Raw genomic sequence first — 52,400 nt, 5'->3', positions numbered from 1 at the left:
GTCCTGAACGCCTAAAGCAACGCTTCTTCATGAGCAATGAATCATACATTTTATGTACAATGGCACGTTCCACCTGGCAATCGTGCAAATGTAGTCAAGCCTTGCGTACGACATTGTGTCCTCGCGTCCGTATCGTCTTCTTTCCCTCTCCTTGCCATGCACCCTCAACCTCGAATTCTCTTTCACCAGTAGAAAGGTCCGCGGTCCCAAAGGGCACCAAGGGCCTTGCTGGAGCGCTGATCAAACAGCGGCGACCTAAAAAACCAACTCCGCCAGGAACCGCCCCTTTTAGTGAAACCACTGGCGTAGGGCGCGCCTGAATGTATATATATGCGTGCGAGTAAGCGTGCGCGAGGCTTTCCAAACAAGGTCTACCCCACAGTTGTGAACCTGCCAGAGTCACGCACTGACGCAGCTACTTCCCATTCCGTATTATTGTGAGGTATTCTAATCCAGCAAAGCTAAAGCAAGCTGACCTGCCGTTTCCTTTTGTGGTATATCAAACGAAAGTCGCCGCACCGAAACTTCAGTGCAGCCTCTGGAAGCCAGGGACCAACATGAGGGTCTACCACGGTCTCGTCCTTGTGTGTCTCCTGGTATTGCAGCATACATGCTCGGGCATGACAACTAAGAAAGCCATGATGAAGGATGGCAAAGGCATGAACGGTGAGAAACGTGAATCGAATCAAGGCAACCGGCCAGGCATGACTCCCGGAGGCACTTCAACAGAGGACCAGGATCAAATGGACGATTCCACGGAGAGCGCTAGCATGGAGACAGGGGAGATGGCTGAAGGCACAAAAAATTGCTCTGTGTCTGATATGAGCATGAATAACGCAAATGTCAGGAAAGGCGGCCCGGCATCCCCGAATACAAAAGGAATGATGGCCAAGGGGAAGATGCCAATGAATTGTTCTGGTGAGGCTATGAGTACTGGAATGCCTGGCACCAAAAATGGGATGATGGCGAAGAACGGCCAAAAAGACCAGATGTCGACCACGCCAACAACGCCCCGAGGACGTCGAAGCTGTAAGCCTTATTTCAATATTTACTTGGGGAATCATTTCTAAGGTCGCACTGATCCATAGAGCATATAACGTATAAACGTCACAAACAAAACTAACGAGACGCGTCAACATAGCGGGCAAAAAGTTGTCATACAAAATGTGCTTTTTACGTTTTTATTATTTCCTTGTCGCTATTGCTTGCTTATAGTTAAGGAATTCACTTAAAGAGTGCTCGGCTATATGTGCTTAACATGCCTCCTTTTTTTTTTTTTTGCAGAGAGATGCCATCTGTGAAATCAGCAGCACGACGTGTTCCTCCTGCATTACATCGTATCGTATTTCATCTCAAATGTCCCTTTGAATGTATGGGAACATTCTGCGCATGTTTTTCGCAGGAATGGCCCAGAAGTTTACCGCTGCAGTCATTATTTCCGTCTCTAACATTACGAAGTGTTTGCCCTTTCTTTTTTTGGAGATGATGATGATGATGAAAACTTTATTTGTAACAAGGGAGTTTTGGACACGTCGGTCCTTGGGCCCCCGCACGGCCCCACTGCACTCAAACGTTCATGTCCCGGAGGTTTTTTGGAGAAACACATTTGCTATGTGGACGATGTAGTAAACGTACACCCCCGTCAAAAGTATACTGCCCAAGGGGTTTGCTTTTGAGGCCTGCAGCATGCCTCGTTATGCATCCTCGGCGACTGTAATCTTTTGAAAGAGGAATGGCTTTGCGTACTCAATTCTCCCAAGGTTTGGACTGCTTGATGTGCTAGAAAGCACCGCTAGACAGCTTAGAAGCAAACCCCTTGGGCTGTATACTTTTGACGGGGGCTGTACGTGCTTCACTTGAAAAACTACGTAGAGGACGGAACACCAAGAAATGGCTCCACAACAGCAATTTCTCCTTTCAAAGAGTGGCCTGAAGAGTAACAGAAGAAAAATGGGCAGCTCGGCCGGCGCGAACGTCGTACTTGACGCCTTCGTTCCCCGTTCAAGTGGTGCATCTGGCACTTGTTGTGGACCGGGTCCTATATTTCACACCGCCGCCGCGCTGCCAAGAAAACTATGCCGCGTCGTACTGTGCCGCGATGCGAAGCCTTGGAATCTGTGTGAGGAGTGCATTGCAATGCTAAGAGTAATATAAAATACTGTGCATAAAGCATCAGAGATATTTCCCCGATTCTACTGCACTACGGCAACGCTTACAAGGCCCACCTGCAACTATTATTCAATCTGAAGCGTGCAAATACAAGAACAATTCGGGTTGTTCTGCAGCTCTCTATTGTTCTTTCAAGCGAAATTTGAGAGATGTATCAAAATGCGACTCCGCAGAGAAACCTCCTGCATTTTTATCTTAACTTCATCCCTATCCAAGAACGATATTTGCGGCTCAAAGCCTGTTCTGCCTGTAGCGAGACTCAGTAGAGAATGTAACCGGTTGATTTCTGTGGATTTTCAGGCAGGGAGCAAACTCCAGTAAACGATACATATTTGGAAGGTGGAAATGTTTTATTCTTCAACACAACATTTCGAAAAAAACGAAGGCAATAAGTTGAACAAACAGCTTGAACAGTCTTGAGTTCGTCTTCAAACAGCGACGTCGGTCGCAAGCGTTGTAAGGCGGCGTACTTTACTCAAAACTGATAGAACTTATGATTTTCTGCTCATAAGTAGGAGCTCTTCTTTTATGAAACGGAACAGAAGCAGCGTTTTCGGAAACGCGATTGAACATCATAGAAAGTGGTGCGTGAAAAAAAAAATTAGCACTGAACCTGTATTTGTATGTTTTGCCATCTCCTGTAAAAATCCCAAGAAGGGATTGACAGTATTCCGAAATAAATAACTAATAATAAATAAATGACAGCTTCTTCTTGATAGGCACAGGTATGAAAATTTTATTACGGCTTTTCTAATGGACAATAGAACATGGACCGTATTGCTGCAGTGTAATTGATAACTTACTAAACATATGATGTAAAGAAAAAGTCAGAAGAGTGAAGAACGACGCGGTTAAGCCTCAGAGCGGGCAGCTCAGTAGACGAGCACACGCAGCTGGTCGTGTCCGATGTTTCTGAGCGCGGGCCGGCACACTTCGCTGACGAGCCTGGGCGGACCGCATACGAGCACGATGCTGTAGGAAGATGGCGGCGGTAGGAACTCTTCCAGGATGCTCTGCGTCAGCGGCCCCTCGACGTACTTGACGGGAGACTTGTTCGCCTTGTAGTCGGGCATCTCTGTCAGCACGTGGCACAGCCTGCAGTAATGTGATTGCCATACTGTGTCAAGGTGAAATGTCGGACACAGAACCTGCTGCTTGACGACGAAACGGTGCCTGGTTTCCAGCATTATTTTCATCGTTTTTTAGTTGTGCGGGACCTAAGCAAGTCGTTGTTGCTTCCAAAGAAGACGGCATGCGTTTACAGGTTAAGTCTTCATACTGGTGAACAGCGCAAAAAAGGCGGGACAACAACAAGACAAGCGCTGACTATCAACTGGGTTTATTGAAGGACGGAAGGGTATATATACAAAAACATAACACAAAGTAAGAGATAGTGTGAAAAGGGCCGTGAAAATCAAAACTTATGTCACATGTGAAGTGATGTAAGCCAATTCCTTGTTGCTTAACATACATGGTTGTCTTCTTGCTGGCGAGCTGTGTTCTAGTCAAAAGCTTTTGAACTCTGGGTTTGTAGCGATCATGAAGACATACATGGTTTCCTGCTAGTTTTGAATTCAATGGCGGCAATTGTAGTTAAGCACTTTCGCTGCAATTCGAAAACTGTACAAAATTTTATTGACTGTTCAAAACGCACGACGACACTATATTTACACGGCAAACCAATCTAGAATGCTTTAGGCGGTATCAGCGCAATCGACTGCATGTCTGATGATGTCCGTCAGCTGTGACCCTGCACAGTCGTCGATGCTTTCTTCTGAGAAATTAAACAACAATGGGAAATCCGTATAAAAAAGTTTACAAAAAAACTTAAGTTCCGCAAGTTCACAGCGAACACGAAGACGTCTTTAATCGAAAATGTGGCTTCCCAGACGAGTTTTCCTGTGCATTCTTCGAAATGAACTTTGACTGCAATAGCGTACTGCCGCACTTGTTGAAGTCATTTTGTTCCCAACATGCTTCCTGGATCCGAAAAGAAGTTCGTGGTTCTAGACGCTATCACTGGAACAAAGTAAACTCTAGGCATGATCCGCCGTTAACCGACACTAAAATAGCATGTTGAGCACTAAGTTCCAAAGCCCAACCGTAAGTCTGATGTACAAAATGCTGGATGGCTTTTGGGGGCATGGTTTGCTCATTTAGACGGTGGCGCGACAGCCGATGCTTAAAATGGCCAAACACCACTGTCGCGAAAGAAAGCACCCCTCACGTCATTTTTAATCAGCAGCGTATTGAGAGCGAGCAAGAAAAATTTTACAATAGTGCTCTCTGAGACCAATTGTGTGCTTCTGCATGAGCGTCAGTTTGGCTAATCCCGCGCGTGGCGTTGGACAGTTACTGGCCCCGCCGCATGGTGGCTCGCCTGTAGTCATTATAAGAGCATGACAGCGGGTAATTTTCTTGCAGGCATCGCGAAGCAAAATTCCGCGACAGTGTGCTTTTTTTTAGTGTACTGCACGAACGGCGTGTTTATAGATAACTTTTGCACAACATATTAAGCGCTGACCACGGCGCTTTGCTACTACCACACTGCGCGCCTCGTCAAGAGGCAGCGAAGTCGAACCGGAAATGAAAAGAATCAAGACGCGTACAAGGAAAGCACTAGAAGTTAATACCGATTTTGGTTCTCATTGCTCAAAGCTTCGTAGCTGAAATGCATCGTGTATTGCCCAGACTTCTGTGTGTCCTAACAGCTTTTCACTCGAAAAGCCTGAATACACATGGTGCTCACCATACTTGAAAACTGGGCGCAGGTAACGTCTAATGACAGCGGCTGTACAAACAGTCTCCGATGGGACCCGTGTCGCTGCGGCTCATTCTTCTTCTAGCAGGAAAAATGTCAACTTGAGTTGTCGCATTTTTATCGCTAGCAATGCCAGGAACACGTGCGGCAATCGGCCTCTAATATCAGACTGTGCTCCGCTTGAGCTTTTCTTGCAAATCGCCCGCGGAGGAATAGACAGAAGCCACGCTTGGCATGCTTACACTTCCTCGTCCTAGCTCAGCCGCTCGAAGTGAGAAGTGAGCCAGGTTTTTACTCTAAAAGCAACAAGAGCGCCATGGTTGTGCTTCGCCATCGGGGAACTCTGGAGACTTCTAAATTTTTCTTGACGTCATGAAAAAGACGACCCTCTTGTTAATTGAAAATTATTTTACTTCGGCTATATCGGTAGCACAGCTTTAAAGGCATTGGATGTGTATCTGTTTAGGGCACTGGATACCATGCATGGCTTGTTTCGACCGTCAGGCGCTTTCGGTCTCTATACTTACAATTGCACAAGGGCAGGTAGTGACCGCAGATCCGGATCATGAGAGGGAAATAACTAGAAGAATAAGAATGGGGTGGAGCGCATATGGCAGGTTCTCTCAGATCATGAATGGTAGCTTACCAATATCCCTGAAGAGAAAAGTATACAACAGCTGTATCCTACCGGTACTCACCTATGGGGCAGAAACGTGGAGGCTAACAAAGAGGGTTCAGCTTAAGTTAAGAACAACGCAGCGAGCTATGGAAAGGAAAATGATAGGTGTAACGTTAAGAGATCGGAAGAGGGCGGAATGGGTGAGGGAACAAACGCGGGTTAATGACATCTTAGTTGAAATCAAGAAGAAGAAATGGGCTTGGGCAGGGCATGTAATGCGAAGGCAAGATAACCGCTGGTCCTTAAGGGTAACGGAGTGGATTCCAAGAGAAAGCAAACGTAGCAGGGGGCGGCAGAAAGTTAGGTGGGCGGATGAGATTAAGAAGTTTGCGGGGATACAGTGGCGGCAACTGACAAAGGACAGGGTTAATTGGAGAGACATGGGAGAGGCCTTTGCCCTGCAGTGGGTGTAGTCAGGCTGATGATGATGATGACTTACAATTGCACAAAAAATTATTGCAGGGAAGGACACGAGCTGAAATCAAGCGGCGCAATGCTTCGTGTTCTACGCTAGTCCCGCGAGAGACTGCTTAGTAACAATGGTGTTTACAAATCAACATCATCATCATCATGAGCCTAACTACGTCCACTGCAGGGCAAATACACTCCCATGTTTCTTCAATAAACCCTGTCCTCTGCCAGCAGCGGTCACAGTATCCCCACAAACTTCTTAAACTCATCCGCCCACCTAACTTTCTGTCGCCCCCTGCTACGCTTGCCTTCCTTTGGAATCCACTCCGTTGCCCCTTAAGGACCAGTGGTTATCTTGCCTTCGCATTACCTGCCCTGCCCAAGCCCATTTGTTCCTCTTGATTTAGACTAGGATGCCATTAACCCGCGTTTCTTCCCTGACCCACTTTGCCTGCTTCCGATCTCTTAAAGTTAAACCTACTATTTTTCTTTCCATAGCAAGCTGCGTTTCCCTTAACTTAAGCTGAACCCTTTTCGTTAGCCTCCACGCGTCTGCCCGATAGGTGAGCACCGCTAAGATACGGCTATTGTATACTTTTCTATTTAGGGATATTGATAAACTGCCATTCATGATCTGAGAGAACCTGTCATATGCGCTGCACCCCATTCTTATTATTCTAGTTATTTCGTTGTTATTATCCGAATCATCGGCCACTACCTGCCCTAAGTAGGCGTATTCCCTTACCACTTCCAGCACCTCACTACCAATTATAGGTAGCTCAAGATTAAATTGTGAAAACACTATAGATAATCGGCATATTTCGCCTGGCAAGTACAGACCTCCTTTCCTGCTGCCAAGTCGGCTTTCACTGTTTCCATTGTCTTCTTTGTTTTTATATCAAACATGAAACACATACTTCGGCTCACTGGGCAAGGAGCGGGTGATCTAAAAAACAATGCCAGAAACTACTCTTGGAACAGTTTGTGCAATGTGCGAATGGCGTACGGTGCTTCGATGAGGGAAGTTCCTCAACTGTTATGCGCTGCTGTGTTTCCTTAACCACCTGTCAATCATATGGTAGAGAATAAAGGAGCATTACCTTAGAAGCTTTAGAAGAATCAAGAAGCACTAGAATGGCTGCTAGTAGCAGCACGGACTGAGAGTCCAGTTGGTAACCACTAGATCGTGACGACTGTGTGCAGGCTTTTTGCATGTGTATACGTATGCCTTGCGTCCAAGCCTTGTCGTTCTGTGCGCACTAGTGACGGCCTCGACAGAAGCAGCAAACACAAACTGAGCCGCTATTTACAAATAAAAATGCAACGAATTTATCGTAAAGGGTACTCACAAAGATATCATGACGGCAAATTTTAATATGGATCTCACCCTGTGTATTATGGTCTCTCCGACTGTGTGCTTGAATGCCAACTATGTTGATGTTACAGAAAGATCCAACGTAGGGCATTATGCCGAATATTAAGAGATATGCACGCCAAATGTCATGTATTGAAGGCTTTGTCGTCGTCTGCGCTGGCTCCATTTACTTTCCATGAAGAACTACTACGTTAAAAACTTCCAAGGCTCATTAAGCGCATCGCTTCGCCTTACTACCAGTCACAAACTCAGCGCCCTCCTAATGGCTTGCATACAGCCGTTCGCACCATCGTTGCCAAGCTGTCGTCCTGTCCGTGTGTTACCGCAGTACAGTGGCTATGCAGAAGCTGCGTGTGTCCGCCATGGCCTGCGGCTACGTACTTGAAGGTCCTGCGGTGGTCCTTGGCGTAGGCCTCCAGCTCGTCTCGCATGATGATGTCCTGCTCAGAGTGGTTGACGTCCACCATCAGGACGCGTGTGACGTCATTCCGGTCAGCGAACTTGTGGCGGAGCAGCTGAAGCATGGGCGTCACTCCGCTCCCCGCGGAGATCACGCCCAGATGCGAGGCAAGGCAGAGCACGCGGCCGTTTTCCATTACGAACCGGCCGCGACCCAAGTACTCGAACTTTCCCTTCGGGCCCTGGACCTGTGTAGGAATTGCAAGGAATGAAGTGCAAGCACACGTCCTATTGCGCGTACTAAACGTTGTATCGAGTTTCCTTTTAGAGCGCAGCTCTTAGGTTCCCACTCGTCATTTCCGCGTCGTAGTAGTTGTCGGCGTCGGTATAGTCGGCGTAACAAGCCAATTGGGAGGTGGCGTTACAACCTGCCAAGATCCTGGAGAGTAGCCAGCAGCGTAACACGCCACCTGCTAGCCGTTGCAGGTAGTAGCTGCCACGGCTCCCACGGCTGGAAAGCTGCGCTCAAATTTCGCATTACAGACATTCGTAATCGTCTGCAAACGTTTTAGGTGTGTAACTTTGTTAGAAAAATCAAGCAGCCGTGCACATGAGTGGTGCAACGGGGTTGCCGACATATAAGGCTTAACATCGCCCGCTGGTTAATACAACAAAGCGCTTATAAACGGCGAAGTGAACTGTGTCTTCCTACCTAGTGCCATTACGGACGTCTCATTTTTAGCACCCTGACATCTGCGCCGTAATCTCTAAGTACTGTAAGCAACCCGCCAGATCTCCCTGAAAAAAATGCATCTTTTAATGCTCTCAGCATCCTTAGTGGTTGTCTCTGCAGTTTCGTGGGATTGTCTCGGTGCTTCCGCAAAGCTGGTGATCAGGAGGAGAACTGTTTCAAACAGATTGTGAGCACGCCGACCACCTGACACAGGACCACTGAATGCCGCATGATTAACAGTCTTCCATTGTTTTCAAAGAGCAGCGTTTAGACTCCAAAGCTGACAAGATGGCCTTTCACAAGAAACGAATTCTCGGCGATCTGTGATGGATTCTCCGAGAACACTAAAAGCACTGCTGCGCTCGTAGCTATTCTCCATCTACAAAGGAGCTGTATTAACGTAAGATCTCGCCGCTCAATCTGCCTATAGTACAGAGTTCTCATCGCAAGTCGGCAAGTTGAAATTCATACGCATAAGTTTACTGCGCGTGGGTTTTCAATTCTCGCCACTTTAATTCGTGTTTCACAAATCACGAACCCAGTTCTACTTTACCAGGTGTACCCATGTGCAATACTACACGCACCCCACACTATTATTTTAAACTATCTTTTGAAACATTCAACGAAAGCATCTGTTCTTCAGAGATTCGCATTAACAATCAGACGTGGCCGATAAGATGGCTACTGCTGCAAAGGGCTAAATTGCGTTTACTCCTGAGTCTGGCAGCGGCAGTTGTTACTAACATGCCCAACATTTCCGCACAAACTTTTAGCAAATTTGAAAACTATAATATACCACCTTCAATAGCCGATCTTTCCGATATATAGCAAAACCTTTCTTTTGAAGTGTTTCCATAGATCACATCGAACAGTTAAGACTGCCGTAGAAAACCAATGGACCACACTTTCGATGATAGCAAAAACATTATTAGAAAAAAAAACAACAAGACTGCCCTCGGGTGATCTGCGGATACATTGATTGTTATAGTGAAATGTTACATTATATGAAAAAAATGCGTTCATAAACGGTTTCCCGATTAAAAATGCTTTTGGCCAGAATTATAGCGTGTAGTTAAAAGCTCTCAATTAGATTCTACAGCCTTGAGACAATATCAGATATAATTGGCGCTTCGCTCCAACAACGGCAGCGATTCTCTTTTTCTAATCGTCACAAGCGCAATTTTCGATACCGAAATGTACCCACAATCCCCGAATTTCCTGCCTTTGGAGGAGAAAATTTTTGTCACCCTTCAAGCATATGACCTGGTCTCTGATACGAGCTGAAAGCGCAGTACCAATAGTGCCAAAAATTAGGGGACATAAGGTGAAAGCTCCGATATCTCGCCCTTGTCTTGGACGGTCAAAGGTAAGCAAAACTGCAGAGTCAGTGGCAACATTTCATGACCAACTCGTGTGATATGCCTACAGGTGCCACAGTCTCCATGGCACCCTAACGTATACTTAATAAGGGTACGTTCAGTATTATTCTGTTTCACCAAAAGATGAGCACGGACTTTTTCACCACGACCAACTACGGCAACAAAGACGAGAACGCAGTTCAACTGCAGAAAGTCGCTTGCCAAAATTTAAAAAAATACTTTGATTGCAACAGAGACTAGTGGTGCCACTTGGAAATTAAGCTTCCCAAAGAAGATCCTAACAATCCTTGCCTGAAATAGGAAAATACAATGACACAGCCTAATATGGCAGCAATTAGAAAACATACAACGCAAGGCAGTTAGGTTCATCTATAACAAATATCGCCGCCACGAGTCACCATCCGAACTTCTCACCCAGGCTGGTCTCAGCACTATTAGTAGTCGCGCCAAGCATACACGCATCAAATATATGTATCTTCTCTTGTCTGGAGCCTTTAAGATCAACAGTGAGAGTTACATCTCCCGCTCAGCTCACCGCAGCACTAGAACACAACACTCCAAGCATTTAATCGAATTCCGGGCACATAGCAACACTTTTAAGTACTCATTTTTCCCCCAAGCAGTCCGTGAATGGAATGCCTTACCTGATGACGTGGTCAAGTGCCCGTCCCTGGAAAATTTTATTTCAAAGCTGTCAACTGTGCCCTGACTGCAGAATGTTGTCGATTCGTTACTTTTGCCCTCCTGCAATCTGTTTTTTTTTGTGACTTATGATCTCTGACTGTACTTTTTTTTTCTTTGTTCCACTGTGCCAACTAGAACTGTATAACAATAATTTAAGTGTACTTTTCTTACTGTTGTTTTCTCCCTTTGTATAATATGCCCCAATCCTGCAACAGCCTCGGCATGAGGCTAGCAGTATGTACTAAATAAAATAAAATAAATAGGACGGGGTGATAGTCACATCGTGTGCACAAGTCACCCACAATGTGAATAGTTGCCAATAAACGACAACAGCAGTATACCTATCGCGCTTCTTAGCGAAATTTTTACAGCACAAACTACAAGGTGAATAACGACGTTTCCAACTTCTGGAAAAAAAAAAAAACAAAGTATGTGAAGTATGTATGTATCCACCCTCTTCCTTTCCTTTCAGTAAACCGTAAAATATATGTCCACGTGTACTCGACGAAAGAAGTGCTGGCGAGAGGTCGGGATGAGACATCCTGGCGCGATCGCGTGTGCAAGCACTCATAGAAAGATTACAACAGTCTCTAGTATCTCTGGGAAACAAAGCGCCACATGATCGAAGCCTGTGATTCTCACAGTCGGGGTAAGAGCTCGGGAGTGCCGTCGACACGACACAATCGCGTTTATGTGCACCTTGACCGCGGCTTTGAAACGATTACCTGGGGAAGGGCTCGCATACATTCGCACTTATCTTCTGCCAACATCGTCGCCTATCATGGCCTTCTTTCTTCCCCCGTGCAAAGTAGCAGTAGTGTTCCTGTATTTGCTCCCGCAGGGAAGAGAGCTGCACGAAGGTCCACAATTTTGTTCCAAGCGCTGCGGGAAGCCGCTTTTTTTGTGGCAAGAGCCACACGAGAAGGCACTTGGGAGGCACCCCTCCTGCTCTCTTTGGTGGCTATAGACGACTTAAAGCGCGGTATCATAGGGGCTTTTGTCTTTGATCACGTGATCACGCCGTCATCACACGCCTCCTGCCGGCTCGGCTCCTGCCTCGTCGCGACGGCTGCTGCGCCCGATGGTTCGGTTCAACAGCCAGTGTTTCGGCCGATACGCTTGTAAAGGAGTGGGAAGGCGACTAGATTTGGCCAAAGCTTCGAAGGACATGTGAGAACCCTAATTTGATCACTTGGGGCGTGAAAACGTAATCAGGCTTCATGCCGCGGAGAGCCGTTCAGCTCTCCGCCTAGTCGAACCAACGAAAGGATCGCCTAAATGCTCGTCTTTGCTTCCGCTGAAAGCTTTGCTGAACGTTTCTTTATTGTTTTATCTGAAACAGCAAGGTTTAATGCTCCTGCGGCATGGCAGGTCATTGTCGTATGGGGTACATGCATGCAGACATCGCCCTAAAACGGTCGCATGCATATCACATGAATTTGTTTAAAACCTGCAAACGGTGCTTCGGCAACGTAAAATATTTTTTACTAATTCTATTAAACTCACAAAAGGGAGAAAAATAAATATGTACAAAAATATTTCATGCATGAAGCGACCTTCACTATAGCTGATATGCAATTGTTTCGAAGGATTCTCTAATATAAATGTAACGCGAGCATGGCAGAGAGTTCATGCAACGCTAAGTTCGCAATTACATCAGCTTCAAGCAAAATTGTGGTGTTATCTCGCTCGATATCCGAACATGAAATTGCTGAAGGTCTCGTTGGTGGTAAGTACTGAACTTCACTGTGAGCGCTGGCCTGCGAGGCCAGATCAGTGACTGTCTCGCATGGACCGCGAGGAAGGAACAACCAGCCAATACAGCAACTGTAATGCAAACGCGTTAATCTGAATATGGCCCAGGAAAACCGTACTTCCCGGATATAAGTTTAACAGCAGCACGAAGCCGACATGTAACACATGGACTGACGGTAAGCGTTGTCCGCTCGTACGGCTGTGCACTGCATAATCTACAGTAACGGTATGCAGGAGCGGAAGTCGTGCTTCTTTTCTTTCCTGATTGGGCCTCGGCCGCATCTGTTACTGATCGCCACAAATCTTAACTGATGACCAATGCTGCCTCGCTACACACGCAAACTTAACCGCCAGCAACTGACAACACGTCATCACGGTTTCGGCGACGCAACGGCTTGTTCGTGCGGCTGCGTTATGCACTTACCATCGCAGACTTTCGAAGATCGAAACTTTTCATTGTAGATTAGCTACTGAGCGCTGGCGGACGTGTTTGTTGCGTTCGCTCGTTCGGAAAGGGTGAATGGCGGACAAGTGCGAACAGGGGCAGTACGTCCTAGTCCAGTTCGGGGCCGTGAAACTCGCAAACTAAGCGAACCTGCAATTATTTTGCAATTCTTGCAGTCCACAACATAGCACGTATTTCCTTCTCACCCGTGATATTTCTATTGCCGCGTCGCTGCGTTCACGCCGGCGACTTACGAAGCCCGTATTAGCGCCTAGTTCCGAGCGCGCCTGTGACGCCATCTGGTCGCAAACAGAAAAGCTCTGTGCTGTAAACGGTCTGTAATATACCCCCTCAGTCGTAAAACAGCGCAAGCTGACTGCGCTCAAGATAGAAGCGGCTGGCCCCTTCCTCCTCCTGGTGGAAGCTATACAATACCCCGTCAGTGGGGTATCAAAGCAGACTGCACTCAAGATGCGAGCGGCTATGACCCTGTTCCTCCAGGTTGGTGGCTATACAATATCCCCTCATTCAGCGAACAAAGCAGACTGCGCTCTAGAAGGGTGCTCCTGGCCCCCTCCGGCTCATACGCTGGGTATGAGCCGACACGAATTTGAACATTTGACGTCACCCGGATCACGTGAACGCCGCTCCGCGATTATGGTTTCGAGCGGCGCGGGGAAAACAATCGCACATCTCTGCTCCCTGCTGTACGATATATGAGAACACTAAGTAGCAAGTAACAGAAGCGCTCCTCGGGCCAACGCCTATGCCATTCCTTGTAAATAAACTTACCATCCTTTCTCTTCTTCCCAGCGGGCCCAACAAATTACTCGACCGGTTGAGGCGGTTCGAGTCAACTTCATATGACGATTTCCAAACATATCAATCACTATAGAGTTCAAGCGAGTCCGACAGGCGAATTTCAGCCCGACAAGGTGGCTTCACCCGTCTTTGTCCAGTGTGACGGGAATGACACGAACGAAGGCGCCGAAGAACGTACCTGGACGGTGCTGCCGAGCCGCATGTGCTCCAACATCTGCGACATGGTGCCGCCAGCCGGGAAGGAGAAGGAGGAGCCCCGACGGTACACTTTGACGATGACGTCAAATGTTCCTCGCTGGTGGCGCAGGCTGACCGGCGTGTATGGGCGAATCACCAGTCGGCCTGGTCGACGAATGCTCAGGTACACGTGTTGGCCGATACCGCACCCGAGCACCTGCCCGTTGGCACAGGGGGAAGAGCCACATGAACTGCAGTTCCTTCATAAATTACTAACGCTAAGCACAACCAGAGCGTGCAGCATTTAGCCATTGGGGGCAAAGGTGTATGTAGCATCGTGGCAAACTTAATGATTTCTCACGTCAAGTGCTAGAAACGAAGTCCGGAATTTAAATTTTTCACTATAATTCATCTGCAAAGACAGCCGGTTTCATTCACACAAGGCTGCTATACGGCTGTAGAATGAGATCAAACTTAATGGAAAATGCAATCTGCATTGCACCGATACATGTTAGTACAGTGCGTTTGGGTGAAATGCCGTAGGCTAATGCACAGAGTTTGTCAGAAGTAACCAGGCTCCATGATTTGCTTCTCATTCGTATAAAAGAGCCGGCACGGCTTGCCTAAAGATCAAAAAGTTCTTTGAAGGTGAGAACAGGGGTTCTTCTTACCATACAGAGATTTAGAGGTTGAGGGCTGGCATAATAGCTTTAATATACGACTGAGAAGAAAAACGTCCAGCCTGGTTACTTTTCACAAAGACTGTACATTTCATTTACAGTGCAGTTAGTCACTTATTTTACTTCCTATCATCCACTCGAAAGAGCCTCCTCAACCTTGGCAAAACATTACATTTTTCCATTATATTTTGCCTTGTAAGTTGCGGTCACTGATATTAACAATGAGGTTTGAAGCGCTGTCAAGTCTAGAAAATATTTTCTTATTTATCATCACTTTCAGCAAGGCAGAAAGTCACGCAAAGATCACCGCGAAGCGGAAATGGAACCAAAAGTCGGCTGATGCCCTGAACTCTTTTGCATACTGTGACACGGAGGACTATTCTCCGGATATTCGTCCGGTGCTGTAGTCTGTTGGCAAAAAATGGCTGTGGCTTAGCTTCGTTAAGCCCGGTAATTGCGAAAGCAATATCCGTAGTTACGCCATGGTTCAGCTGGTTATGTAGCTGGTGGTGGTGCTTGTGGTTAGACTTGTGGTGATGCATCGGTTATACAATCCAATCCAATCCAATATGCTAATTTGGTAGCTACCGGCCTCGCTACGCGACGGGCTGAAAGTGCAACTAGTATTGCTTTCGCAATAAAATATCTCCGTGACGACCACAGCGCTAATACCTCATTTGCTGGTCTCAAATTTGAAAATCTAAAAAAAGGGTACCCTAGAAGGCTCATATTGGCATACTACCTTTTTGTTTTAATCCATGCAGTTCGTTGGTAGCGATCAATGCAACTGAATGGCCTTCGTTTTATCAGTCGAAGTTCCCCCCATTGTTCGGTTTCCCCAACAAGATGAGGCAGATCGTGTTAATGACCGCATCGTCAAATGTGGTATAAAGGAAGCTTTGCTATGTTATACAAACTTCAATCACAGGGAGCAGTCGCGCTGTGGACTTGATCTCCCTGTAGGCCTTGGATCAGCCATGTTGTTTTCACATAGAGCAGAGAACCGGTTTTACTTGGTAAATCGGGCCAGGACCGTTGTCAAAGCGTACGAGATGAAGGACTAAGGATGAAAGTCGCACCAAATCGCCTACCACACTTTACCGATCACACAAGCCTTCGAAGAAGTGTTGCGCGTCGCCTTCAGAAAATAAAGAATGCCACCGGCTGGACGCACTAAAACGACATTCTTTTGACGGAGTAGAGGCAGTGCTGTAATGAAAGCAGAAAAAAAAAAAACAGAACTAGATTGGAGCCAATAAAGTTTAAGCCGTGTTTCTCATGGACCATGTTAATATGCGTACCGTAACAGGCACCCCTTTCTCAACCTTGGTCTGATCAAAACCCTTACAAGGATCCTGTTAGTCTTGAGGCCATGGGTATCACATGAGGGTTCTCGCTCAGCTCTTCAATTATGGTCCGCATGACAGTCGCGGTAATGCATGACATTCTATGGCCGCCGCTATTGACGACGGTGGCGCTGATAAGCACTCTGAAGGTTAGGTTACACGCTACACAAATGCCATCGAAAGTTGAAGATGGACACCCGCTGCCATACTGTGGCTGCTAGAGTACTGCATGCGGCATAAAAAAGTAGTGGATTCGGTTCCCAACGGCTACATCTGGTTGTTTTTTTCTTTGATTTCATATGAATTAATTTCTAGTCATAAGGTGATTATACCACTAATTTCCCAATAAACAATCCACAATTAAAAAAAGCAGATCCTCATGCTTTCCTTGGTTGCAATGACTGTTGTCTTCCTCAATATATGTATGTCATACCGAGCTCCTCTTTCGTTTACCTTTGTCTTACCAAGTCAAAGGAAACCTCCAAGCTTTGTTTTAAGTAATTGCGTGAATTTCATAGATTCCCTGCTCTCAGTTTGCTAATTATATTCTCTTCGTTCGCCTGAGAGTTTTGCTGATAATGATAGCGACATCACCAATACGTCACGCAAAAACCATTTGCTAATGCCCATGCACCATGGTTTCGTTTAGACCTTAAATGTATTGAAATAATTCCTCGCTATCTCAAGAAAAACGATTCTTGCAATATACTCGTCGGGGTGCATCGGCTTAGTGGAACAGGCGCTCGGCTGCTGTGCCCATGTTCGCGGCATGGAATGCCAGCCGCGAAGGCCACTTTTTATTTTTAGATCGAGAAAGAACGTAAAAACAGCTGTGCACCCATGTTTAGTGCGATGTCAGTGCACGGCTAGGAAACCCAGGCGGTCGAAGTCAATGTCAAGCCATCCATTACGGCGCCCTCTATGGCTCATATCTAGCTTCCTGACAGTAAACCTCACAAACCAAACCAAATCAGACTTACGACAAACAGTGGTGGTTAGCTCCGAAAAGTAACTAAGCAATATTTACGAGTATACACACAGTATTACAGATAGAACTGAACTGCGAGAGAAAATATTGGCTGACTCTCTAGCTTACTAGACGGCGCAGCCTACCCTCAAGTCCCATGAAGAACTAGAGCGACGTTCAACCCTCCCAGTTTTTTTTTATTTTGGCGTCGCAAAAAAGGCAGCTGGGGTACAAGTGGCATCGCATATGCATGCCTCATGCTCTATGAAAAGCTGAACTTATCCCAGAGTGTACACTGCTGCTCAATTCTGACAGCGCCCTCTCGATTGTCAGTCCACCTACCCCATGCAGTACGAGACAGAGTGCCCGTGGTGTGGAGACAAACTAACCCTATACCATACCACATAGGCTTGCCAGAAAATAGAAGAGCTAGCCATAATACAAAACCCGAGTGCGGAACAGTGGGAGAGGATGCTATCCAGCGATATCCTGAAGGTCCAACAAGGACTAGCAAGGCGTGCACGCATGGAAGCTACCCTCAGCGGAGCCCTGGACTAGGGGAACCGATCCTGATGATAAGATGGAAGACTCCATCTGAAGCCGCAAAAACCACTGTAAAATAGAGCAAATAAACGTTTTTCACCATCACCGCCGCAGACTTAACTTACTTGCCCCATAAGGGAGCACCGTGGAAGAGAAGGTGTTTCATCAAGTGCGAAACTCAGCAGAGGTGGAAGACGTGCACATAAGGCTTTTGCTCCACTGCACTTGCCTGTTTTTTGCTGGGCAGGGCGAAGCGCAGCAGCAAGGTGTGGCGCGTGACGGCCGTTCGGTGCAGCAGGCGCACGTCGTATTCATGGTTCGGCTCCTCAAGCAGCGGCTCGGGGGCCGCCTTGGACGAGCACAGGCGCCGAGCCAGCATCCAAAGCAGACCCGCGCTGGCCGTCACCAACAACAGGAGTGCATGACGCGGGAAGCGTACCAGATGCGCCGCCAATAGGAACATGCCGAATGGGCCGCGTCGTCCGTACTTCTTCAAAAAGGTCTTAGTCTGTCTTCAGACCGCGGTATCGACAAGCCGAGGGGCAGAGCGGCTGCAGCTGTTGCACTTCTTCCTCCTCTTCAGTCCACGAGAGCTCATTTACGCTCACGACTGTGTACCCAGTCAATAGCGATGATGCTGACTGCCGCTAAATAACCGGCGATGAAAACGCTTTGGTTTAAATGGCGCAATGGATACTTGGTGATACGGTTTTATGCGTAACGTGTTTGTAATACACGATATGAGGTGAGGAGCACATTTCCGAAAGCACTCGACCCCACAGACTCCAAGCACCAGACCAGGGGAAGCTTTGTACGAGATAGAAAGAACACTTGAAATATTCGCAAGCACTCAGTCGCGTTAATGTCACCCAAACCTACAGAGAAGCTCCTCGCCCTAGAACTCCATAACAGGGCTAGTGAATTACTTGTAATAGAAAGCCAATTTGCAAGCCAAATTCAACCCTGACCCTCAGCACCGCTCGACGTAGCCTTCTCCAAAATCTCGGCTATTCCTTATCCACTGGTCATTACCCCTCGAAAGGACTCTTACCAGTCATCAATGACAACCTACAAATCTCACCTAATCCAAGAAATATGGACCCCGTCTACCACACTGCACGAAGGAAAGGGTGAGCCAAGGCATTGGATCGCCTGTACAGCAAAAGGTTGCAAATTCGCTACACGAACGCACATCACCAAGCCGACCTCAAAGCCAGCCCCGTCAGCACAACCGACTAAGCGCTAGATACGGTCTCCACAGCATACATCCCAACCATTATCACCTTGGAAGGGGAAGAAGCGAAGGAAGCAGGCCTAGTAGCACGAGCCAATATCTCTAGCCCCCCCAGCCAAAACCTCATACGTCATCACAGACTCGCAAGCTGCATGTTGAAGCTACCCCAAAAGCCCTGTATTCCCGTCCGCGGCCAGATTTCTCATATTATATGCCACCACCTTTCCCCATGTCGTGCAATTATGGACCTTTGGCCATGAGTCACTTCAAGGAGAACCAGCGGGCACACACTGTCGCCCGTGTAAACACCACTGGTACCAGACAACGTCATCTATCGCAGTTCCTTACCGAAGTCCGTACCGAACCAGCACGCAAGTGTGCTCAATCATCAACGCCTGTACAGGTGCACATATCCACCACCGTTCACATGACTCACGCGAGACAATAGCGTCATCTGCAACATCTACAAACAGACATATACTCAATTGAGATTCCTACAGAAACTACACCTCACCCTGTACCCTAATATACATTGTAACGAATACCCTTACCTTTATCACGACACTTGGGCGTGCCTAATCAATCCAGCAGTCCCCCAAATTCCCACCATCACTCCAGTCCAATGGAAAACTATCCTGTCCATGGGACCTCGATGTCCAACGCAAGCTGGTAGATCAGGCCAGGCTGGCGGCAGCCGCTGCAGAGACCTTGAACTTAGTTCACCTCTCGGACGGGCAAACTTTTTATTGATCTAAATAAATGCTTCATTTCATAATCATCGTCTGTAAGAAGAAGAGGACGACTCCGCAGTGGCGCACTTCGTCTTCATCGCTGGTGATTCGGGCGCGAGTCTCGTGCTGGAGCTGCTTCCTTTGGCTGGTTCTGCCGTCCTGCTACGACCTGACCGCTGCGTGCGTTGGTAGCCGTGACCCGCTAATAAATCCACTGTTCACATCATCAATCGGCATTAATAACAATTGGCATGCTCCGCCGCAACAGCACAAAACTGGAAACAAAAAAAAATAATAGTGAAAGATAAAATGGAATACGCCGCACGCTACGGATTACTCTTTTCAAGCAACGCAATCTGGCGCCTCTTTAGAAAAAAAGATACTTACGTCAGTAATCACGTGCTGCATGAACCATAAAATTACTGGCTGCACATCAAATGCTATTTTGAAAATGGAGCCGATCAGTGGCCTTAACATTATCGCTTAAAGGGGATTGAACTGGGACTTGCACAATTAGAGAGTTAGTGTTCGCTTCAGGAGGAATCTTTGCTCTTGTTACTTATTTCTTCCAGTCTCAAGCGTCGAACGCTTCTTGTAGGCACACAGTGAATAGGAGCGCCAGAGTTGTCATTACCTACCTGAAATCATTTTTTTTTATTCTTGCGGGACACCGAGACCGCTTTTAAGACTTTGAGCACAACTTGTACACTTACGTGTTTCCTGACGCCTTAGTGATGTATTCGCCGCATACTTGCGAACGTGGCCACTTATTTAAAGTTATTTACATAACCTCTGAGTGTCATTTAAAAAGTCTAGTCCCATTCAGCAGGTTTCTCGCTAAACGGTACGACAACGTAAATGTAATCTATTCTCGAATTACGCTTCCTGTAACGAGCCACTTCCTCCTGGTGTGGACGGATATCTTGCATTACTGAAACTATAATAGCCACTATCTTAGTAAATGTCACATGTAAAACAGTTCGTAAGCTCAAGGACCCATGCAATCCTAAGTCCATAGCAACACCGTTCTTGCTAGTTCGCGTTATGGTGGCGATTTTCATATCTCTAGTACACTCGAGCCAACAAAGAATACGCCGTACAGAGTTGTGACCCTTCCGAGCACAATAGCTTCATGTATTTGAGCATATTCATGCTCACTTCATGTTCACCTGCCCTCTTATAGGTCCTGTAATTGAATGTAAGAGCTTGTATTTCTTCCTTTGTTATAAACAAAGTGATAATTTTTTCACGTCAGTAAGTGTGACGGCGGTTTCTCAATTATTTTTGTGCGTGTATCCTTGTACAATTCTATTCGTAGTCTCGCCTTACTTTAATTATTTTTGGCAAATTGCAAATGACATTAGCGCCTTTTTCATTTACTAATTCCTGGCAAAGGTCTCCGTCTTGTCTCCTTTTGGTTCAGATGTACTGCAGCTTGTATTCATCCACCTTTGCCAACTTTGTTGAGGGAAATAAAAATGATTTGCATGATAAAAGTACCGCTCTGAGATTCATGCGCGGAAACACATATAAGGTTACCTATGCCTGGCAACATTTTTTATATTCCATAGAATATTCAGGAATTCAAACGTATATATAGTTGCGGACGTAACTAAAGGAAGCAAGCTAATCGTTTTTAAGTGCAACGACGACTTCCCTAGCAGAAATAAAACAGCAATGTTGGTTTCTAAAAAAACCAGCGCTAATAATGATGATGATGATTGGGAATTTTTATGGCGCAAAGGCATCTGGGGCCAGAGAGCGCCAAGGCACAACATGTTTTTCCACTTCTCAAGGTGGAGTCAAAGACCCATTTCCCAAGCATTTCACCCTGATTAAGCCGAGCATCAGGCAGGGCAAAGCATGTGCCCATTTTGTCACTAGGGGGTACCCGACGGCACTGGGAATCGAACCCCGCCCCTCCCGCATGGGAGGCTGATGCTCAAACCACAAGGGCACTACTGCGACAACAGCGCTAGTGACCACCACCAGTATGCATATACCATGCTTACAATTTTCAATTACACAAGGCGTACATAAGTTAAAGCGCAACCACCTTCTTCGTTTACTCTAGTCCGCACCTGTACGCTCTCAAACAATCAGTTTCCAAATCACACACAAAAAATTTTAAAACCTGGGCACCTACCTCTTTTTATTTGCAATGTCTCATCTTGTTTGTTTATTCGTTTTGTTTGTAGCAATCTTTCGCTAATTGCGGACCTGATAGCTGCCTGTATTGTATGAAAATGTCCCACTTTCCACTAGGCGGTTCCCCACAGTCTCCTAATGAAGAGATCTTCTATGATATTGTTTGGTTTGTATAAAATTTACAGACGCTAAAAATAGCGGTAGACTTGAATAATGGTATGTCTCCATAAAAAAACCACCTGGAGCTCTTTTGCCAGCACGTGGAAATTAAGCGGCGATAAATATCTTATATTACAAACCTACCATGTGATACATCTAGTCTCTACAAAACACTGACCTAAACGTTTTTCAAAGGACAATTATTAACCACTCATTTTCGATCTCTGCATGATCAGATATTCAGCTCAACAGGATTTCTAAACTGACGAAACACAAAATGCAGTGTGGGTTGCTTTAATAAACATGGTGTAAGATGCTATGTAGCCAGAATTGCTGCGCCAAGAGGGGCGAGTTCGCTTGTGAATCACAAACACTTTTTTTTTCTTAGGGTAAAAAGGCAACCTTCGATTTGTGGCGCTTTTATTCCCCATTATAGGCATATCAGGATGGTTTCTCACAAGTTCAATTCTTTTACTGCTCGGTAATTTCAAACGCTGCTGTCTCAACCACGTGTGTAAGGTTTTCTTTTCCTGCTGCTCAAATTGCTAAATGTGTATTTTGCCTCAGGAAGTTAGTCTTTCCTACTAGAAATTGCGATTTAATTCAGTTGTAACTCGCAAAGCAGTCGCTAGTAGGAAAAATAATATTGTCATGTTACTTTTTCCAAAGCAAAGCGAAGTAACTTTTTGCGCAATGTTTTGAACAAGCAACAAACCCTGTTTCACAGGTATACATGCCGTCGAATCTGTGATCAGACCAGATGTACCATAGGGGACAAGAGTCTTTAGATCACGTGAATGACAATCAAAGCGCACAGCTTTGGTACCGAACCGTAGTTCCAGACCGAACTTCTGGGCATGAGCCCAAAGTCTGAACTGGGTTCTGTAATGTGTGGTAGTGATATCAGGCAGTCGTTGACCCACATCATAAAAATAGGCAAAAAAATCACTAGGTGCGCGTCCTAAAGACTTTTTTCCCCGGTAGTATATCGATAAGGTATATTCACAAAAAGTTCAAAGCTCACTTGATAGGTACAAAAAGCCTGAGACCAAGACAACTGAAAAATGGCATCTTTAATAAAAAGTCCGAATGCAAATCTCAGGACAGTAGGCTCTTCATCTTAGTCGTGCAAGTCTAAGTCCGTCCACAAATTAGCAATTCCGCTGTCACGCGTTTCCAGCAGAAACCTTTCTTTCAGCCTCCTGGCCTGCTCGAGAGAGAAGTAGTTCCTCCAGTCCCCCACGGCTCCCTTGCGAACGAAGTCTATCTTGCCTGCCGTTCCCCTTCCACCGGACCCATTGCCACCGTCAGGGGCGCTACCACTGCGTACAGCTCCGTGCAAATGGCGTAGGCCTTTGTATTCTTCCCCGTCAAATGGGAATTCCTCTCCGTAGAAGTCGTAGGTCATTTTGTTTGTGTACTTTTTCATCTCCTCGAAACTGCTGTACTTAAGGACGTCCCTCAGAACTTTACCGTCATCAACCATCAGGCGTTCTTCGTACTCGGCTCCCAGGAACCTAGCGATCTTCAAGATGGCCGCCTCTGGATCTTTCCTCATTTCCTCGTATACGAGAAAGAGCACGTTCGGGTCCTTCCTGCGTTCGAACCATTCCCTGTAGAAAGCGAAGTAGTCTCCACTGTCGACGTACCCTGCCATGAAGTTCTCGAAGGTGTCGACGAAGCTGCCGTCGTAATTGTAGACGGACACCATGTGCCAGAAGTAATGTATGGACACTACAACGTCGAACGGGTTCCTAATCACAACAATGTACCGCGCCTTGGGCGAGTACCGGATTAGGCGCAGTGGCAGGTGACTTTTTATGGCGCCGGGTCTCCTCATCCACTGGAGACACTCGGAGCCACAGACCTCAAAGTAAGGTGACGTCTTGTAGAGGTCAGCCGCGCTCGCTGGTGGAGCACCATTGTTTAGGATTAGGTAGACGATATGTTGCATCCAGGTGGTGCCGCACTTTATGTACGTTGCGATGAACAAATCGTCCTCTTTGTGAGCGTAGTCGATGGCCGATCCGATGCACTCGCGAAGGAAGCACGACGTGAACAGTGTGCCCTTGACCGGTTTGAGGCTTGGCCTTTTGGTTTTGGCTTGGCCGTCGTCTGTTCGAAAAGAAAAAGAAACAGTACTCTGTCTAAGCATCTAGTCTAATGAAGCATTGATTGATTTCCTGGTACCTAGTTCTTCCCTTTCCACATCTCCCTGCCGTGGCAGTAGGGCTGATAGCCAGCGTATCAGACGGCGGCTATGACCAGGCAGAGGAATACACCATAGATAAATAAACGCCGAATGTCCAGTGCCGCACGGGTGTGGTATACGAGACACATTTTTTTTCCGCAAATTAAATATCGGAAAAACTGATCGTGGTGCCAGGAAACATGAAAGATCGTTCGAAAATGCATCAGACTCGTTCCAGACTCTATTTACTCACCGCCGCTCCTAAAAGGGTACAAACGGCAACTTTCAGCCATGACCTGAGTAAATCAAATTGTAATTACAAGTAAAGATATATTAGCCCTCGAACTATCAGAGCCATTTTTTGTCAATAAGAAAGGTGGCACGTGCATCCCCACTACTTCAGTCACCTGCAAGCAAATAAATTAAGATCACTAGAAAATAACCGACAGAATCTTCTGATCTCCTTAATCTACAATGTTCTTTTTGGTTAGGATCATAAATTTGCATGCACTCGCTTCCTTCGTTCTAAATTAACTTAACTAGCGTGGGCTTCAATTAACATTTGCGCAGTCAGCGCCCGTCCTGTCGCGTCTGTCTGTGTGCTCGTTTGAAAAAGTAGCGATGAACTACTTTTCTGGAACAAAGCGGTCAGAACGTTGTTTCCACAGAAACTGTGGTTATGCCTTTACAATGGCTAGCACTCGACTAAAAATGGTTTTACTTTCCGCGTCATTACCTAAAGGGAGTGAGAAGCTAACTGCATCGAAAAACGTTGGGCGGCGCGTAACAACTTCGTTGGGAGCTAGGGTTGAATATAAATGAAGACAAACTTTTCCACTATTCAACAGAGTGTTCTTACGCGCAGCCCTTGCTTCGTAAAAAAAAAAAAAAACTGTGTTACCACCTCTCTTTATCTGCAGCATTACATGTGTTGGCTACAACTTCATCTGATATACAATTTATCTGCTTACAGTTTTTGGTACAGTGAACGTTTTGCTACACAGCCACAAATTATACAGCTGCAACGACAAGATAATTTTTTCCTTTTTCTTCGACAACCCTGGATAACTAGCATAAGCTTTGCTCTAACGCTAGTCAGGCACGTAACTGCTTTCGGTATAAGTTCTCGAGTGAGCGCTGCGGCTCTAAGAATAGCTTCCTGCAGTTCATATAATCCGCCAGCACGCCTCAGTTGCGTAGGAGGGCCTCGGGGCATGTTTGAGCAGTTTCGAAAGCTGACCGCGCTACTTCATGCGCTTGATGAAATCTGACCTTTTTATTCTCATTGCTGATTCAGTCTTTATATCAGGTAAACTCTAATTAAAATTAGAAGCTGCACTACGCTTTCGGCGGCCATCTTTGTCGATCGCTTGTTCGAATTGGCACGAGCAGTCCTGTGATACAACGACAGAATTCAATTTGTTCTCACCTGGTCTATCATCCATGTCGCAAGGTCGCTTGACAGAATGCTGACTGCCGCAGATGCCGCTTCTCGATGGTGAACACAACTGAAAGAGTCGACCATTCTCCTTTCTTCTCGAAATCACTGCTCTTCTCTATCAGCTGGCATTAGATCGCTTTCCTTTTGTGCCCGCTTTGGAAATGCGAGATTACTTCGTCGGACCGATCGACCGGACGCGGTGCAAACATCAGATAGTATAAACTGTTGGTCAATGGTCTTTGAAAACATGCGGCGTCTCACGATGTTCAGCGACGCATTGTTTTCGCCGCAGAGCGAGAAGCGGCTCCAGGCAGGCGGGCAGGAAGGTCATGGGCGTAATCACCTCTTGCAACCGCGGCACGCAACAACACCGGATTCTCGGCTTTCCCCTTTTATCTCGGCGGAAGCGCCTGGCTCCGAGGCCACAGTTGACTTTCCCGCCTCTGTAATTATCCTTTCTTTTGCAATCTCTGCCACACCACTACGTTTCCTAGGGCCAAAAAAAAAAATTGGAGGGGAAACTTAAGCTCCGCCTTAAAATTGGTTTGGTTTGGTTTATTGGGGTTTAACGTCCCAAAGCCACTCAGGCTACGAGGGACGCCGTAGTGAAGGGCTCCGGAAATTTCTACCTCCTGGGATTCTTTGACGTGCACTGACGTCGCACAGTACACGGGCCTCGTGAATTTCGCCTTCAAAGAAACGCGGGTTCGATCCCGGCCGCGGCGGTCGAATTTCGACCGCCGCGGCCGGGATCGAACCCGCGTCTTTCGTGTCAGCAGCCGAGTGCCGTAACCACTGAGCCACCGCGGCGGGGCTCCGCCTTAAGGGTATGACACGCTAGCCTAATGGGTTAATTCCCATACATGGAGAAGTTCGTTCACCTCTTTACGTTTATACATGCCTGGGAGTCCTCTTAACTTTACTGGCGCAGTGGGTGCAGCGGTGAAACGATGCGCCACTGCCCTGCGATGGCAGGTGCTCCCAGCGGTGGGCCTTGTGCGACCCAGGTTGCTCTCCCCGAGCCACCAATCATTAATTTCTGCGAAGGCGGGAAGTTTGCTCACCATTCGGAGGGCAGGCTATGATTGCGCCGCACGGTCACGTGACATAGGCAGCCAGCCTACCTCCTTCGTTGCTCTCTGGGGTCCACCTACGAGAGCCATGCCCGTGATTTTTCGCTCACTGTGTAAACGCTGGAAACGCAGAGACCGGATTTTCTGGTGAACGCAGCCTTTAACACTGTAGCGTTAAAAAGGAAAAGGAAATCTACTGCAGCACGGCCCTTGTGCACCAAACATCGGCCAATCCACCATAGTGGGTATGTGCCATCGCTTCGGAGGCAACAGGAACAACAACAGCCCCTTCAGTTCCTATCGCTGTCAACACCACTGGCAACCACTACGATGCTTCCGATTTTCTTAGGTATCTATAGTCATATAGTCACCCAAGTCCCGTCGCTATGCTGCCTCTGAGCATAATGAGCATGTTTTCCTCATGTTGCTGGCTGATCCAGTCCCCTGAAATGCCTCGAGAACTGACAATATGCGTGTGCTCCACCTGCCCTTAACAACTGCATGCGCCTCAGTCATCACGAACGGAAGAGTATGTTTTGTTTTTTGTTTTCTCCAGAGCAGGCGTCCGGCAAACATTTACAGCCTGTAATACACTGACCTTGGGCGGCGAGACTGATTTATTTGTTCACTTCAAAGGCATTAAAGCAGGCACAGAAAAAAAAAACGAAAATGAAAATTTTGGAGGGCGGTTAAGCTTCGCCTTAAGAGTAGCTGCGATAGCGCCTTCTCAATCGCCAATCAAAATTATCAATTAATCATTACCAATTACTATCTAGGTCACACTGCACGACATACTACGCCTCTGCATACTCATACACTTGCAAACCATCTTTTCCAGTACAATGAAGCACATAGAACACCGCCTTTTAATTCCGCGCAATTTATTATGTCCAATTAGCATACTTATAATATGTTTTATTTGCATTTACTTTTGATCAGCACACATCCCAAAGACTGGTTAATAAGTCGTGCACACCACAATGCTTTTAGTAGGTGCCTCTCTAACACCCTAGACCCAATGCGCCTTCGCAGAGGGCCTTGGTTCGAACTCCGATGTCGGCAAATTATATTTTAATGGAGTGATGCTACGTTAACTCGTCAGCGATAAAGGTCCCGTTTGCCAGAAAATCCGGTGTCGACTTTGTTAGCGTCAGCGTTGCGAGCGAAAAATCACGGACATGGCTCTGGCAGGTGGTCCCCAGAGAGAAACCTAGGAAGCAGGTGGGCCACCTAGTTCAGGTGAGCTTGCAGCGCCATCCCAACCTGGCCAACGGGTAGTGAGAAAACTGCCCACCATGGCGGGTGGCCGTTAATTTAATGACTGGTCGATCAGGAAGAGCAAGCATTTCATTACAGCAATCTAAATCAATCATGTCCTAACAAAAGTTCACTCTCTGACCCTTGTTCACGAGAAAGACTAGCAATATTTAAACAGAGTGTGCACAAACTTTTTCATGCAATCGGTAACTCCTTGTGTATACAACTATGAAGCTACGCGTTCAATTCTTATCGTATACATTAGCAGACATACTTTGAGCAGTGCAGAATTGCAAAAATACAAACAAAGTATAAAATTTAATGGTGAATAAAAAAGAAATAGATGAATAACAATACTTCAAAGCTTTGCCTGCTCCCCCTCCCCTCAAAAAAAGTTTCAGGGTCCTTGTACAGTAGTATGGCATTGTAACCATTATCGCATTATTACCTAGCTTAAACTTTCCAAAGTAAACTCAATTTGCTTCTCGATCCCCAACAACCATTGAGAGAACAGTGTAACTCCTGTGAAAATGAGCTTGGTAGTTCCAAGACTGGCCTCTCGGCGTACAGTTAGTTTAGGTTCTACTAACGTTTCATACTGCATGCTGAAATTACTCAAACACCCCATTACAAAGCTCACTTCTTGGACAATCTAAATGGTACCCTATAATATAATTTGTTTTTCCTTTCAGAGATCTGCACGTGGTACAACTAGAGAATGAGAGGTTCTCATAGTGGTACTCTGCCTATTTTCGATAACAGCATTTTCATAACAATATTCGCTCGCTTTGTGTGTAATATATGAACATCCTTGCATATTTCACGCAAAGTTAGTTTGAAAGACCTTTATTCTGTCGAATATGGCACAACACCGGGAAAGGAAGCGGTAAGGTGGAACAGAATAGGAGATAAACACGAGTCAACGACTTCTGATGGCAGCCTTCCGCTTATGCACAATCCGTTCCACGAGCTCGCGAAAGATATAATCTCTTTGAGGCTTTTGTGACGGTTCTTCATACTTTTCGCGAGTAATTTTATGGCAAAAGGAAAAGCTTACCATACAAGCCAAAATGGTCTTCTAGCGCAGTCAATCTCACCGCACTGCAGCACCAAAGCGTCAATTTTCACCAAGACTGTACTTTTCAGGAAAGAAATGAGAGAGGACGAAAATCAAGTGCTCCATCTTTCTAACTTCGGTTAAATTACATGCAAGTTCTCGCGTTACAATCTCTCCTTTACAATGCTAATCCATACGTGCTTAGTGAAGCATGTAGCACATAGTCTTTACGTCTTGATGCTACTTAACCTTTCACAAGCCCTAAAGAATTCTGGAACCAAACCATGTTGTCCAAACGCTCCCAGGTCAAGGTGCTAGCGACCGTTGTCAGCGAGAAGCCCAACAGCAAGAAGCGAAACTTGCATTTCGCTAATTTAGTTTTGTCATAAGGTTATTGAGAACGAATTCAGCTATCTCGTGCGAGCCTGCCCGAAGGCTAAAGAAAATTACTTCAGAAACGTATCCGCCCTGTGAACTCTGGCCACGAGTATGTATTTTTAGTAATGAGAACCACCCTGGCTCTCCCGCTTCCATTTTACGACCTTCACTTCGAGAAAAAAAAAGATGCAACAACATAAAGGTTGGATTCTAAGCAGCCATGCGAAGTTGTGTGGCTTGATTTGAGACTACCTTTCACTCAAGATTGCTTTCAACAACGTATTATGAGTTAATCAACAGGATCGCTGCAGATCTTCAGGCAACCCAGAAGTGCCTCAGTATCAATACTCAACAATAACGCTTTATAAGCTCGATTTCTGTTGTATTTGCCCTACCTTTGGTGGTTGATTGCCTACGATTTATTTGCTTCTGAAATTAATCGACATTTTGCAAACTTTCTATACTCAGGCAGGTACGGCATTTTTCAACCTTCCAAGAAAACAAATTATTTACCTCCAATGAACTGTCCTGTCATCATAATGGGCCATAAAACGAAATCTGGAATAAAGGCTGCTCTTTTTTTTTTCAAACACTATTTCTCCGCCTTTTCCGGGCCAATTTTTCTTTCTCAGTGATTTAGCCCAAATAAGCTAAACGAAAATGGTAAATGCATAAAATATTTATTAAAGCACCAAAGCAGGGGCTCTTCAGGACGCCGAGCAAAAAAAAAAGTGTACTAAGGATGCCTTTTCTTGGCAGTGGCATATCTCTTCATTCGTTGAAACCTAAGTTCGGCCATAGGTGGGCGATCCCACTTCCCTGCGTTTCCATGCAAAACCTTTCTTTGAGCCTTTTCACTTGTTCAGGAGAGAAGTAGTTTTTCCAGTCTCCCACAATTCCTTTGCGAACGTAGTATATTTTGTCTGGCGATGTAGCAGTGCCACTTCCGCAACCACGACCACTGTGGACGACTTCGTGGAACTTGCGTAGCCCTGCATACTCCTCCCCTGGAAAAGCGAACTCCTCCGCGTAAAAATCGTGAATCATGTCATTCGTGTACTTTTTCATCTCCTCTACACTGCTGTACTTTAGCACGTCCTTCAAAATTTTGCCGCCGTCAGACATCAGCCGCGTCACGTACTCGGGTCCCAAGAACCTGGCGACTTTCAAGACGGCCTCCTCAGGATTCTTCTTCATGTCTTCATAGACCATGAAGAGCACATTGGGATCCACGCTGCGCTCATACCAATCTTTGTAGAAGGTGAAATAGTTTCCGCTTTCTATGTAGTCGGCCATGAAGTTCTCGAAGGAGTCGTCGAAATTGCCGTCGTACTTGTAGGCTGATATCATGAACCAGAAGTGGTGCATCGACACCAGGACGTCGAAGGGATTCCTGATCACCACAATGTAACGCGCCTTGGGTGAGTAGCGCATCAAATGAAGTGGAAGGTGGGTCTTTATGGCGCCAGGTCTCTTCATCCACTTCACGCAATCGGAGCCGCAGATCTCGATGAAGGGCGAAGCCTTGTAGAACTCGGCCGCGTTTGCTGGTGGCACTCCGTTGTTTTGAATGAGATATACAATGTGCTGCATCCAGGTTGTGCCGCACTTGACGTAGGTCACGACGAACAGGTCACCCTCTCGATGGTCGTAGTCCATGGCTGATTCGATGTACTCGCGGAAGAAGTATCCGGCAAACGGCGTGCCCCGGACAATCATCAAATTGGGCTTCTTTCTTTCGCTTCTCTCATTGCCTGGGGTCAAAACATAAGAATTGGGGTTCGAAGGTGAACGCTTACTGAAATCAGAATAACTACCAACGAACAACATCCAATATGTAGGCCTTTGGTGTATTAGTTTTTTTTCCTTTGTGATAAATATTTTAGGAAACAAACCGTATCAGGTGACGAAGACGTCATTCAGGTCGTCAGCAGGCATAGATTACCACACTGGAAATCATAGCTACTGATTTTCTATGTTATCATTTAGGCAGTAAATCTCAATAATCTATTCTCTGTTTCGCCCATGCCTTTCTTCCGAGCATACGAACACTCACTGAAGAGAGAAAAACTAAGCACAGAAATTAAGATCACTTGCACAGTCCAGTTCCTAAGCAACCACGATCTCACTGCTACATCCGGATGCACAATGCAAGTGCAACTCATCCTGAACCGGTACATAGTCCCGACGTAGGAAGAGACACATACTCAGCAAGAAAGCTATTTTTAAGTAAGTTGTTGCCCGTGTGAGTTCTAGCTTGTTATTGCAGCCGCGGCTTCCAGTACTGAGGCCCCTTTCCAGTCTAAAGTGCCGCAGTTTTTTTAATTAATAAAAGCTCACCCCTACCACTACCATGCAGTGCAGGACCCACCGACGGACCTAGAAGAGCAGGTAAATACTTGCAACAAAATAATAAAAGTAAACGCCACAGCTCGGTGTTCACAACTCCATGATCTTGCAGAGCACTTCTTGCCGCAGAATGCTCGAAGCAACACGAAAGTTATATGTTCAGGCTAGAAGCTCTTTTTATTAGATGCATAAGCTGCCTGCAAACCTATCTGGATTTGCTCCTAACAGAAACAAGCACATTTTACCATGCAACAACTTTTTTCTTTCTCTTCCGACCGGAATGATTGGTGTAGATTTGGCGTTTGCTTAAACAGGTCAGTTTGCTTCAAAAGCTTTACCCCTAACAGACTCGGCCTAGCCAGGATTGTCATAACCCGACTGTCATTTCTGGCTCATGTTGTGTGTTTGTCGTGTGTATTCTGGCCATCTGTGTCCTGTTTTAAGCGAGTAGGACTCGTCCAAAACATTTTTTGTTTTCTGACAAAGTGGTAGAACGTTTTGGTTCCATATTCAAAAACAAAAAAACATGCGTCCGTCAGGGAGCTAAAGTGGAGAGCCCTGAACTACCTCGTATCAAACCTCATTTTCGTATTTATGTGGGTTACCTTTATTCTGCGCAGCATGAGAAATATGATAGGTGTCATACTTTCGACCCACGGGCAGTCGTACTATTCCACATCAGAGCTTTCTTGAGTTCTTTCTGATGGTGAATTTGTAAATACACTGAGCTCTCCACTCGTTAAAAAGCCTTCGACGGTGCCAGCTTTACATGATGCCACCGCAGAGAGAGTGCTGTACGGCCATTACGATAACACTGGCTCAAAATAGCTTCCACCTTTTCCAGCATTTCAAGTGTTACTTGACGTGAGGCTGCAAATGCTGAGGCAACCTTTGCTGATGCAACCCGAGGAGCCCGGCAGTACATGGCCGCGATTTTTATTTTTGCTCTTGAATTTATTGTTCCTGAGTCATTGCCAAAGACACATCCGCACTTTCCGAATATTGCACTTGTATCGTAAACAGGGACTACGTGAACAAGTAAATCACCAGCCAATTTTGCTAATCAGTAAATAAATCAACAACAATCAAAGCATGCTTACGCCAGGGGGAATCGCCGTGTTTCTCTTATGCGAAGCATATTACTAGAGCTACACTACAGCCCGTCGAGCGCGGCGGTGGAGCTACCATTGACCTTTAGCGTGACCACGTGACACCACGTGACAACACGACGTCACAGCAGAGGAGAGATGGGCTGCCGGCTCGCGCGGTCGGCCGCGGCGGTGGAGGCTCCACACCAGAGGCGCTGCAGCTGACCACGTGACGCTACAGCAGCGGTATAAAGCTGAGCTTGCCTCGCTCTCCGGGCACTTACGAGGCGGCCAGGTGTTGGGATGCCGCCTAGAAGCAGGGCTGATTTGAACGAGAAGCGAAAGCTTCAGCGTGCCACAGAGACCGATGAAGAGCGGGATGAACGTCTGGCTAAGCGGCGTGCTCAATATGCGGTTCGGCGACAACGTTCTACAAAAGGAAAGCCATGTAATACCAAGCCTAGCCATCAATATGCTTCGCATCTGACTAGGCTTAACCTTAGCTAAGCCTCAGCCATTTTTTTCTGTAATTAACTGTGAAAGTCATCTGCATTAAGAGTCCTTAAAATCTGCCTTTAAAATTCTAGTCCCCTGAGCCGGATTTACATTTCACGTTGTCGTAATTGGTAATAGACGCATTTTTTCCGCCGTCACTCATCATCAGTTGTGCCTTCGGCGTTAAAAAATCTTCCGAGAAGTGAAACGTCCAGCCAAGCCACTCGAGGAAATTACTTTCTCCCTGACTTACCAGGCTTCTGTCCTCCTTCCTCCATGACGCTGGCGACGCTTTGAGACTGACGAAACCTCACAAGAGCTCTCCATAAAGTACAGAGAAAAATGACGCTGATTAGGCTCCTTCTGAGTCGAGATTATCAGCATGCCTCGAACTCCGCACCCCAGTTATCTACCACCTCCAACCTTCAACAGGCTTTTATCTGAGCATTATCTTGCAGCACACAGCACACACAGCATAGCACACAGAGTACTGATAAGCCGAAGAGGCTTCAGAAACTTCCGTGGTCTTGCCTAGGAACATGTTGCCTGCCTTGAATGATCGATTTAGTTCCACCCCAAATCTATTAACGACAATCTGGAACCTAAAAGTAGTCTTCCCATTGGATCTCGTAACAGATGATGAAGTTTCGCCGCACGATTCGCAATGCTATCTTCGAAATAGAGTGTACTTAAATGTTGTAACCATCCTAAAAGTTCTCGCAAACAGTGACACCCGAATCGTCTATGTAAACATGCACTCTCTAGTCCACGTGTGATGTCTATTGAACAAGGAGCTTGAGGCCGAAGCAACGTGACCACTCTGGTTGACTCGGGATGCCGAGACTCCTTTCTACTCGCCGCAGTCCTAGTCCATCCATGTATACTGCATGGCAAACTTTCACGCATAAAAATGACACCTCTGCCACGATCATACCTTATAAGTAGGCCGGATAACGCGTGTGAAGCGCAAAACGAAAAACCCACTCAACTTCGGGGAGAAGAAATTCCTAGACATACATGTATAGTTTAGCAGTTATACTGAAGAGCGGATGAAGCCACCAGAATATATAAATGCTCTTGTTTATTTCCCCTAAGAAACTTAAACACTTGCGTGGCTGAAATATCTTGTGCAGCTTTGTTTTGAGTAATTGGAACATTAGACACGCGTGAAAACGCACAAGTTCCTTAGTCTTTGCTGCTATCCGCGAACGTAAGTGGAGACGGTACTACTGATACCTAAATAATTGCCCAAAATATAATCGTAGATTAAATTTTGGGCATATAGGTGAATAAAAAGCTAAAGATTAAAAGAACTGCTTTAAAAAAACTGGAGATTAGGTTGTCAAAGGAAACTATATCCAAGCAAGGCGATTTTAACACGGAGGATGAGTTCTAGTGACGACCGCGTAGATGACGTTGGAATGAAGTAAAATACAAGTGTGTGACGTCGCCACCTGCTCGCCTTTAGTGTCGGGCTTTCCATTACTTGGCTCGTTCGACAAGCTCTGAAATTGCATAGCTTTTTCAATACATTAGGGACGAACTTGCATTATCCATACTCGCTCAGGGACCCATATCGAGCCACATTTCGCACTTATGAAACAATGTGCAAGATTAACCGAGAAAAGGTCATGTAACGAGAAGAGGTAATGATATTCTAGAGCGTACTCTCGCGGATTTTCGCAAGAGAAAAGAAGTTTTTCGTAGAATCCACATGACTACAAACCTTCCTTTCTTTTCTGCAAGTTGCAGCTTGGAAGATGAACGCGGACTTTTCGGAGCAAGAACGGGGCAGAATAGAAAAGAAGTGTGGCATATTTTCTATTTCGGTAAGAATAAGATCCAGGTCAGACGCCCTTTTTATATTCAATCACTTGTGGTACTAAATGATACCTCATTTTTTGCCGCATGTATCAATGATTAATTTTCTTCATCGGGATGGTCCTTCAACAGTCACTGAAGCGGGGTAATTACTATATACAAGATGTTCCAGAAAAACCGGCTTCCGATTCTCAAACATAGGCTTTATGGGATAACAAGATAACTCTTGCAGCACAGAAACAATTACGAGTGTTGGCAGACATCAGAAAATATGTCCGGCAGCTTGTTAACAAAATTATGACAACTTTTTAACTGTTAAAGATACATGCCTTGTTATAATGAGGGATCTGCAGCAGGTCTTTTGTAGTAGCCATTCCAGCTTTTAGAATTTCGAAAACGCATTTACCCCTCGAGCAGTGCCTCAACCAATTTTCACCATTTCACGGCCATTTCGAAAATCGCGCGCCTGCGCAGCATACTCGTGACATCCATCAAAATGCACCACTCCATGGCGCACATGTCACATGACCTTTTCAGTCCGCTGCTGCCCTCAGCTCAAACCAACGCATGGCGCCGAATTTCACGTGGCATGTGTGGCGTAGCGAGTTTTGATGGCCGTCGCTTTGCGGACTCCGCAGTAGCACAACTTTCTAATTTGATTTTCAAATTTTGTCTAATTTATACCTATGAAGAAAGAGTGCCAGTATATGTTAATCGTTGTGTCACCGAACTTCTCCTATTCTCTTACAGCGGGAAATTATTTCGTTGCCCAGATCACCCATGTCCTACGCAGCACTTCAGCATCCATGAAGGACCTCCCTGCCTGGCACCCTGCGAAAACATCCATTCTACATTGCGGCCCCTCTTTCAAACGCATGAAGGCCTGGCGCTTCATACAGTGATGGCAATAAGACGTGTAGTCACTACCCTTGTTTTGGTCTTGCTTCTACAGCGTACTTTTAGAACTTGTCTTTACATTAAGCCAAGCCATGAATAACAAATTTCAAACGATATTGCATATCACCAGCTGGGCGAAAACCTCGTTTCCAAAAACACCCAAGATATCCGCTAATTTTCGTACAGGTTTCTATGACTTTCAGCTGGAAAACACAAGTTCGTTAGAAACAAATTTTCGGGGAGCAGTCGGGTTTAACCAAGTTTTAGTAAATTTTGTTTGTGGTACAAGAACTGGGTAGAATGGGATTTTGCCCGGAGGCGAAGGGACTTTTCACTATGCATGCACTTAAATGTATGCGTATGCACAATCGTAGCCTCTTCCCCCAATTACTGCTCGCTTGCGCAATGGGAATTCTTCGCACAGGGTGCAAGCCTAAGAAAGGACAAAAAAAAAACGAATCGTACCGGACTTCAGGAGCCGATGTGATTTATGTGTCCATGTGATTTATTCGGTTTTCCTGTTTTTCCGCTCGGAGACAGCCAATTGTGATGCCAGTTTTTCCGTTAAACTTTTTGGTTTTCCGCTAGGAGCAGTGCTTTTCGTTTCTAATAAAGTAAGAAAACGATGTTAATCGATAGTCACGTGTTTTGTTGCTCCTTCTCTTTTTGTTTGCAGCAGCATGTATTTCTTTTTTAATTTTTTCAAGCGCGTGAACATGCTATTAGCGCATAAGCGCTTCTTTTTTCTGAATGCAGTCAGTTTGTTCCCCTGTCACATACGCCCATCAGATTCCTAAAGAAGGAAGCAGATTATCTAAGTGCAGACTCTCGGTAATATTTCATTTATTAATTACTAATCAGCGTCCACTCAGCCTTAGGCGTACCAAGGATGTGGTTGATGTGCCAGATTCCTGGAAAGCTAGGCGACCTCGGATACGACGTCTGAACATATACGAACGAAGGTAAGCAGTGGGTAATAAATATAAACTACGAATGGGAACCAAACTATATGCTTTAGCGCACTGCCGAGTAGCTAGCGCATTATATGGGCTTAGTTCGCGGTGTTGTTACAAGGTTTGTCTCAAGGTCTACCTCCGCTTTTTGCGAAAGGCAGTGTGAAAGATTGCGAAAGGGGATAGTTGTGAATTGAATGATATGCTATGGCGATATCTCTTCAAACCTCACTGTAGTTCTTTAACTTTGTGCGCGTGATGAAGTTGTTATAAACACGCAAAACTGGTAATTTTGGCATATCCTCCATCTGAACAGTGTGTTTTTACTTCCTTAAGCAGCAACTCAAAACACTGCCTACAAAAGACATGAGAGAAAAATAGTCCGCTCGGAAACTTACCAGACTTCTTGCGATCGCGCTGCATCTTATCCGCAGTGTTTTTACACAGATGGAGCTAGAGTACGAACAGCGCTTTATGAAACAACCTAATGACAATATGCTGATGGTTTTCCTTCAGTGTGCAGGCTATCAGCATGTTTTTGCCCCATGCGCTAATCAGCTGCCACCCACCGCGCGCGCTTCCAGCCACATATTACGAAACAGACTCTACAAGATCACAGCCGGCAGTCACATACCATAGGAGGTATGAAGGATTCATAGTTTTCATCTCGGTATGAGACACGTCACCTAAGTAGAACAGTGAAGTTAGTTCCTCCAAACTCCAATCATACAAAGCCACGTATACTTAACTCAATACCTCCTTTCCGCATTTTCATATTTTTTACCTCTCAGTAGTGACGACAGCCACAGGGCGGGGGTGTCCTCAGCCGAAGTGATTATTGAAAACACATTTACACGCCATTGCTTCTCAGTTCAGTGTTGTCAACTGCCTCCATGAGAGGTCGTACGGGCACAGAACTGCACTACATTTTGCCATACCTGCACTGTCTAAAGGCGTACATACTGCTAGATTTAGCTGTAGGGAAAGATACATCTTCACATTCACTGTTTTTTTCTCGCCGAGATACTACCGTAGTCCGACTGATTTCGTGCGCCGATCAACAAATATGGCAGTCGCATTTCGTACTCGCTGTGAATAGTGATTTTCCTTCTCACTACACATTTTTTTTTCACGAACTGCCCCTAATTTAGGCACTTTTGCATAGTAGTACATTTTACAGTGATATCTAGAAATAGTATTCTTTCGGGAGGTAGTGAGGCAAAGTACGCTTTATTTAAAGGACACATGTATACAAACTACCCATTACTTAATTTTCTTACCTTTATGATGAAGTGCAGCACAAACCTTTTACTTTTATAAGAGACGACAGGTTTCTCATCAGTTTCACGCGGTCGATGGAGTCATCACCACGCTTAAAGTTGTGTTGTTTTATTGACTCAATTTTTTTCCAGTAGAAAACTGTTGCGGCCGCGCCGACCTTAGTATGAAAAATGAATGGTGAGGATATTTTAGATGTAGATATTGTTCACAATAGAACTGCGAAAAAATTCATTTTTGCGATATGTATTTCTGTAGGGCTTAAAAATTGCTGTCAGTTCAACCTTCTTATATGCCACAGATGTTATCTAAGAGTAGAAGAAACGTAAATATATAATCAAGTAATAGAATAATCTTAATTTCTTTATGAATACAAAACGTTTTATTTTGCAAAAAAAAAGTATCGAAAAAATAGCAAACGGCCTCATTTTGTCTTATTCAGTAGAAGCAGACGTAAATATACAACTAGTATGTAGAATAATCTTAATTTCTTAAAAAGGTATCGAAAAAATACCAAACGACCTTAATTTGTCTTAATCAAGAAAATTCATGTCAGACCACATCTTGGCGAGATCGCTGCCTTCGGTCTCCCTCTTAAATTTCTCATTGAACCTTCTGAGCTGTTCATCAGAGAAGTGGTTCCTCCAGTCTCCGACGACCCCCTTTCGGACGTAGCTGATGTTGTTCGCGGCCTCTGACCCGGCCGAGTGGATCCCGTGGTGGAAGTACTGGAATCCTTTGAAGGCTGGGCCTTGAAACTCGAAGCTCTTTCGAAAGAAGTCTTGGATCATGTCGTTGGTGTACTTCTTCATCTCGTCGACGCTACTGTACTTGATCACGTCATGGAGTCCCTTCCGGTCGTCTTTGAGGAGGTTAGCTTCATACTCCGCACCCATGAACCGAGCTATCTTGAGGATGACCTCTTCGGGGTGACGTTTCATGTCTTCGTATAGGACAAAGAGAACGTTGGGATCCCGGCTCCGTTCGTACCAGTCCTTGTAGAAAGTGACAAAGTTGCCGCAGTCAATGTCGTCGTTCATGAAATGTTCAAAGGTGTCGTCGAAGGTGCCGTTGTAGTGGTATCCGACAAACGCCAGCCAGTGGTAATGCAGTGACACGATGACGTCACGCGGGTTGCGAGCAACCACAAGGTACTTGGCCTCGGGGCTGTACTCGAGCAACTGCAAAGGCAGGTGTGTTTTCAGGGCCCCAGGCTTTTTCATCCATTCCACGCATTCGGCTCCAAAGGCCTCGATGTACGGACTGGCCCTGTAGAATTCCTCGGCGTTGGCTGGTGGCACGCCGCAAGTCTGAATCAGGTAGACTACATGCTGGGTCCAGGTGGTACCGCACTTGACATACGTGACGATGTAGAGATCGTCTTTCGTGGGTTTGTACTTGGAAGCTGATTCGATACACTCTGGTGGGAAAAAGCCAGGTAGTGGAACGCCATTGTAGTGCTGCAACACAGGCTTGTTCGTCTTCTTCACCTCATCGCCAACTGTGATGAAATGACATAGTTGAATTATGAAAGCTTTTTATTGCTTCGTCATACCCAGCAAGAATCACGTTAGTGCTACTATGGAACTTGGCGAAGTGCCTAGAAGTGTGTATTGCAATGCAAGCAAAAGACAGTCAGTCGGGAAAATGGGCACTGCCACTTTGAGCTAAGAAGACGCCTAAGTGTTACAGAGCTGGCACTATAATCTTCATTATTACCTCTCGGTCTACAAACAACTTTGAAAACAGTATACTATGAAACATTCCAGAAATTTTGAACAAAAGAGTTCATCTTGCTAGCTGATCTTCAAGTGCCCCAACTTCACATTTTATATAAGACCAAGACTACTCGCATTTTAACCTCGATTACTAATCTTGATACCTAATCCGCTAACTTAATATAAAAGCGGAAGCTATGTACGATAAGTCACCGCTAGTATAAAAAAAGTGCCCTCCCTATCACAGACAGTTTTTTCCGCAGACAGGACGCAGGATTCAGGAAAGCTGACCATTATTTAATATGTTTCTGCAGGGACCAATGCTAACTGCACATTTACCATCTTTCTGGTGATGATGTCTCTCTGTATCATGCTTTTTTTTCTTTGCTCAACAACTTAAACATTCTCATAGCATCTTTTATTCACTTGGTTTTGGCCAAAGCTAGTTGTATGGTGGCAAATTTTACCAATACCCGCGATATCTCGTCAACCCCTACCTCTCCTCCCGGTGCCCTATAACATAAACATTCTATCCGAGAAAACTGATTCTGTTTAATTCTAGAAGAATGAAAACTAAAAAATTTAATTATTCACGCATGAATATTGAGTAACTACTTTTGCCTCTTTGAGAAATCAACGAATAGGCGGCCCTCTTCACTACGCTTACAGTCACCACAACTTCGTAGCAATCGTTATTTGTTAAGTGCCTTGTTACCAGCAGGCAGTGGATGTCCTATACAAAACAGGACTGTTGACTTTTTTAACGCATGTGTGAAAGTTAAGTCGATAATTATGTGAGTTATTCATTAACTGTCCTCGCGCACAAATTTCCCTCAAAGTATATTCGCGATAGTGTTAAGGCTCTTGATGTGCAGAATATCTGGCGTCGACATGGTCGGCGTTGTGAGCGAAAAACCACCGGAGTAGCAACCTAGGCGGGCCAGTTTGGGGCACGTGGCCATGTGGCAACATCACAACCTGCCCACTGGATTGTGAACTAACAGACCACCGCGGAAAGTGTCAGATTAATGACTGGTCGCGATACGTTGCTAGAGAAGAGCGATGTTGGTCGCACAAGCCCCTCCGGGGTCAGACCCTTTCATCGCACTGCAGTGGCGCAGCCCTTAACCGCGGCACCACTGTGCCAGGAGTGGTATGAGGACTCCCAAGTATATATGACTTTAAGCAGGGAATGACGAGTTCTGCATATAAGCGTATTAGCCCATTGACGGTATCACGTTGTTCAGCTAAAGCCAAGCTTAAGTGTCCACAAATTTCTTTTGTTCCTTCATTTTTTGCCGAAAAGAAAACTGAAATTTGTTTCCTTAACATCAACAATGTGCGAAATTTAAGGAAGTTCTCCTGTACTTACTAATTTTGGCATCTTCGGCTTCCATGATGGCTATACCATTCAAGCGAGCTTCCAAAAGATGTCCTGCTTATGCCTCGCCTGTGCGCCGCGATAATGCCTGTGCCGCGGAAGGTCGAAAGTCAAGAAGAACGCGCTCTGGCCACCAGTCCTCATTCACAATAGAAGCCGGTGTCTTATCCGAAATCAGCAGCCTCTGCGCCGCCAAGCCGGTTTGTTTTCTTGTTTCACCGACAGCGTTAGGGTGACCAAAAATGAATTCCTCGTTCAGCTGTTGGCGCACTCGTTCGAACAATAGAGCTCTCTCTGTTCGCAAATGTCGAGATATCTAGGAATGCGGTCCTATAGGCAAGAACACTTATTTTGTTCTCACTCGTGTCTCCGTCGCCTTTCGCTTCACAATCACTGCAGCGCCCAGCTAACCAGCTGCGCTGCAAGCAGCGGAATGTACTTATTGCCTGCCACGCCAGTCACATGTGTGCGATGACAACAGCCAGACGAGGTATATCGCTGGTATGAGGTTCAAACAAACGATAAACAAGGAACAACAAGCAACAGAGTGGAATTGTCTGCCTGCTGCGCTAGTGGTTACAAACAATATGGAAGTATTTAAGAAAAACCTATGCTTGCATGATAACACATAGGAGTTTCTTCTAACTCCTTTAGTTTGCAAGCTTGCAGTTATATAGTTGTGTTTTATATGGTTTCATATTCTGTTCTACTTTCTTCTCCGTTTTTAACGACCAACATTAACGAGTGTTGCCAGTTATTAGCTATGTTTCCCATGCATGTCAGTGCTTTTTGTTTAGTTTTTAAATTGTTACCCCACGTTACCGCCGACTTTTCAGGTGAGACCAGAGAATAATCCCATGTTCACGCCTGTATTCAGTTTTGCCTGTCTTTTTGTATATGTCACTTTTTTATTATTATCATTGTTTATCCCGCTTTCCCGAAGTAATGCACCATAACATTAGTCTCTGTTACAGTTTTGTCGCACTGATTTTTTTTTAGTACTGCATGGCTCCCCCTTTGCAATGCCCCCTGGGCCAATAGGGTACATTGAAACATTTGAGCGAAGAGATAACCTCTCATGTGGTTTAAAAAAAAAACAGGAAATCATTCGTGGCTACTAAAACCAAAATGGGTAAACAGATTTCAGCTGTGTCGATACAATTAAAATCGAGGCACAACCACGAAGAATGCTTTTCTAACAGGGTCATTTTCCATTTAGTTTCTCCATGCCCTGAGTTTCACGTCAGTGTTGTTTCATAAGGGTTAAGCCAGTTATAGATACCCAGCAATTCAGGAAAAAAGCGTCTTGGAACCACAAAGGGTTTATGAACGCAATTTTTTTTCGTATGTTGTGAGAGTTCACAATAGCAACCAATCTAACCGCAGATCTCCTGTCGACAGGCTTGCTTTTTTTTGCTATTAACTTTTTTTAACTTACCCGAGATTACTCCCCATTGGCTGCAGGTAGTGCGACGCTCCTCAGAACTAACCCGAACTTACCCGAGCTAACCCAGGTAAGCTCTGTTTAGTTCGGAAAACAAGACAAGTCCAGACAAGATGACCGGATTCTTCCTCGGGGTAGCTGCGTCTAGAGTAGGGCTTTCGCATTAAAAGTAATTTTCCAGAAGGCAAGGGAATGCTGTTCTGTGAGACCTGTAGTGGTCATTTTAAAATCTGTTCTCCGCTAGGCACGTTGACGAAAAGGGAGCTTTCTAAGAACAGTGCTCCTTTTGACAGTGAATCGACCACGCGAAAAACGCTCCCGAAACATGGAAGATTCATCAGAAAGATCGATCTGATAAAGGATTGCCAGCGCAGTTGAACGAAAACATGGAAGCATCGGTAACTTGTATGCACGTGGCCACACGCTTGGCGCCCATTGTTCCCGAGATAATAGCTTCTATTGTTTACGAACCCTGTCTTATGTTATTCTGAAATGTATCGGTGCCATTGACTTTATCAGTGTGTGGTGTCGCTCAATTGGGGCTATCTCTAATGTGCCTTCGGAGCCCCTCCTGTAAATAACAGGCAGACTGCATGTCTTCCTTTAGAAGAGCTAATTTTGTTTGCTAGGATCTTTGTCAAAATGCATTTTAAAAGTAGCTTGTTCACTGAAGGAAAGAGCCCATTAATTATTTTTCGTACCTGCCCGAGCGTAGGAAACTAGGTAGGTTTTTGTGGTCGTTGTTTCCCCCAAAACATAACTCGAGAGCCGGAGCGTCGAAAGAATACATATTCCATTCCGCATTACACACATATCTCGTGCATCGGATTCATTCAGCAACACGGACGGATTTACGGTGTCTGCGAGTTTAAGTAACCTCGAATTTCTAGCGCTGAAATAAAGTAATCCCCATGGGTTGCGGCAAGAAAGGCTCAATAAATTATGCTTGGTAGCGTAGCGCCACCGGTTATACGAGTGTTAAAGGCCTAAACGATCCATTTTAAGTAGTGGTTGCTCGGCTCATCGACTGATCGCAAAATAAAACTTCTTTCGATAAACGAGGTGTTACAAGCGGTATAATGTCTAGAGTTTTTCGCCTCTACTTTTAATCCTTGTGCACTTGCAAGTCCCTCTTCATATACATGAACAAATCTACATAGTGCCCTAAAATTGCGGCTAGAGTTAGCCACACAAGTCCCAACTCGTCCTCATTTTCCCACCTGAGCATATTACTCCTGGGCCATCATTTAAGATGTGTGTTGGACGGTCGCGCAAAGAGCGCGATGCCCACATGGCCTCTTGAAGTTTTTATTAACACTTGCCTCTCCGTACACTTTAGACGGGGTCTGGGGGCGATATTTCGTTAAATTCAGAAGCCAACTCTGGCTGAAGCTACAGCTGTCATAGAGTCGATTTATGGAATACTCTAAAGGTTGAGGTAGTCTCAAAACAGTCGCGAAGCCGCGCTCCTACACGTTCAACCTGGCCACGCCCTGACCGTGGTCAGGACCGACCAATAGGAGCTGGGCTTCGAGACAGCTTTGAGACTGTCTTCAAATTCAGAGCGTTCTGGAATTCGGCCCACGGTCTCAATTTTCCTCCTCAGAGAAGCGTGCTGAGAGCAACGGTTGTGAGACCACCGTTCACATGGTTCGTCGTGTATCTGTTAAGTGCGATTAAATAATATCCATGCATCTCAAAAGTGTCTCCATATGGGAACACGGAGCGCAGTGACATCAAAATCACACGAGGCTGCAAAAAGCAAACATTGCCCAGTCACAAAAACCGATAAAACCACACCAAATATACGACTAATGTTGTGCTTTTTTGTCGTAACCACGAATTTTTTTTCTTCTTTGCTAGTATTTTTCCACAGTGCTTTAGTTTTTTCAATGCTGCTTTTCTGCAGCCTGTAATTCTCTAATATCTTTCTTAGTAACTGCACAAATATGTGCTGTTACTGCTCAAATTTGGTTTCTTTCTGCAGGTTCATAAGCAAAAATATTGCAGAAAATCACTATGGCTTGAGGAATGTATTTGTTGTATTTTTCCATTGGATGGCAGCCTCTCCTACCAAGGACTGCATATTTATTTTGAGAAAGCCATAAAATGACATTAACTTGGAAGCCGCTCACTTCACACGTTACATCCGCTAATGACCATGCAATATCATACCGTACAATTCACAAAATGTTGGCAGCTTAAGACCGCTCATTCTGCTCTCATCTCAGTTGCCGAGAATGCTGACTAGGTGCGGTTTCCCACGAGCCAAATAACAATGAAATTTCAGCCTCCGTCACTGCGTGACTTCAAGGCTTTTCGGGGACAAAACAAACCACTTGGTTTCATTTTCTCCTCTAAGGTGGTTCAAACCTCAAAATTTCGTGAATGCCGTAAATCCCTGGACGGCTTTTTATACACAAAGCATAATAATTGACAAAGCCAGTGACCTCCACAAATAATATTTACTTTTACATGTAGAGTAAGTAGAAAAATATATTTTGTTTCCGCGTAGCGTTAATAGCCATCGATCAAGCTATACGCAACCATTTATTGCCTGCTCACACGACTAGACGCTTAAGCGGGCAGACAATGAATGGGCTCCATTGCAAGCTGTATAGACAAGACATAAATGCAACATCTGAACCAGAGGACATTCACATAGTAACCAACATGGTCTCACCTTAAGTATTCAGCCGCCGTGGTGGCTCAGTGGTTATGGCGCTCGGCTGCTGACCCAAAAGACGCGGGTTCGATCCCGGCTACGGCGCTCGCATCTCAATGGAGGCAAAATGCTAGACGCAAGTTTATTGTGCGATGTCAGTGCACGTTAAAGAACCACAGGTGGTCGAAATTTCCGGAGCCCTCCACTACGGCGTCCCTCATAGCCTGAGTCGCTTTGGGATATTAAACCCCCATGAACCATTAGAAAGCGTCAAGAAACATTCCGATGGGGCACTACTTCCATTCGATCGATCACGGGAAGTTATAGCCCAAATATAGATAGTGTGAATGAAAAGAAAACAATAAAACTTTGTTTGCGTAACTCAAAACCAGAAGGGGAGATTGCAGTTCGATTCCAGGCACTAGAAGCTTGAATGCTCGCCATCACATCTTGATGCACGTTCCAACCAAATAAAATCATTCTGCACTTATGATCGACAAAAGTGTGCGCAGGGAATTCATCACAGCATGGGTGTCTCAGTGACGTGCTGATTTCATCAGGAAAATATTCCAAAAAGCTCTGTAAGAGGGAATAAGGTATTCAGCCAGTCGCAAAGACAGAAGCAGAAATCTGCCTGTGGTTGTGCTATACTGGTGCCAGATCTCGCGTGCTTGAGGAATACAGCAGAGAAACAAGATGTAAATATTGCAGCTACTGTGCTCTTCTGGCTGTGAGTATGTGCAGCTGCACGAACAAAAATTCGGAGCGAAAGTTTACACAGCTTTGTAAAGGTAAAGCATAGGGGGCGAATCATAGGGGTTGAATCATAAAATTTCCCTTTTTTGTTGCGCATATTATATCGCACAAAAGAGTCTGTATTTACACTAAATTTTGAATGAACACAATTAAGCTTGCAGATGCTCGAAGCACGGGCTGTTAGTACGTTGCGATTGATTTGATGAAATATTCTGACATCTGCAGTGTACGCTCGAAGCTGCAAGCCAGCGCTCGCGTATTTTAGCTCACCCTCTCCATTACGACGTTCGAATCTCAAAGCTCGGTTATTAACAAAGCAGCGTTTATCACCAGTATCAAAAGTGTCCGTCATTTTCGCGCCAAATTTGTGGCAGCAATCATTTTTAGCTCTAGCAAAAAGAACACCTCGTGTCGGACTTGTCATGGCGCTCAAGTAGTCTCAGCGCCAGCACCTCATATACTCGCCCCTCGTATACGTCTTTCTATGTATCTCTAGTATATTACATGCAGAATGAACTTAGACCGAAAGTAGATATCCGAAAATACAGCCTCCTTTTCGTCAGGATATACAGCTTTGGGTAAATATTCATGAAGAGAAGCCATGGTGTCTGCGCCACCTTAACTAACTAGAGTCGGCCGTCAACCAGAACATTTTGCGCGCATCAGTTTCCCTCAGTGGCATATGCGGTCTACACGCCTTTGTGTGTGGCGATATTATAGAGCCGAACTCGCAGGTTTTGCATTTGTCTGTTTCCTCTATCGTAAGCGGCTATATAGATATATATATATATATGTATATGTATATATATATAGCACAATAAGATAAACGTACTTGGTTGCTAGTTCGCATCTTATATATATATATATATATATATATATATATATATATATATATATATATATATATATATATATATATATAGTCATACTATATACGACGGCTTCTCAGGGCAGAGGCGCCTACACCGAATACCGTTTTACACATTCTGTTCTATCCCCTTTGTTCTTGCGCCTCGATTCTGTACCTTTGACCCTCGCTGCCTAATTTTCAGGTGTAAGCCGTATCATAAGGCAGTAATGTTAGAGGCAGCGCACTTTCTTTTTGATTAGAACCAACACCATACACGTGCACCAACATATAGTTATCTCAGCATATTGCATCACAAGAGCATAAGAACGAACAACTTTACCTGAGTTTAGAGGAGCGATGCCATCTGTGTTAATTTTTTCTGAACATCCTAAATTGAGGGTCAGTAAAACCTTTTAGAAAAGGTGTCTTTTAGGTGTCTTTTTTTATTCACTACACAAAGCTGATCATAACTAGAGTCCATTAGATTTATTGTCAGCTGCTGCTCCTTTACATGGCCTTTTCACCACCGACGCTAAGGCCTCCTTTAATGCCGCTAGACCCGCCACTTACACTTAATCCACCACCACTTCCACTCCCCAGCTGTGCACCAGCACCTGCTCCCAGACCTGCGCCTCCTCCTTCACCTCCTTTGACGCCGAGGCTACCAGAGACGCCACCTCCATGGCCAGACAGTCCACTTCCACTAGTCCCAACTCCACCAGCCAAAGAGCCGCCTTTCAGTCCTCCAGCGAGTGACGAGCCCCCTTTAAGTCCAAGACCGGAACCGGAACCGCCACTCAGTCCCAGTCCCGTGCCACCACCCGAACCCAATGCGCCTCCTCCTGCTGCACCAAGTCCGCCACTTTTAAGACCGGCGCCTACCGATCCACCACTTCCGCCGCCACCTAGGCCACCTCCGACTCCCAAGCCACCACTTTTTAGCCCACTGCCTAATCCCATTCCAGAAACACCTTTGCCGCCCAATCCCAGGCCACCGGCACCGCCAGTGCCCCCCACTCCTAAAGACCCGCCATTTAGTCCCCCACCGAGTGATGCTCCGGAGCCACCTTTTATTCCCATACCGAGGCCGCCGGTACCGCCACTACCACCCATCTTCATAGAACCGCCTCTCAAGCCCAATCCTCCACCACCTGAGCTGAGACCACTACCGCCCCCAAGAGCGCCTCCACCGAGCCCACCGCCCCTCGCGCCACCGCCTCCAACACCTACGCCGAGACCGCCAGAACCGAGCCCACTGCCTGCTCCCAACGAACCACCGGAGCCCCCTGCAGCTCCCATACCAAGACCTCCTCCCGATCCAAGGCTGCCACCTGACCCCATACCAAGGCCACGTCCCCCTCCTAGCCCACTGCCGCTTAATCCAATAGACCCACCTCGCGAACCACCGCCAAGGCCACCTCCTAGAGTTCCACCTGACCCTATTCCAAGACCACGTCCCCCTCCCAGCCCACCGCCACTTAATCCAATAGACCCACCACGCGAACCACCGCCAAGGCTACCTCCAAGAGTTCCACCCGACCCCATCCCAAGACCGCGTCCCCCTCCCAGCCCACCGCCACTTAATCCAACAGACCCACCACGTGAACCACCGGCTAAACCAGATCCCATTCCCAGACCACGTCCACCTCCTAGGCCACCACCGCTCAGTCCAATAGATCCACCACGAGATCCTCCAGCAAGACCAGTGCTGAGAGCCCCGCCAGACCCCATCCTGCCGATGCCACCGCCAAGAGAGCCACCACTGCCACCTAAACCAAGAGAGCCACCAGAGCCGAGACCTCCGCTTCCGAGACCAATAGATCCACCTCTCAATCCGCCGCCGCCTAGAGATCCTCTGCTTCCACCCATATTCATGCCTAGAGAGCCTCCCCGTAGTCCTCCCATAGAAAGTCCACTACCACCTCCAGTGCTTCCTAGACCTAAGCGCCTGTAGCCGACACCGCTGCCGAGATTCCCCAGGGAACCCGTCATACCACTTCCCAATCCAAGTGAGCCACCCCCTATCCTTCGTGCTCCATTAAGTCCACTCAGGCCGCTCAAGCCCATTCCGTTTCGAATAGCGTAACCTCCGGTGCTAGGCACTGCGAGCCTCGCGCCTCCAAGGTTGCCTCCTAGACCACTTAGCGCCATATTTCCCAGCTGACCACCGCCTAATCTATAAGCGGGAGCCAAGCCTAGACCACCCCCGTAGAGACCCGAGCCTCCTCTCGTCCCACCGACGTACATACCCCCTGGTGACCCGATGAATCGAGAGCCTAAAGTCGACATTGCGGACATTCCTGGCTGCACGAAACCTGCTCCTAAAGCTGGTTGCATTCCAAAACCTATGCCTCTGCCTCCTCCAAGGACACCGAGCCTACTACCACCCATACCGATTCCCGGGCTTCCTAGTCCAAGCTGAGACCCAGCAAGGCCTAACACAGGTCGCTGTAACGCTAGTCCAGACGTGGCCAGTGCCGGCTGTAAACCATAAGCTAGGCGCCCGCCATTCAAGCCTCCAGTTCCGAACTGAGTCCCCGTCAAGCCGTAGCCCGGTAGCCCACCACCGCCCCTGTACAAAATGCGTCCTAAGCGAACACCGCCGCCAGTTCCACCAGTTGGCGTCAGGTACCTTCGGCTGCCACCGCCTATGGTTGCTCCACCACCGCCTTCTCCGTGGCCGCTGTCAAGTTCGTACTCAACTGCCCTGCCTGGGACACCAGTCTCGCCGAATTCTGACTCGTAGTTGACCGCCTGGGGTGTCCTCCTCCACGAAAACTCCTCATGTGCTCCTCCGGCGTGATCATCGTCGTGTCCGGTAGATGCAATGTCCAGTCCACCGCCTGCTTCGTGTTCTTCGTCAGCTCGCTTCAGCCGACGATGGGACGGTTCCGGGGTCAATTCTGACGGCTGTACTTCTTCAATATTGCTGTCACTAGAGATGATGATCTCGCCAAGATGTAGTCGAACATCCGCTTCTATCTCCTTGTACGTAATCTTTATCTCATTTTGGACACTTATTGTACATGAGAGTAGCACCAAAAGTTCTCCAAGTGCGAGGTTGCTGTTACTCAGAAAGCGCTTCATGCTGAAAGAAAGGCAGCGCTGTATGCTGTGAGCGTGTTCAGCGCTCTAAAGCAGACAGCTCCCAAAGGGCTTTGCCTCACGTCCTGCGCCTAAAAGTCAATCAGTTGTTCGCGTGCACAGCGACGCTTTCGTGAGAGCTCCAAGGTGCGAGCGAAGGCTCTTCAAGTAAAAAAATTGCACCTGGCGGAGAGCAAAGCTAGACAATCACTTTTTTACGTGAAAAAACTAAAAAGTTTCAGGCAAGAAAAGAGGGGGGCGGGATTTGAGGCAGGGCGAGGGAGAAGGTGGTTGCGTGCCCGTATGCAAGCAAGAAAAACGCAACAGGAATTGCCCCATCTTCACATTTTGGTGGTGAGCACATGCCTTACTCTTCGACGTAATTGCTGTCGTTTGTCAAAGTCACTCAGGAGGGATGACGTCTAGAAATAGGTCATCAAGAGTGCTCGAAAAAGGGTAAAAGCCTTAATATAACTAAACTGGCCAGCGGCTGGTGCATTTTAAGTGCTAGCGCAGAAATTCAGCTCTGTTCCTCCTAAAACAATTCCCAAACATCTGAATTGCACATTCATTCTGACAGAGCCTTACTGACCGCTTAATTTGCATGCAACTGATTTCAAGCGCGTTCCATAAACGTTTTTTCCATCGTAGTCTATTATCGAACATATCTGGACTATGCTTGTCTCGGCAACACCACATAGCGTGCGAGAGCTCGCGCGCCTTTCGAGTTTGGCCTCAACGTTGCCGCTTCAAAGAAATAAAGATCAGAGAAATCAGATCCAGCGCGGTTTCGTGGGCTTTCTTGATCAGGACATGCGCAGTTCTTTTGCCCTCACACACCAGAATGTATAGCCCCGAGCAACGTACACAAAGCGGGAACCCGTACACTAGCCTGAGAGTACATTCCGATGCACGCAGTCAGAGTATCAAGAAATCAAGAAGAACCTTAACAACTATATCTGGTAGATTTACTTGTTTCCCAAGCTTACAAACACCAAGAGCTCACGTTTGCTTTGATTTTTCTAATCATTATTTCTTTAAAGTGGCAGGTTATAGGCCAAACTTGTAAGGCGCGCGATCTGTCCCACACCATGTCGGAATGCCGAGGAAATTAGACGCGAATTCGATCCCGGCTGCGGCGGTTGAATTTCTTTGGAGGAGAAATTCTAGAGGCCCGTGTACTGTGCGAAGTCAGTGCACGTTAAAGAACCCCAGGTGGTCGAAATTTCCGAAGCCCTTCACTACGGCATCCCTCATAGCCTGAGTCGCTTTGGAACGTTAAACCCCCCTAAATCAAACTAAACCAAACCGAAAGCAAACTTCAACGTGTTTCTGAGCATGCGTAAGATCACAGCCACCAGAGAAACACGGTGAGGTGAACACTTGAAGGGCTGCGGTGGCTCAGTGGTTAAGGGATTTGGCTGCTGTCCCGAAAGACGCGGGTTCGATCCCGGCCGCGGCGGTTCAATTTCAGTGGAGGCGAAATTCTAGAGGTTCGTGTACTGAGCAATGTCAGTGCACTTTAAAGAACCCCAGGTGGTTGAAATTTCTGGAGCCCTTCGCTACGGTGTACCTCATGAGTGAGTCGCTCTGCGATGTTAAACCCCCATAAATCAAACTATACCAAAATCTTCTCCGTGCTCTCCTCGTCAGCCAGATTCAGGAAAAAGACGCCAAATCGAACTGGGTTCCAGCTGTGGTCAGCCGCCGCAAACATACTGATAGCATTGTGTCGACTCCAGCGCTTCGCTGCGCTGGCTTCAATACAAACCCCACTTTGGAGCGTTCTGGAGTCATTGGATAATCCACTGACTCTAGAGAGTTCGCGTTAAGCGTGCTAACGGTGGTATTTGAACGTACCCAGCAATTCTGGACAAAATAAATTTTCAGTGGGAAACAGTTTATGAACGCAATTTTGTTTATACAAAATAATATTTCAGTATAACAATCATTATGTCCTGCAGACAACCCGACCGCAGACTTGTCTTTTTTTTGCTATTAACGTTCTTGCTATCGCCAAATGCGTTTCTATTTTCTTTCTATGGCAGTCTCAAATGCTCGATACGATCGATGGAAACACGTTAAAAGGAAGATCTTGTTACACATAACACGAATGGATCATTACCTTCAATATTTCCTTAACAGAATCGTACAACTTTTTAATATTCAAATTTTTTTGTCCGAGAACGCTGGGCATGAGTGAAATAGCGCAACCTCAAACGGAAGCTGTACTTGAGTGGTCTGAAAAATGTTCGCTTAGTAGAACGTTCTAGTAAACCGAAATTCGACTCAACTGAGCTCATTGTCATTGGTACAATAAAGTTTCGGCAACGAATTTTGTAAAAGTTGCCATGTCTAAAATGTTTTACTCAAGCGGCCATTTCCTGCAGCGTTGACCGTGTTTAATATAAAGGTGATGAACTGAAGCGACGGGTAGTTTGTAAATACTTGTTATAATGTACGGCCAACAATATCAATAACTGCGGAACAATTCGCTTAATCATTTTTACGTAATGCTCAAACAAGTTCCGTGCATGGTTGAGCTGGTAGCTTTTGGAGGATTGCAGTGGTGAACGTCGAGTTCCAGTCGCAAGCAGGCTGATCATGTTATAGTACGAATATTCGCA

The 52,400-nt window shown here is 46.1% G+C and overlaps 5 protein-coding genes across 8 annotated transcripts; all 5 read right to left on the bottom strand.

Moving 5' to 3' along the window:
- Positions 1-2,652: 2,652 nt before the first annotated feature.
- On the bottom strand, positions 2,653-33,284 carry LOC149359485 (NADH-cytochrome b5 reductase 2-like). 2 transcript variants are annotated; one of them, XM_089571694.1, is made up of 4 exons: positions 33,180-33,284; positions 13,791-14,006; positions 7,777-8,042; positions 2,653-3,264 (listed from the first exon to the last, which is right to left on the bottom strand). In XM_089571694.1, exons 2-4 carry the CDS (start codon positions 13,833-13,835, stop codon positions 3,042-3,044), a joined length of 534 nt encoding a protein of 177 aa, XP_089427820.1. In that variant the 5' UTR covers positions 13,836-14,006; positions 33,180-33,284; the 3' UTR covers positions 2,653-3,041. The 2 variants fall into 2 exon arrangements, with proteins under 2 accessions (XP_089427820.1, XP_089427821.1); XM_089571695.1 differs by lacking the exon at positions 33,180-33,284 and adding an exon at positions 19,111-19,537.
- On the bottom strand, positions 22,652-25,765 carry LOC149359486 (sulfotransferase 1 family member D1-like). The gene is made up of 2 exons (XM_089571690.1): positions 25,218-25,765; positions 22,652-23,712 (listed from the first exon to the last, which is right to left on the bottom strand). The coding sequence occupies exons 1-2, from the start codon at positions 25,231-25,233 to the stop codon at positions 22,718-22,720; spliced, it is 1,011 nt and encodes a 336-aa protein (XP_089427816.1). The 5' UTR covers positions 25,234-25,765; the 3' UTR covers positions 22,652-22,717.
- Positions 29,658-37,082, bottom strand: LOC149359484 (sulfotransferase 1A1-like). Of its 3 annotated transcripts, none has more exons than XM_089571692.1 (2): positions 36,996-37,082; positions 29,658-30,748 (listed from the first exon to the last, which is right to left on the bottom strand). In XM_089571692.1, exons 1-2 carry the CDS (start codon positions 37,018-37,020, stop codon positions 29,766-29,768), a joined length of 1,008 nt encoding a protein of 335 aa, XP_089427818.1. In that variant the 5' UTR covers positions 37,021-37,082; the 3' UTR covers positions 29,658-29,765. The 3 variants fall into 3 exon arrangements, with proteins under 3 accessions (XP_089427818.1, XP_089427817.1, XP_089427819.1); XM_089571691.1 differs by lacking the exon at positions 36,996-37,082 and adding an exon at positions 33,180-33,267; XM_089571693.1 differs by lacking the exon at positions 36,996-37,082 and adding an exon at positions 32,444-33,148.
- Positions 37,083-37,970: 888 nt separating this feature from the next.
- Positions 37,971-41,165, bottom strand: LOC149359483 (sulfotransferase 1A1-like). The gene is made up of 2 exons (XM_089571689.1): positions 40,966-41,165; positions 37,971-39,376 (listed from the first exon to the last, which is right to left on the bottom strand). Exons 1-2 carry the CDS (start codon positions 40,988-40,990, stop codon positions 38,409-38,411), a joined length of 993 nt encoding a protein of 330 aa, XP_089427815.1. The 5' UTR covers positions 40,991-41,165; the 3' UTR covers positions 37,971-38,408.
- A 5,748-nt stretch (positions 41,166-46,913) lies between these two features.
- On the bottom strand, positions 46,914-49,831 carry LOC149359482 (uncharacterized). Its single transcript, XM_089569058.1, has 2 exons — positions 48,351-49,831; positions 46,914-48,020 (listed from the first exon to the last, which is right to left on the bottom strand). Exons 1-2 carry the CDS (start codon positions 49,774-49,776, stop codon positions 47,197-47,199), a joined length of 2,250 nt encoding a protein of 749 aa, XP_089425184.1. The 5' UTR covers positions 49,777-49,831; the 3' UTR covers positions 46,914-47,196.
- Positions 49,832-52,400: the final 2,569 nt, after the last annotated feature.

This window comes from Amblyomma mixtum, chromosome 2, assembly GCF_055824585.1.
Source record: "Amblyomma mixtum isolate Tamu chromosome 2, ASM5582458v1, whole genome shotgun sequence".
In the NCBI taxonomy this organism is placed as follows: domain Eukaryota; kingdom Metazoa; phylum Arthropoda; class Arachnida; order Ixodida; family Ixodidae; genus Amblyomma; species Amblyomma mixtum.
The sequence above is the reverse complement of the archived record's forward strand: the minus strand, read 5'-3'. Positions and strand labels throughout refer to the sequence as shown.

Coding starts and splice junctions, on each gene's coding strand:
- LOC149359485 (XM_089571694.1), bottom strand. CDS start 13,835: ATGTCGCAGATGTTGGAGCACATGCGGCTCGGCAGCACCGTCCAG. Junction 8,043..13,790: donor GGCTCGGCAGCACCGTCCAG/GTACGTTCTTCG, acceptor ATTCCTACACAG/GTCCAGGGCCCGAAGGGAAA. Junction 3,265..7,776: donor GACCACCGCAGGACCTTCAA/GTACGTAGCCGC, acceptor ACATTACTGCAG/GCTGTGCCACGTGCTGACAG.
- LOC149359484 (XM_089571692.1), bottom strand. CDS start 37,020: ATGCAGCGCGATCGCAAGAAGTCTG. Junction 30,749..36,995: donor GCGCGATCGCAAGAAGTCTG/GTAAGTTTCCGA, acceptor TTTTGACCCCAG/GCAATGAGAGAAGCGAAAGA.
- LOC149359483 (XM_089571689.1), bottom strand. CDS start 40,990: ATGGAAGCCGAAGATGCCAAAATTA. Junction 39,377..40,965: donor AGCCGAAGATGCCAAAATTA/GTAAGTACAGGA, acceptor ATTTCATCACAG/TTGGCGATGAGGTGAAGAAG.
- LOC149359482 (XM_089569058.1), bottom strand. CDS start 49,776: ATGAAGCGCTTTCTGAGTAACAGCAACCTCGCACTTGGAGAACTTTTG. Junction 48,021..48,350: donor TGGATCTATTGGACTGAGCG/GTGGTGGCCTAG, acceptor GTATGGGGTCAG/GTGGCAGCCTTGGATCGGGA.